We start from the raw sequence: 50618 nt of genomic DNA on the forward strand, positions 1-50618 counted from the left end.
TAAATATATCAATAGAATTGTCTTCTCCTGAGATAGGTGGTGACTTATAGATGTCACCAATTACCTCATTTCTTTCTAGCAACTTTATAGATGAAAAGATGCTCCACGTACATCCTACAACGAGAGAGGGTGGGCAAAGAAAAATGCAGAGAAGACTAATAATTTCGTTTCTTCTAGGGCTTCTCCCAACCCAGACACTCAAGGACAAAATTAGATACTCCAATCAATGATGTTTTAATCAATTATTATTATCGAAACTTTTAAATTTATCTGAACAGATAAATTTAAATCGTCCTAGGATAAATAATTTAAAAAGTTTTATTTACCAAAATAGTCTTATTTATCGAAAATTCACAGCATTGCCCATTATATGTGATCTTAAAATTTAATAGAAAAGAAGATTTAGCCCTCACCTATTGAATGGTTTCTTCTTAATGACATAAATATCAATTAACGAGCATCTTTCAATGATGAAAATGAGTTCAAAACTAAAACATTGGGCCGCTTAGCTTAATTAAAGATATCTTCATGGAAAGAACACAAACAAAGCAAAGAAAAAACTTACTGAGATAAATAAGTTCTTTCTTGGTGTCAACTGCAGTGCGCCATCGATATACCAATAATTTTCTGACATCAGTGCGGCTTCAGTAAACCATTAATTTACTGTCCCAGACATTTGGTGGATGCTGCTCTGTAAAGATTAGGAGTTATGCAGGGAAGCGACATTCACGTTTATTGTATTCTAGCTTGACATTGCCTTCAACAGACATTGCTGCATTAAGGAAGATTTCTTCACCATAAAACATACTAGAAACTTTTGTTGAAAAGCATTTAAGTGGTTACTTTTGACGTGGAGCTTCAAACTCTAAGAAATATTATTTTCCTTCGAGTTATGTGATACGAAAACTCTCGCATAAGGAACAGAACGTAGAGTTTAGCCCTTACCTTAAACAACGACATTCTACTAGCTTCTGGATGGTGAACCGTTCCAACAGCAACCTGAAAACAAAAAAAGAAGAGGTTGGCAAAATCAAACATCAAAAAATTCGAAATCTAGAACTTAAACTTTGACCTAAAACAACGGTAATTTTTGTTGTTTACTTTTACGAAAATGGAATTACAAATGGGGGTTCTTTGAGAAGTTTTTATTGGTTTGCAACGCTGTGTTGCATGCACAATAGATAATCCGGAACAGTTTTCTATATGCGGGTATCACAATCAAGTACACAATAAGAAACTGGAAGGTGAATGTAGTTGTTTGCAAAAGAACTAACTGCAACAGACCATAGTTTATCTTTGGTGTATCACACTCAGTCGTAGGTTGTCTCCAAAAAAAAAGGAGATAACATTTCTTTTTTCTGTTCTATTTATGAATTATATTTCTTGGTTACTATTTCGAGCCTCTACCGGCATAGATATTACGCCTTCATGTTGAGGATGTTTCATCAAACTACGAATAAAAAAAAAAACAACACGAAAACACCTGTTCCGCTTGACTCTCCATCTGTGACTGTAGTGATCAGCTATTGGCTAGCGGATTATTCAAAGCGCGCGCTTGTTCGTTTCCCACAGCAACCCTTAACATGTGCCGAAGTCACCTACATGGAACTGTTTTCCAGTTCGCACGCACATACCGGAGTCGCAGTAGCATAATTTTCGGTTAAAGAGACCTGCAGACAACTTCCTACGTCCGACACTTGTGACGTCACAATCTTTTGTGCACCCCCCACTAAGAACTGATATAAAAGCAGCCAAGAGTGCTAGTGGTGCCCCAGTGTTCGCGCCAAAAAGCCTGTTGCGTTTCGCTAGCTCCACCGCCATCCACCAATAAGTAGCGTGTACACACACACACACATACACACATATATTACCCCCCTGCCTATTCGACTGCCCGCTTCTCTTGAAGACGCTGACGAGAAGTAGGCTTGTCTCTTCTCACTCCGGACAATCCATCGCTGACATCCTTCTTTTCGCCCATCCCTGCCCCCTCTAGTAGCATATGATGCAGAGCACCGCTTGTCTCCTCGTGCTTTCGGCCATAGCAGCATGGTCTGTAGATGGAGCCGAAGCATTTCTGAGAAAATGGGACTTCCGGGAAGAAGAAAATACACCTACTTGGAGTCGTCAGGTGAGCATTGTTGGACTTCTTAATAAAATGCTTAAAGAAAATGTAAATTTAAAAACCTCTTGTATTTTAAACTTTGATTTTATTCACGTTGGATTTTCATTTATCGATGGTGTGGTTTCGTGTTAAAGAATTTGCAGAAACTCGTTAAAAGTTTAAAAAAAAACAGACTATTCTCAAGTATTCTGAATCATATCTAAGAAAAGCAAACTTCTTTAACCGTTGATCTTTATTTAACTAGATGATGGTAAATAGTAATATTTAATGTCTTTTAATTGTAGTCTATAGATCATTGTATCTGGAAAAGTAAATACCAAATCTATAACTTAAAAAATAGTCTGACTAGGATTTTATATTTTTAAAGCGTTTCAGATGTCCACAGTTTCAATTCCTCTCAGTTCTTTGAATTAGAACTCTGCCTAAAGTACTCAGTCATACTTGGAGTAGCTAATGTTTAAAATTAAAACTAAACACCTAGCCATTTTCAAAATTTAAACAAATTTATCGATTCATTTTAAAGATCTTTTAAGTACGGTATTTCAACCAGTCTTTTCCTATGTCTTCAAAGTTACAACGTTCTTGGAAAGTTATTCCAAGTTGCTTTGAATCTACCAGAAAAATTATCGCTAATTATTAAACTACAATAACGTGGCTTAATATGAAATTATGGCAGCGGATTTATACTTAGTTTCAAAAATTTAAGCGCTATAGAATGCAAAGTACGCTGTGGTTTATTGCTTGGAAATTTTTATACAACTTTAAATCAAAATTGGAATGAGGTATCCTCGTGAATTACGTTGTCATTCTCATCAAAGTGGGATTACTTTTATTGGCTATAAGATACTCAAATAAAATTCGCAAATCCTTGGATTAACGCGTACTAGCAGTCACCTATTCACTTATTTAAGACGTTTAGCAATTCTTGGATGAAAAATCACCATTTATTATCTTTCCCTTAGTAATTTTACACGCGAGCGAAATTTTATCAACCACTTTATTGCCAAAAAGGAATTCTCTAGAAGGTTAATTCGGTAATTAGAAATATAAGCGCATTGATTAAGAGTAATAATTAAAATTCTCTTCCTTGTATTTCAGCTCAAAGCGATATTTTAAATTAGGAATGTCCTCGATGGTGAAACCAGTTTTCTTGAGACATTTGGGTTACCGTATTTGACGAGAGGTTAAAATGAGTCTTGTTGGACTTCTTCTTTAATTTCTCGGTGATTTTAGGAATTTAAATGCCTTTTACCATCAACTGGAAATAACTTGTCTGGTGTGAAAATCCTCTATAGATATTTGCTACAAATAAAACGTGCAGTATTGTAAACATTTCGGGCTGTAGTAGCAAGATTTTCTTCCGGGAACTCCTTAACGTCATAGTAAATCGAGATTTCGATCTCGAAGTGTATGTAGCGTATTTAATAACATAAAAAATAGCCGAATCTGCATCCATAACAAATCATAAGAGACAATAACATTTCTAATTGGCGCAACCCATCACAGAATAAATCATTCATAAATAAAACAATTATAACCAATCATTTAATGCTAAATTATTTAGAATTCAATATTAAGGACATAAACGCATGGAAGAATTCATTTTAAATGCAATATAGAAGATTAATAAATCCTGAAGAAGGTTGGAGAAGCGCAAGATGAATGGTTTAATCAAGAATTCGGTTTTTAATTAGAACGATCAGCATATGGGAAAAGAGAACCGACGCTTGAAATTAATAAGAAGCTCAGGAATGTAAAATAGCTTTTAAAGGAGACGATGCTCACTACAAAATAGTCCTGGAGACAGAAATCTTCATCGTGTTCTTTAAGAAAACAGAACTCAAACCACTAGTTGTTTTTAGAGTTATGGCTCTTGAGTACCGCTCTAAAACTCACTGAATGTCTGATGCGGAATGGCGCTTTTGGGAATGAAAATATCTTATGGATCTCAGGGAATAATGGAAGTGTCGTAAATTCCTTCTGGGATAGCGTCCAAGTCTTTTATTATTGTTCAAGTCGTGTACGGTTATTCGGTTGCGAGCTGTACCATTTCTTCGGCTATAAATACTAACGGCGCACTTGGTCCATCTGACAGTCGACTGCTGTAAGAGGATGCAAGCTTTATTGAGGCAAGAAATAGTCATTAATACACAATGTAAGCGTCTTCTTTATGTTTTGGGGTTGCTTTGTAGTTTACATTAAAGATAACGTAACTAATCTTTAAAATTAGAATCTCAAATTTAGCCTAAGCAACCGGAGTACTGGAGAAACACTTGTATCCCAATTGGAGCATGATAATCGAAGTTATCGATCGATAACTTCGATAATATCTGCTGTTCGAACAACACAGATTAGTCTCCACATATGTAGTCAGAGAACGTCAACGATATCAGGATTACAATCACTGAAGAAGCAAAGGAGAAAACATCCACGAAACGTATGATTTTTAGTTTCTATTAGTAATAAATATATTCTAAACTTTACGCAAGTGAAGCGCTCTCAATTTTAACTATTTATATAAAGATAGATAAACTATTCAACGTGTAATTTAAACTTTAAAAATAAACGGTTTCATTTTGAGAAAAAAAATATTTAAATACCTGACAAAGTTCTATGATTATTCCTGATCGCATAGCTGGAAAAAGTATTTTATTTCTGTCATGACAGTTTTATTATTATTATGGGCTTAGTATAAAAATACTAGGATCAGTTTTATAGGATATTTGGATTAAATTCGGGGTCGATAAGTTTGAAAAAATCATCTTCGCTTGTATCGGTAGGTTATTTGCGAAAACAATTGTAAATATCTCTCGAAAGAGTTTATAAAACAAAAGAAGGGGATGTTTAGGAGAGATACGAGAAATGTATCTCTCCTAAACATCCCCCTCTTTGGGAGAGATACGAGAAATGTATGTCCAACGAATCGCTTCATCCACAAAGACAATACCTGACAAACCATTGTTTCATAATCCTCAGGGGAGAAAAAGAAAATGCCAACGGCAATTGTTTAAGCGAATCAATTGACAGAGATGGGGGAGGAATGAATATCGTGCACCAATGACTAAGCTTCCTTGAGATCAATATAATATCAGGAAGAATTGGTTGACACACACTGTGCAGAACAACGTTACCCAGAAAGCTCAGCTGCCTTTAATTTCTCCACGGGCAAAGATGGAAGTCCTGCTAGGAATTAAATCCCCCTTCAATAGCCGAATGGTGCGCATATTATCTTTGAGAGACATTTGAAAGATTGGCTTTTAAGAAAATCCTTACCCATCAGACATATGAGATAACAATCGCCTCTTTTGGAAATCTCACTTCACGAGTTCTCATTTAAAAAGAGCTGTTGACAACTTCTTCAAGGAGAAGATCCTCCTCCTCCTCCTCCAACTCCTAGATTTAGCATCTTAAATTTTTAAGGAACATCTGCCGTTTATATTAGTTTCAATAATAAACTACAATCGGTGTGCATCGTTATTTTTCTGGGTTTTTGATTCTTTTAAAAAATCCACGGATCATAAATCTTTTTATTTAAGCTGATGTTCATCCTGATCTTAACGCGAATCTCAATTGAGTAATAAAACAAGCTCCGAGCAGCACGTCGGAGTTTGGTAGCAGATTTAATATTCGGTAAACAGCCCGGTATTAATTAATTTGTCTCATTAAAATAATCCTAAATGCATACAGAACCGTTAACGATGAAACGTACTGTATTGATTCATCGTCTTAGGTTCCAGGAGTGTGTGTTTTTTTTATTTTATAACAAAGAAGAAAGATAAAAATCAAATATGATCAATTATTCATAAATCTAACGAGTAAAATAAAGTTGCAAGTTTCCAGTCTCATATGTCACTACAAAGTCGTGTTCAGTTTAAATTTCGAAACTTAGAGAAAGGTACAACGTTGGGGAAACTCTTTATACCTTTCATCAAGTACAGCTTTATGAATAACTTTAACGATAATCACACGTGCAATAAGATAATTATTAAAAAGGTGAATGTATGGTATAATGTCTCATAAAAATTAGTTGTTTCTTTTTAAAATTTTTATTTTAAATAATTTAGATTTTTATATCTGTTTTGTTGTTTTCGATAATTAAGTAAAACAATTAGAGGAATTTAAACCACCAGAAAATTGTTTTAGAAAATGGTTAATACTTAAATTAGCACCAAACCGGGATATAGCATTTATTGAGGTCCTCGTGGGTAGAATAATGGTTAAAAATCACTTTCTTCCCATACCTAAAAAGGTCTGAATTCTAATCCATTATTGACTCCTGTTAATGATGGGAATCATTGACTCCCTTTGCTGCAATTTGCAGGATTATTTTATAATAAGAGTATCTTTTTGTGTCCCTAACTAATCTCATTACTTTTCTCTGAACCCATTCCATCATCCCACATCTTTCTGAAAATGAGGCGTCCAGACCTGCATCTAGTACTCAAGAAGTGGCCTAACCATTGTCTATACAATGGGATAATCATCTCCATCTCTGTTGGCAAATTTCCTGTATATCATCGACAAAACCTCACGATTTGTCTTAGCCGCCTGCTTGCACTGCTCAGAGAACTTCATATCTGACCGAACAATTCTCCTCATGGCTTTTTCCATCTCCCTGAGTGTGGTACCACACAGCTGGTACTTTAATCTGGGATTACCGCTACTCAAGGGCAGTACATTTGTCGATGTTAAACTTCAAGTGCCGCTTCTCAGCCCATCTGCCTATTTTTTTTAGATTTTATTGCGCTGGAATATCCTGATTTTTGTCATTAACCACCCTGCCAACCTTCGTGTCATCTGCAAACTTAGACTTGAAATTTTTTATGCCTTTGAAATTTGTATTATGTGTATGGTGGAAAAGAGTTGATTACTAGATTGGATTGGGAGTCAAACTGACATTTTCTGTTGTTATTCTGAACTGAAAACTGCTTTCAAATTCATGAGAAACCGAACCGAAGCTATAGATGATCCTCAGAGACAGATAAGCTGTTTTCTTATTCCAGCAACGGTGATTGTCGGCTATCCAATCAGTTGGATGGTAGATAGCATCGCTTTCATAAGCGGGATGGAAGATGCAACAACAGTCTTGTTGAAATCCTGTCAGCGACTGAATTTCAAATGAATGGATTGTCTGTTAACTCTGCTGACAGTGTGCTGATCGAACTCAAAAAGTTTAAAACGAATTTACAATTTAGATATGGAACTGCCCATAGAATCATTTTTTATGCATGAGTTCATCAATTTTTAGATTGACTGTTCAGCAACAAACAGAGAAAACAGATTAAGAGTGATAATCATCTGAGATTTTGAATTCTAGATCAAGATTAGGTTTATGAGTACATAGGATACATGATGGTAAATGAAATATTTGAAAAACGTCTGGATTTTATTACCTGAGATTATCATTACTAACTGAAAATTGAACAAGGACCTTCCGAGAGTCATTTTTCAGAGAGATTATCTTATAAATCGAGCAGTTACTCACTCCCGGAGGGACTCGAACCCACACTTCATCCTGGAATATTCTATTGCATTCTTCCAATAGAATACGACGTAAAGTAACTTGAATTTGCATACAACAACAATTGGTGATCTTAGAGAGGAGAGGTCAGCTGATCCTTGTAATCTGAAGAGCTCTCATCCAAATAATCGTGGACTTTCCGGTCCAAATAGTTTCAATTTCCATGTTCCAGACACTTCGGAGATTTCGATTATTCTTGGTGCATTAGTAAATAATCCTGAAGCGTGATAAGTCTCAGAGATATCGATGTGGTAAACAGAAGGAAGTGAACAACGAAGATTGTGACATTGTCAAATTTCTACTTTTATGGGTGCTCATCAATTCATCTGGGCCGACTCCGAAACCTACAAACGACTGGAGTTATTCCTGCGGCTTAAGTTAGCCGGGGATAGCCTAAGGAAAAGGGGCTGTTACTTGCACGCGAGCGATAATGTTTACACATCGTGGTGCAGTTGGACTGTCAGCATTTCTAGAGAACAGGGATATTAAAGCTCTTGCTGTTCGACGCAACTTTGCAGCTGTTGACTTTTCGTATCAAGTGCTCGATACAGTGCGCCAATTGTAACTAAACACAAGGCACAAAGATTGGAAATATGCTAATCCGATTTCCCTACAGCTAAGCGCTACTTTCACTAATTACTATTTTGTTTAACTGAGATTTTTTTCAATATTTAATTCGGTGCTTCCCAAACACCAGTTTGTTATAACGCTCCTAGTAATTTTGGAATTTGAGAAACAGGTAATGTTGAATGAGAGGTGAACTAGATTAAACGAGTCGCTTTCACTGAATTGTTCAAAATCAAGGTTTACAACTAATCCAACTATTTCGTTTGTTTATAGTCGCACTGTATAGTTTCATCTCGTTTCATCTCTCTCTCTCTATCTCTCTCTCTCTCATTCTCATATTCCCTGTCTGTATCTTATCTTCATTCTCTCTTTCCCTCTCTTTCTCTGTATCTCATTATCATATTCCCTCCCCTCTCTGTATCTGATCTTCATTCTCTTTCTCTGTATCTCGCCTTCATTCTCTTTTCTCTCTCTCTCTCTCTCTCTCTCTCAGTCTCTGTATCTCATTCTCATATTCCCTCTCTGATCTTCCTTCTCTTTCTCTGTATCTAATCTTCATTCTCTTTCTCTATATTTGAACTTTATTCTCTCTCTCATATTCCCTGTTCTGGATCTGATCTTCATTCTCTTTCTCTGATCTTCATTTTCTTTCTCTCTGTATCTAATTTTCATTCTCTTTCTCTGTATCTCGCCTTCATTCTCTCTCTCTCTCTTTGTATCTCATTCTCATATTCACTGTCTGTATCTTATCTTCATTCTCTCTTTACTCTCTCTGTATCTCAATATCATATTCAATCTCTGTATCTGATCTTCATTCTCTTTCTCTCTCTCTCTCTCTCTCTCTCTCTCTCTCTCTCTCTCTCTCTCTCTCTCTCTCTCTCTCTCTCTCTCTCAAGCGCTGTATCTCATTCTCATATTCCCTCTCAGATCTTCTTTCTCTTTCTCTGTATCTAATCTTCATTCTCTTTCTCTATATTTGAACTTTATTCTCTCTCTCATATTCCCTGTTCTGAATCTGATCTTCATTCTCTTTCTCTGTATCTGATCTTCATTCTCTTTCTCTCTGTATCTAATTTTCATTCTCCTCTCTCTCTCTCTCTCTCTCTCTCTCTCTCTCTCTCTCTCTCTCTCTCTCTCTCTCTCTCTCTCTGTATCTAATTTTCATTCTTCTCTCTCTCTCTGCATCTAATTTTCATTCTTCTCTCTCTCAATCTCTCTCTCTCTCTCTCTCTCTCTCTGTATCTGATCTTCATTCTCTTTCTCTGTATCTGATCTTCATTCTCTTTCTCTGTATTTGAACTTTATTCTCTCTCTCTCTTTACCTCTCTCTGTATCTCAATATCATATTCCCTCTCTGTATTTGATCTTCATTCTCGTTCTCTGCATCTGATCTTCATTCTCTCTCTCTCTCTCTCTCTCTCTCTCTCTCTCTCTCTCTCTCTCTCTCTCTCTCTGTATACGATCTTCATTCTCTCTCTCTCTCTCTCTGTATACGATCTTCATTCTCTCTTTCTCCGATATAACGTGATCACCTAGAAACTGGAGATGATAAGTTTCGCTGTGGTATGTACAATGTATTTAGAGATAGGATGGTGGATGGGATTATGTTTCTTATGAAAATCAGCCTGAGCGTCATAAAGTCTTTCCCGAATTAAGAATTTACGCATTCCATTATAGAATCTGCTTCATATGAGGTAGCTGGAAACAAAGGTAAAATGAGAGTGGGGGTATTCTACAGAAGATTGTGACGAGTGTGATATCCTTTACACATAGATGAGATTGGTAAGCAAGGATGGATATCGTATTTCTGATTTCAATTTGCTCCTTATTGATTGGAGAAAGTGGAAAGGAAACTCACCTTGGGGAATAAATTTTTTAAATAAACCAGATGAGTGTCAGATTATTAGAAAAATTACTGAGAAGAATATTGTAGACCTGATCTTCAACCAAGAACCAAGGTGTCATCATAAGGCTGAGAATGCAGTAACCATTTGCAAGTGGTTATCACTATGCTGGAAGATCAAAAAAGAAGTTAAAAGAAAAAACATGAGTTTTAATTTCAAGAAAGAGGACTATGATGATAGTGTAAGATAATACATGGCCTCTATTATCTATTAACCAGACTGGGCAGGTAGTACAGGGAGGATGAACACATTAGAATTATAAAATATCTTTAAAAGAACATTCACACAAGCGTTGAGTATTAAGGCTTCTGTTACCATTAAGAATAGATAGCACGATTTGCAATAGCACAATTGTTAGACCGCAGTGGAAGATTGTGTCCAAGCACGGAGAATGCATCTAAAAAAGGACATCGGGTTTCTGAAAGTGGATCCAGGTTGATGAAATCTGTAAAAGGGCGTCTGTATGAGGAAGGGCTTCGGTTATGTCAGGAATTTGGCACCCAGGCACTTTAGAGGGGAGCTGAGATTTATAAGGCTCTAAGAGAAGGTGGTAAAATGAGTGCAGGAGAACTTTTCATTGTTATAAATAATTCCAGAACTAGGGGCCATAAATTTAAATTACGGGGGGGGAAGAGGTTTTCCACTGGATTGCAGGAGAGTTTACTGTCATATAAGTTAATGAAATAGCGTCATTTCTAAACACAGTAAACCAACCGAAGACCTGAAATGGCCTTTGGGCGGTGGTGCCCATTAAGAACAACACTCTTTTCTACAAAGGAAAAGTATTATTCGAGGTATAATGAAACAGGCAACTCTTTGTGAAGGAATCCTCGATAAATACAGAGCACGGTTCGATTTTACATTTAAATAAAAGATAAAAAACTTGTGTTTCAAAATGAAAATCTTTTAGTTAATGCGCGTAATAATGCCATACTCCAAACATGATTCCTGTAATCCACACTGTTGTCTGCCCTTGGTTTCTTCATTGCACAATTACGTAGCGTAAACTGATAAGTGCACGGATCATTACTAACTCTAAATTGAACTCTTTGGTCAATGAAACCTTCCAAAATGATCCGAAATTGTATCCGATTCATCTTATTCAGAAATTGTATACGATTCACCTTGTCTAACAGTCGAAGATCACCTTGTCTAACACCCGGAGGCGCTTTGGAAATCTATACCCAACCAGGATCAGTCCCCACCGGAAATAACAACACGAACCAATCTCACCTAAACCCACACTTATTTCGTCATCCCTCGCCAGAGTAGCTGGTTACAGTGAAAGTTAATCAACACGTTGTTTATCTGCATTTATTCGACTTCGTGTATCTCTTCTATTTCATTTAAAAAATTAATATACTGTTCTCTCTTTCCGAAATAGCGTAGTTTTATTTCCCCTTTAAATAGCATTACAATTATGAGTATCTTCTCTCTCTTGTAACAGTGCAATATCTGGCTAAAATACGCGTACAGATCAGATGAAGTCAGTCAATGATTTCTTTCTTTATATCAGGTTGTAATACATATTTACGCTCACTGGCCAAAAAGTTAGAGACCTTTTTTCAATTGGCGTCAAGAGGAAAATGAAAGGAGCATGGAGCTCTAAAAGGAAGAAATGTTGCAGAACGTTGGTACTCCGAGAACAAGACCCCACTAATTCAAAGAGAAATTTGCATCAGAATAGAAAGTCCAGCGTGCAGAAAATGACTGAAAAATTCAATTTGGGCAAAGGCAGATCCAATTCCAACAGAACTATGCGGCAGGAGTTGAAGATTCTAGGATTTAGTAGTCGAGTGCCTACACAAAAGCCACTTCTTTCTATTAAAAATTGAAATATGTGGCTGGAGTAACGCCATCAACACCAAGACTGGACTGTGGAACAGTGGAAAAAAATCGCGTGGTCCAAGGAGTGTAAATTTACACTTTTTTTGCGTAAGGTGCAAGTGTAGCGTGAACTTAATGAAGCCATGCATCCAAAATGTCTCGTATTCACCACTCAAACTGCTGGAGTTGATATCACTGTTAGAAGGTCGTGGTACCTTTAATGAATATCCTTCTGTCGTATTGGACCAACTTCACCCTGCAGTTCTTCATATTTACATCAATTTCGATGGATTCTTTCAAGACAACAATACCCATCCATCGTGCAAAAATTGTATCTGAATGATTCGAGGAACATTCCTAAGATTTCCAGCATCTACTCTGGCCGCTTAATTCTCGAGATTTGAATCCGATTGAGAATGAGAATTTGAATCCGATTGAGAATACTTGGAAAGGACATTTCGGCTTCGCAGTTCTCTACCGACCACAATATAGCAGGTTACAAAAATATCTTAATAGAAGAATGGTTAATTGTGGAGCTAGAATCTGTCAGGCGCCTAGTGGAATCCATGCCAGACATGTACAGACTGTAATTTGGGCAAAAGGTGACCCTACTAGATAGTGAACAAAGGTTTATAGTTTTTTGTCCAGTGAAGCATATAGGTAAATGGATTGAGATGAAAGCTTTTATGTTTATTGAACATTTTAGCTTGCAAATTTTATACCATCTGTAGTTAACACATTCCTCCAGTTGTTCCACTAAAAGAACACTTCGACCCTAGGATATTTATGTTTCATTAATTCACTCGAAGTACATTTAGCGTCGGTGTTTATAGACAATATTTTGCATTGCGTTTGCTAGCTTACCATACGTTATTGATTTAAAATGGTACTTTCGTTTTCCCTTCTGTGCGTGGCTGAACGTTCTTTATTGTTCCCCCAAGCAACATCGAATTACACTTTACGTTAATAGCCTTAAGTGGAAACTTCAGAGAACTTTCCGAGAAAAAAAAAAGAGTATTTTTAGTTTATGGAACTAAAAGATTAATGTTTTTTCGCTTGGAAACCACTTGAAGTATGTAAATGTGTCACATGCTAGTATGTAAATTTCTAGTGAACATGATACAAGGATTTTTACCACAAAAAATGTTCTTTGATATCAGAATTTTGCTTAAAACGTATCTAAATGAATGTACATACAAACAAAGAGACGAACAAATACAGAATAATAACCCAACTCAAGGGATTTGAGTAATTTCAGAACATTATTACGTTCTGAAATGATTCAAATGTATTTGGAGTTTTAAAAGAAGTGAGTGCTGCGATTAATCTGTTAATACTAGGGTCGAAAACTTAATGAAACGTTCTAACAGTTTGGACCATCTTCAATCTGCTGGAGTTTATTGTCAGAGAAGACTACTTGGCTAATTAACACGAACTTGGGTCCCCTGGGATGGAGCTGTTTAGAAAAAGTTATATTAAATTTGATGCTGTTCAAAATATGCATAGTAATTAAGGAATATGCCACGTTCAGGTGATTAATTGCTCTTACAACAGTAAGTTGATAATAGAATGATTCGTAGGAAGACAGCTGCCAAGTAGTAGAAAGACTGTGATTAGTCAGTCTCAATGATGTAAGATTTTTCTCCCGGAAACTCCAAATCTTAAATTGTCCGCCAATAAGTTGTTTAATCATATAACAGTCAAAAGGACATGTAAAACCCGTGATCTTTGAACAATCTTTCCAAAAGGCTGAAGAGATTGCCAATCAGCACCCGGAGACTCCAAATTTTAAATTGTATCCATAACGTATCGTTCTTCAAAAAATCATGTTTACAATTTCTTTGTTGAAACCATAAAATTGACTGACTCCACGCCACTCAACACCTTTTAGTCAAGAGAAATAACAGGCATGCAGACATTGGTCAATATAATTGAGACATACCACTATTGGTCAACAGTGGTGTACCCTCTATGCAGGCGCAGCATTTTCTTCGTAAAATCACAAAAACGCCCCTATGAGATGTGATGGTCAACACTGATTTGAAAGAAATAAAAAGGTGGAATTATTCGCTACATCCTCTGTAATGAGGATCCCTAATAATCCTTTGTCCAAAGGAGTATGAGGGCAAAATTCTCTGAAATTTTCTGTGAAGAAACTTTCACTGTTTCTTCACAGAAAGTCTGTCTCAGACATTCTCTCAGTTATGCCAAGCTGGACTTGCAATCTGGGAATCTAAAACGCTGATGGAACTGATATTCGGGTGGCGTTCAAGTCATGTGGACCTAATTACGACGAAGTCAGGTAGGTCTATGCCAGCCAAATCCTCTGCTTGCACCTTCATGATGTTGAGACTGTTATTAGCAACCCTGGGTATAACCCCCGTGTGCAAGCCTTGAAATACAGCACCTAGCAAACTGTAGGTGACCCAGGTGCAAAACGACGTAAACAGAGGTTCCTCCTTGTGGGTGGGCACCACACAGAGGAATGCCGCCCCTCTGTGTTAGCATGCAATACTAGGTGGTAGATGACTCTCATCAACCGGAGCACTACCACCACTTTGTTTATTAGAGGCTTGTAGTGGTGGAACCCATATTTAGTCTCCAGAGCAAAGGTCCGGTAAACTCCATACATCTCTTCCATCATATAGCATGATTTATATCTTTTGAGGTTATAATGGATCGTGGGAAGATCCAATCTTCCTTACATTTTGAGGGTACAGCGTTCGCAGGCCGGCCGCCAGATATTCCACTGGACCGAACCTATTAGTAACTCTCTAGGAGGCTTTTGAATCAGCTAGTATAATCTCGCTGCCTCTATTCTGCCAGATAGTGACTGGAATGAGTCCGAGTAGTGTCCGAGTAGTGAGTCCGGGCGCATTGTCGAGGTTACTTTGTGTCAACGAGCTGGGTATATTCTTATGATTTCTACACTATATCCAACAAGTTCATTACTTCATACAGAATGTCCCCTCCACCTTTTCTTACTATTGAATACACCATGAATTATCCAATTAATAGAACAAACTTATCTTCGAAAAGAGCTAAACCTCCCAACACTTCCTCGTTCATTTAGGGTGGTAGAAAATGAAAAAGACCTGGGAGTAATTGTGAAGTCAGATATGAAGTTTTCTGAGCAGTGTAGACAGGCTGCCAGATCAGGTCATGGGGTTTTGTCAATGATACAGGAATTTTGCTAGCAGGGAAAAGGAGGTGATTGTCCCTCTGTATAAGGCAATGGTCAGGCCACGCCTTGAGTACTGCATACAGGTCTGGAGGCCTCATTTTATGAGGGATGTAGATTTGCTTGAGCGTGTACAGAGAAGGTCAACAAGATTGGTGAGGGAAACGAAGGGGTCCTCTTACCAAGAGAGGATTAAGTTCGGTAAATTGCAGCGGCTAGAGACAAGGTACCTGCGCGGTGATCTGATTGAGGTATATAAGGCCTTGAATGGGTTGAGCACTCTGAATTCTGATGGAATTCTTCCTCTTGCTCAGAATACGAACCTAAGGGGGCATAAATTCAAATTGGGGAAAGACAGATGTAGAATAGATGTGCGGAAATTTGCCTTTAGCCAGCGGGTGGTTAATTGCTGGAACAAACTTCCATCTGTCGTTGTGGAAGTTGAAAGCTTGAATAAATTCAAGGAGGAACTGAACAAACTTTTAGAGGGAATGGTTGTGTGAATTTTTTTTTTTTTTTTTTTGTTGATGCTACATAAGCTCATATACTTGCTTTCTTGTATCACATGCCTCTATTACTACACTGGTGTGCAAAACTTAAGGATCAATGCCATTTCAAAAGGTTACAACCACAAAATCTTTATTTAAAATACTCTTTACTGATGAAAGTAGATTCAGTCTCAGGAGCGATTCTGGACGTCAGCTAATCTAGCGAGAGGTTGGCACACGGTATTACCCCGCAAACATCACTGAAAGGAATCGATATGGCGGTCGAGGTGTTCTCGTCTGGGGGAGAAGTTATCTTGGATGGACGTACACAACTCCAGATACTGCAAGGCGGTACTGTTACCGGTGCATGCTGTTGTACTGAGGTAATCCTTCCCCATGTGCGTCTGTTCCGAGGTGCCATTGGCCCCGAGTTCGTGTTTATGGATGATAACGCCACGCCACATCGCACTGCAGCTGTTGCTATGCTTTTGGAAAGTGAGGACATTGTTCTTATGGATTGGCCTACCCGTTCAACCGATCTAAATCCCATCGAACACATATGGGATGCTCTGGGGAGACGCCTAGCGGTACGTCCACACCCACCAGAAAATGTTCACCAGCTGAAGATGGTGCTGACAGAGGAATGGGCGATGTTACCGCAAGAACTAATCAGCAAAATTGTTCTAAGTATGGACAGGTGGTGCAAAGCCTACATCGACATTAGGGGTGGCCATATCTCCTACTGAGGACCACCTCTTCCCTTTGCTCAATGTTTGCCAGTGATGCATCTGTATCATGGCAGCCAGTGCCATGTTGCCATTTTTGAATAAAGTCCCTCTGAACCGTTTTCTTACAGTTGTTTTGTCGGTGTTATTTCCTTCATCATTTCTGTACCTCACGAGGTTCCTTTGGTATGCTTTTCCCATATCCAAGCCACTTTTATGAGAAGCTACAGGTGACACCTGACTGGTCCTTAAATTTTGCACACCAGTGTATTACTATTTCACAAACATACGTGGTCTCAGTTCTAATCTGAATGATATCCATTTCCACTTGCAGTCTAAAACTAAAACTCAAACTGCTATTCTTGACAGAATCGCAACTATCGCTTGATTCAACCACTGCTCATCTCATTTGTCTGAATTATTCGCTGTATGATTCTTTCGTTTTAAAGGTAGTACCTGTACATATGTCCGTTCTGATATTCCCTGTCAGAGAATCGGTAATTTGTAATCTCCTCTTTTCGATCTTCTGTACCTTAAAATCTCTCTACCACATTCTGTCAAATTTATCTGTTGCCTCTACCGTTTTCCCAACTCCACTAATCACTTGGAGCTCTTTGACTTCCTCTCTTTGCAACTTGACTTTCTCCAGTCCAACTTTCCTAAGAGTGAGGTAATTTTCCTTGGTGATTTTAATGTTCACAACTCCAGGTGGCTTCCGTTTCTAGTCACAAGGACCCAGCTGGTCGAGATACTGAGGCCTTTGCTATTATGAATAACCTCACACAGATTGTTCATTTACCTACCAGAATACCGGACAATCCTATCCACGCAGTCAACGCGCTTGATCTTTTTCTCAGATGCAACCCTTCTAAGTACACGGTCGTGGTGAGTGGTCCTCTAAGCACCTCAGATCACAATTGGTGATGGTCTCTTCTCCAATGGAGCCTTTATCTCATGCCATTCTCAGCCTCGTGTTGTTTGACATTACAAGAAAGCAAAATGGGATAATCTGAGATTTATTTTCTTCCTTTTCTAGGTCGTACTACTGTTTCAAAACTTCTGAAGTCAACGTTTGCTTAGATCGTGTCAGTGAAATTATTCTTGTAGGGATGGAATCCTTTATCCCACACTCCACCTTAAATCTTGGCTTTCCAATAAATGTGCAGAGGCCGTTCAAGAGAAGAATATTGCATATCGTAAACGCTCTTATCCAAATCTACAGGTTCATTCTCTGCCTACACCAAGGTCACAACCATTGTAAAGCAGTTATTAATCAGTCCAAACTAGATTTCGATACTTTCTTTGTGCCTAAGAAAGCTCCACGTACTGCTGGTATTTTTCAAAACCTGTGCTTCTTACTCCTGTTCTGGTTGCTTTTTTTTTTTCACTTTCTTATTCCAAAGGTGTTTTTCCTTCTCTTAGAAATTTGCTCATATCCAACAAATTCCTGAAAAGGGTGACAAATCCTTCCTTTCAAATTATCGTTTCATTGAAATTGCTTCTGCTCCTAAAGTAATGGAGAAATCAATTAACCGCCAACTCTTAAACTATATAGAAAATTTCCATCTGATCAATGATAGCCAGTATGGATTCCGGTATCGATCCACTGGTGATATTCTGGTTTATGTTACCCACCTATGAACAAATTTAATGGAAAAGGTTGGTGAAACTCAAGCAGTTGCTCTTGATATTTCAAAGGCTTTTGATCGTGTTTGGCATAAAGGTCTTCTAAATAAGCTTCGATCTTATGGTTTTTCAACTGTTTTTTGTAATTGGTTATCCAGTTTTCATTCTGACCGCTCATTGAGGGTGATGGTAATTGGCTTTTTGTCTTCTTACTTTTCCCCTAATGCTGGTGTTCCCCAAGGTTCAGTTCTTTCTCCCACTCTTTTCTTCGTTTATATTAATGACTTCTTCCATTGACTCGAAATCCAATCCATAGTTTTGCTGATGGTCGCACATTGCATTCCACCTTCCAGCGTAAGAACCCTTGCGCTGCACAAACAGCTTCAACTTTTTGAACATCCACTACCAATTCCTTAAATGCTGATCTCCAGGTATTCTCCAGTGGGGTAAAAACAACTTAGTTGATTTCGATCCTTCTAAAACTCAGTCCTCTCTTAATATCTCGCAAAAAGCGTTCTTCTGCTCCTATGCTTATCGTCGATGACACTTCGATTTCTGGGCAAGATCATATATCTCTATTGAGGATTGCCCTGACTTCTAATCTCTCTTGGCATAAGCAATTAAAAATATTGCTTCCTCTGCATCTAAAAAACTGGATTTCCTCTTTCTCTTTCGGCGATACCTTTCTTCCAAACATCTGTTCACTCTGTACAAATCGCAAATCCACTCTACCATGGAATATTGTTCCCACAACTGGGGGGTTGCCCCCCAAAACCTCTCTCAGACTTCTAGCTTCCATCGAAACATGACAGTTAGGTGAATTAATGACTCTCCAACAGAGTCTTTCCAGTCTGCCTCATAGACGTTCTGTTTCTGCTGCATGCCTTTCTGCAGATACTTGTATGGGCACTGTTCTTCTGAATTGAATCCTATATATCCGCTGTCTCTTCCAAAGCAGTCCAAAAACATGCCGCAACCGGTCAACATCCTTTTACTGTCCAGCTTCAAAATCACATAACCCACTCTTCTTCTTCCTCATTTATTCATTCAACTTCCCTTCTCTGGAATAACCTTCTTTCATATGTCTTTCCTGAAAATTTTAATCTACAGAATTTCAAGCCTAATGTCAACAAGTATCTCTGTCATCTTCTCAACTTTCAATCCATGCATGGTACTAAGTACTATAGGTTCTAATACCTCTTGTGACTGGGGTTTTCATAAAAAAAATTCAAACAAAGTGAATTTAGTATTATTATTATTATTATTATTATTATTGCGACTTTTCCCCTTTGGGATTTCCCCCCTCAGGGGTACTGGTACCAAGTTCATGCGGTGTCCTGTTGTTATTATTATTATTACCGTTGGTCGAGGAGCTCTCTGATTATCCTACAGGTGTTGAGGATGGCGACTTTCTCGATGTATTTTCTTGGGCGGGCCTATTGCTGCTAGGTTCTTATGGAGGCTCTTTGGCACCCTAATAGTGTTTGGCAGATGATCGGGATGATCGTTACTTGTTTATCCCATATTTCTTTGACTTCCTGTCTTAGGTGTGCGTCTTCTTCGTAGGTTTCCTGGAGGTTGCTGGTGTTGGACACCGCTTGACGATCAAGTAGGAAGCTATTTCCTTCTTGTCGATGAGTGTCATGTCTGGTCTGTTGTGCGGGAACGTCTTGTCCGTTATTATGGCGCGGTTCCAGTATAGCAGGGGTTCTTAACCTTTTTTTGTGCTATGGACCCCTTGGCAGTCTGATGAAGCCTATGGACTCCTCAGAATAATGTTTTAAAATTCATAAAATAAAATACATAGGATTACATATTTAAACTGTATTTTTTTCCCAACCAAGTTCACGGACCCCATGAAATCTATCCACGGACCTCCGAGGCAGCCATTTATCCCAGGTTAAGAACCCCTGCAGTACAGTTTGTGAGTAGAGGTTTCTAGTCCTACTTGGGGTTCGTACTTGTTATTACAAGTACGAACCCCAAGTAGGACTAGAAACTTGCATTTTTGCGCTAGCTTCTGATGTGTTATCCTCGCAACTTGGTCATATCAATGCGTGTACTCCCACTGGGTGATCACCCTGTATCCCGCTGTAATGTACCGGATTGTTTCTGGAGCCAGGTGGCATTGTCGACATGTGTTGTCTGTCACTTCGGGGTCCTTCGCGATCTATTTCTTGCAGTTCCTGGTTTCACTTCATGACAGGTATTGCTACCAAGTACACAGGGTGGTTGTTGTTATGTCTGGTGTTACTGTTGGTCGAAGAACTCTCCGACTGTCCTACAGGTGTTCAGGATTGCGACTTTCTGGAGTTCCTTGTAGGTGTTCACTGGGAGACCTATTGCTGCTGGGCTGCTATGTAGAGTCTTTGGCACCATACCTGTGGTTCGTGTACTTCCTGATTTTTTTCCTCATGGGTTTCTGGAAGTTGCAGTGTTGCGCACCGCAATGTCAATCAGGTGGGTAGTCTTTTCCATCTTGTCCACAGGGTTATGTCCAGTCTGTTGTGAGGGATGGTCTTATCCGATATTATGGCACGGTCTCAGTACAGCTTGTGGGTTCGAGTCTCTAGTACTGCCTGTAGTTCCTACTTGTAGCACGGTACACCTTCTTTGATCACTGGTATTTCCTTACTAGCTTCTGATGTATTTTCCTGGCTACCTGGTCGTGTCTACGAGTGTTCTCAGTCTGGATGATCACCTTGCATCCCGCGGTGATATGTTGGATCGTTTCTGAGGCCAGGTGGCATCATCGACATGTGTCATCTGACATTCCGGGCTCCTTTGCTATGTCTTTTCTATAGTTTCTGGTGTTGATTACCTGGCGTTGGATGGATGGCGAGCATGAATCTTTCAGTATAGGGAAAGAGCGTCCCGCTCGTGAGCATGCACTGGAAGCTATTTTATCTATGAGATCGTAATGGAGGTCATTGTAGTGTCTGCCATGGAGTGTCTTCTCTGCCCAATTTTCTAGCTTCGTTTGTGCCGTCCTGGTGGGAGGGGGCTCCTCGTTTAAGTTGAGTGGGGGCATACCGCTTGTCTATCTTCCTTATGGCCTAGTAGAGTGCGCCTGTGTGTTTCTGGAAGTAATCCTTCGGGTTATCAATCGCTGTTGTCTGTTGCTCAATGAGGTCTATTAGGCCCCTTCCTCCTTCTTTCCGAACAATTGTCAGTCTCTCCACAGCTAACTGCGGGTGGAGTTGGCGGCTCTTGATTATTATTATTATTATTAATTCTGTCTGATTGGGGATTCTACCTCGTGACGGGTATTGCTATCAAGTTGTGTCTGGTGTTACTGTTGGTCGAGGAACTCTGTGACTATCCTACAGGAGTTCAAAATTGCGACTTTCTGAAGTTCCTTGTAGGTGTTCGCTGGGAGACCTATTGCTGCTAGGCTGCTATGTAGAGTCTTTGGTACCATACCGGTGGTTGACACGTTGATCGGGATGGTTGACACTTCCTGGATATGCCACATCTCCTTGACTTCATGTCTCAGGTTCGTGTACTTCCAAATTTTTCCCTCATGGGTTTTCTGGACATTGCTAGTGCTGGGCACCGCTATGCCAATCAGGTAGGTAGCCTTTTCTATCTTGTCCGCAAGGGTTATGTCCGGTCTATTGTGCGGTATGGTCTTATCCGTTATTATGGCGCGGTCCCAGTACAGCTTGTGGGTTGGGATCTCTAGTATTGCCTTGGGTTCGTACTTGTAGTATGGTACACTTTCTCTGGTCAATGGTATTTGCTCGCTGGCTTCTGATGTATTATCCTGGCTACCTGGTCTTGTCGATGAGTGTACTCAGTCTGAGTGATCACCTTGCACCCCGCGATGATGTGTTGGATCGTTTCTGAGGCCATGTGGCATCATCGACATGTGTCATCTGACTCCGGGCTCCTTTGTAATGTATTTTCTGATGTTGACTACCTGGTTTTGGATGGCCAGCATGAATCCCTCAGTCTCGGTAAAGACCGTCCTTCTTGTGAGCTATGCATTGGAATCAATGTTATCGATGTGATCTTGATGGAGGTCATTGTAGTGTCTGCCATGGAGTGTGTTCTTTTCCCATCTTTCTAGCTTCGTTTCTTGCCGTCTGAGCCGGAGGGAGCTCCTCGCTTAAGTTGAGTGGGGTATACTACTTATCTATCTGGTGGAATGGTACTGTGTTGTTCTCGAAGTAATCCTTCGATACTTCTTGACTATCGCTGTTTTATTTTGTTCTATTAGGTCTATCAGTCCTTTTCCTACCTCTTTTCGAGCTATTGTTAGTCTCTCTCTCTACTGCTGACTTCGGGTGGTGTTGGCGGCTCTTGGTCATCATTATCCTGGTCATTCGCATGATATCCTCTAGCTCGGTGTTAGTCAAATCTATGACCCCAAAGGAGTATGTTAATATATTTATTATTATTATTATTGGTTGTTTCCCTCTTGCGACGGGTGCAGGTACCAGCTGCGTGGGGTAGTGTGTTATGTTCGCTTATTATTATTGGTCGAGAAATTCTCTGACTGTCCTACAGGTATTAATTTCTGGAGTTCCTTGCAAGTATTCTCTGGAATGCCTATTGCTGTTAGGTTTTATGTCGACCAATTGGCATTATGACGATGGTTAAAGCGGTGATCGGGGTATTCGTTACTTGTCCATATGCTACATCTCTTTGATTTCTAGTCTAAGGTCTGCATACCTTCTAATCTTTTCACTGTAGATTTTCTGGAGGTTGCTGGTGTTGAGCACCTATAGCGATCAAGTAGGTATTCTTCTCCGCCTTGTCAGTGAGGGTTATTTTCTGTTTTGTTAGGCGGGACCACCTTGTCCATTCTTATAGCGCGGCCCCAGTACAACTTGTGGGGTCGGGATCTCCTAGTACCGCCTGAGTTTCGTACTTTTGATAGAGTATACTTACTTTGATCAACTGGTATTACTTTGCTAGATTCTGCTGTATTATCTTGGCAACCAGGTCGTGCCTATGAGTTACTGCGTCTGAATTATTACCCTGCATCTCCGCAGTAATATGCTGGTTTGTTTCTAGGACAAGGTGGTATCGGCTACATGTGTCGTTTGTCGCTCCAGGGTCCATGGCGATGTATTTTCTGTAATTACTGGTGTTGATTACCTGGTCTTGGATGGCAAGCATGATTCCTTCAGGCTCGGGGAAGAGCATTCCGCTTGTGAGCCATGCGATGGAAGCTCCTTATCCCTGTAGTCTTGATGGAGGTCATTGTAGTCCTTGTCATGGAGTACCTTCTTTCCTTTTTTCTGTCTTCATTTCTTTCGTCTGGGTGGGCGGTTGAGGGTATGCCGTTTGTCTACCTTCCTTATGGCCTGGTAGATGGGCGCTATGATTTTCGGGAACTAATTTAACTGCGTACGGCTGATTCCTTTCGCAACTATGACCAACAGTCCGAATTACTAAATCAGTACACTCGCAATATAAGTTCGTTTAAAGGTTTTAAAATAACGCAACTGAATGCGCAGCATTCTGGATCTGTTGCGGATGAAATAAAAATTGTATGTCAACGAGAAAATATCGATATTGCTTGTATCCAAGATCGTTATAATGCGAATGATAAGATAGTTGGTTATCCCCTTTCTTGTAGGGTCATATATAATGATTGTCCAGAAGTGAGAGCCGCAATCATTGTTTTTAATTCTGATTTAGTATTAACCAAAATTGAATCCTTATGTAGCAGTCATGCGGTCTGCGTTATCATTCAGTCTACTGTTGCTGCATTTGTATTTGTTTCAATATATTTTAAATAAAACTCTGACATTCGGCCATATTTAGTTTATATGGATAGTGTTCTTGATAAGCTGGAGATTTGCCTGTATTGTTTGCAATTGATTCTAATGCCAAGGGTTCACTTTGTTCAGTGGCACTACTGTTGATAGAGGACTTCCTCATTTTTTCCCATGGGTTTTCTGCAGTTTGCCAGTGTTGGATACCGCTATGTCAATTAGATAGGTAGCCTTTTCCTTCTTGTCCACAAGGGTTATGTCCGGTCTGTTGTGCGGGATGGTCTTATCCGTTATTATGGCGCGGTCCCAGTACAGCTTGTGGGTTGTGGTCTCTAGTACTGCCTGGGGTTCGTACTTGTAGTACTGTACACTTTCTTCGATCAACTGGTATTTCCTTGCTAGCTTCTTCTTCTTCTTCTTCTCTTCTTCTTCTTATTATTATTATTCAGTTTATTAAGTTTGATTTCACCCCTGTACAGCTGGTTGGCTAGAAGGATGTACATAGAATTATAAAAACATATTTAGATTTATAAAAACATAATTTGAAAAACATATACATTAAAAGGACGATTGACAGTGTTTGACAATGCACTTGACTGGAGTTGGTATAGTTTAAGTATATATATATATTAACATGGGAGATAACTCAGGTTTGAACATTTATACACAGGAAAAATAAGTTTGCAATATGAATTCAGTTACCCTCTGTTAAAAAGACAGAGTGTAAAAGTCTTCAAGTACAGGTGTTCCTGAATGTATGTGTCCATAGATGGCATGTGATGGACTGGTAGATGGAGTGACATGATCATCTCAGGATTCACTGTAGGCAAAGACTTCTATGCAAGTCTTCTAGGATATTCTTCCTGTATTTCTTGTCATCCAATAGTTTTTGGAGTCAATTTGCAGCTGGTTAAAATGTTCAATAATATTTGCTGGGAATGTGTCTCTAAAGCAGACGAGGTTGGTAAGAGTCCACCTATAACGTCGATTACGTCGCTCTCTAGGATGGGTACTTGATGCCGAGATGATTTCTTGGGCGTTGGAGGAATCTATCCTATTAGTCAGTAGTTTGGCAAGAGCGACGAAGTTCTTTTCCAGAATTTTGATTTTCCATGGTGTCATGTTCATATTTGCATGTAGTATATATCTAGAGATGGCGAATGGGCTATCATGGATCCTGTTCAACACGTCAGAACCAAATATTCAATTGCCAGGAATTTATTTGCAATACTTGATGTGGCTGAGGACCATAGCTCAGATGTATAAAGCGATGGGCGTGAGGCACTTCTCAATGCATTTGCAAATGAAGGACGTATTCTGACAACCAACAAGCTCCTGACGGATCGCCCAGAAGGCTACTTATGTTTTCTTCTTTGTATATATGAAATAGTCCTGGAAAGTAAGGTTTTCATCCCAGGTGAGACCAAGAGCCGTGTGGAATGATCTTAGAATCATTTCTAGCGAACTTTACAATGATGCCTTGCTGACTTTATTGCCATTTATTACAGCTTGAATATCATTTTTCTCCGATTCTTGATGATAGCTCTTTGGGAGGACTTTTTTTGATTTAGTTGGAGCCCTGCCATATGTAAATAGTCAACAAGTTGGTTAATTTGTGCAGCAGTATTTTGATTTTTTTCTTGAACGCTTTTAATAGCATCAGAGATTACGAACAGCTTCAAGTCGTCAGCGTAAGAGCTGAAGTTTGTAAAGTTCGATAGAAATGGTTCTAAGATGAGTGCAAAGAGCGTGGTAGACAAGACCCCACCTTGTGGTACTCCTCTTCTTACTGTCTTCATGGTCTGGTAGTGACTATGGGTTGTAATGAGTATCCTTTCGTTAAGGATGTTACGGAAGATGGAAATTAATGAGTTTGTTGCCTTGAAATAATTCTATAACATATGCAGCAGTGTTTGAATTGACACATTGCCGAAAGCTGATTTTATGTAAAAAAAGATTATGACTGTTTGAGATCTCTTACTGATGGCATGTTGAATGCGAAACAGTGTGTCAATCAGGTTTGTTATAGTAGATCGATGTTGCAGTGAGGTGTGGAGATGTGACGGCCTGTCACTGAAGCAGTGGTCTATTATTGCAGGAAGTAACAGCTTTTCAAAAATTTTCAGGATGGAGCATCCGATGGATATTGGATCGAAATCAGTTAGTAACTTTGGACATTTGGTTTTTGGAACCGGTTTGACTTTGTAGGATTGGTTTAATGTGTCAGGCAGTTGTCTCGGCACGATGTAAGCAGTTTCAGGAGACAGGAACCATTACAAGAAGTGCTGGCCAAAGTCGCATGAGGGCTTTCTCAACCAGAACAGACCGCTATCTGGATCTAACAGCAAAATGGAAAGCTACAATGTACTGTCATCAACTGCCTGTTGAGGTTACTGGGCCACAAGTGAAAACATTTCCAGCCAGACTGTGTTAATAAGGCTCAACTCAAGTAGACTCTACGCAAGGAAGCCAGTAGTTTGTATCCCATTAACCACGTGTGGCACAGTGGTATCGTCACCGTCCTCCCCACACTGGGTGGAAAAGGCCCGGGTTCGAATCCCGTCGATGACGAGAGGGACTTTTGTGGGCTTTTTTCACTCCATGGCTGAGTTAGTCGGTCTCAGGCGTAGACAGCAATGTTCTTTTCCTCAGAAACTGGGGTTTTATCGTCCAGCAAAACAGGTAAATCGAACAGAGAACACACAAAATTTACAATCATAATACATATATGGGTATATATAAGAGATAACGGGTGGCCCTAATATAATAATTTGAATTTGAATCCCATTAACCCCAAACCACTGCATAGCTCATCGAAACTAGTGAATATGTGACTTGAATCCCTGACAAATGGGGTAAAGTTCTGTTCTCCAACGATTCCCGATTTAGTCTATAAACAGATTCTAGATGCTATATCATCCATCCGGAGACAACAAGGAACGCTGTACCATCCCTCCGACATCAGAGAAAGAGACACTTACGGTGAAGGGGGTAAAATCAACGGCTGCACCCCTCTTCAGGTTTTTGGTAGGGGTAACGTAACTTCGCAGAAGTACCGAGAACAGATCCTCGAACCCTAGTGTGAGACTTCTGCAGCTGGCCCAGATTTTCTTTTGATGCATGACAACATCACTCCACATCTCAAGTGGTGGAGGAACATCTTTAAATCTAAGATATCCAACTACTGCCGTGGCCAGCACGATCACCAGACTTAAATCCGATTGAACATGTGTGGGGCGTCCTTGAGCATCGCTTTGCATGCCGACAGCCAACTCCTCGGTCACTTTCTCAGCTAAGGTCTGCGCTGGTGGAAAAATGTGATTTGCTGTCACAGAATGTTATAGACACCCTTACATGGAGCGTGGTTCACCGCTGTCAGGCCTGTTTACTTGTTGGAGGGAATCATAAGCCGTACTGATGTCACGTGACCGTATTTTCGAGCATCGACTTCTGTGATGTGACCTATCTGGAGTGGTTGAGCTCTCCCATTTAAACATGTAGAATGACTTCGAATTGAAAACACCTATACGTAAAATATATCTATAAAATTCTTTCATGGTGTGCGTATTGTGCCCTCAATATAAATATATAGATTGTAAACTGGGGCTGTTTTTCTTTTTCTTTTTTTTCTCGGAAAGCTTTCTGTGAGGTGTGATTTGGCCACACCAATGACGTGTGAGATTGCATAAGAGAAAAAAAACCATCCCTTGATTAGAGTTTTAAATTGTTTTTCAAATATTCAGCCCGGGAGTTGTTGGTCGGTTCCCAATAAACATTTACTTCCTGAAAGGGCCGAAACTATCATCAAACTTCCTGCAGTCCTTTCAGCAGCAAAGAAGCGAGGAAACTTCTGTAAGTGAATTACAACATCACGACATCGAGGCACACCTCGGTTGCCTTCAAAGTTTACTTTTGCGGATCCACTTAAATTTCTGCGGAAATAATTATCAATTATGCAAATTTTATGCGGGAATTTTCCGCTTACAAATTCGCAAGACGCCATTTTAGTGAATAGGATATCCTCCCCGTGAAGAATGCAAAGAGAGGTTTGCTTTGCTTCTTGCGTGTAACTTTATTACATTCAATGAATAGCTTTGTCGAGGCTGACTCGGGTTACTACCTCAGTTTCGGGAGCAAAACGTGCTTTGGGAAGCAAAGTACTGCGATATGTCTTGCAGTCGAGTAAAAGCATAATTTCGTCATGGAAAACTGAACGTTTTCCTTTTTCCTCCTGTCGTTTGTGGTTTTATAGGTTAATGGTAAAAGTGTCATGAACATCTGATTAAAATAAACTCGCATTATCAGCGTGTATGATCTGCATACCAATTCTGGTTCGATTGTTGAAGCCTCCACTGTGCAGTGTTGGTTGCTGGGCAACGAGACTCTTCTAAGAGTACTCGGAACTAGTTAACGCGTACTAAACATTCTTACAGTATCCCCATAAATCCCTGTCAAACCATGTTAAAACCGTTTCAAGAAATAGCACTCCTAAAATAACATTACGAAATTTCACTGTTGGTTCGATGAGGACCAGCTCCAATACTTATTATGAACATTTAGAACGAAGTGCATTTAGCGTTTCTGTACAATGTATGTTCTATGGTCAGTTCTCCTGTTAGGAAATGGTTGAGTTCAGAGGAGAACCGATGACACCCAACTCCCGAAACTGACTAACCCGGCCATAGATGAAAATAGTTAGTTGTTGGTGGGTTTAAGAGCATCGGCAACTAAGGCCGTGCTGCTCGTATATATTGTCCGTAATTTGCATGTGTTCTGAGGTCGATTTTCTGTTTGCTATACGAAAAACCCGAGTTTCCGGGAGAAAAAATCACGCTACCCTCGTCTGAGACCGATTAACTCAGCCAGTTTGTGAAAAAGACCTATAAAAATGTCTCCCGGGATTCGAATTCAGGTCTTTTTTACCCGATGTGGGGAGGACGGTGATCCTACCAACTGTGCTACCACAAGGGCAATGAAAATAGTCCATAAAGCCTTCTTTCATCCTATAAAGAAAGTTATACCGACGACAAGGATTGAACCTAATCCATTTCCACTGGATGAGAGTTTGTTTCCGGATTATGCATCGATCGAGGAAACTGAGGGAAGATATATTGTATCTTTAGAGTGAATGTATTTTGTGGACGGTTTTCTATTTCTGGAATGAAAAACCCAGTTTCTGGAAATTAAAAAACCAAAACCAGGAATCTTCGAAACCTCAATTATCCAAATTGTCCATACTAATACTGTATTATATTGCATACAAAATAATAATTGTATCTTTCTTGTATAGAAAATACTGTATTCAAGTTTCTCCTTATGTTTTCAGTGAACTAGTTAGTCCAATTTTTTATACATCCTGCAAGCTAAATATTGTTCAGTTCAAATACCGCAATCGTAAATTACATATACCACATTAGAAATTACCACAAACGATCCATATATTTAAATTCCAGCCGCCCACAGATAAATTAAGAGTAGGGTACTGTTCATTTATAAATATTCAACTGACCCAAAAAATTATTGTTCCTTCGTTTTCAAAGTTCTCAAAGGCTGTCCGTTTTGGGTGAGTGGCATCGCTAGAAACCACCTGCTATTTGATGATGGATCGGTTATTCCTGAAATAGCCTGTCATATAAATGTCACGTCTTTTAAGCGAATAGCCAATTAACCTTTTTGGCGAATCCATCTGCTTGAAAGTAGTGCATTGCCAGGGCAACTCAACACGATAGCAAGTTCTAAAAACATCCTGATCTGAAGATATATACTTTACCTATGTTATATACTGTATTTCTCTCTTTCAGGACTATCTGTCATTCAATAAACGGAACTGAACTCTTGCAAATTACGGCTATGTGGATGGTCATAAAATGCTTGCGTGAGTTGGTAACCAATTTGATGTCGCTTTAGGACAGCTGAGATCTTAAAACGTTGATAAACATCAACACCAAAGATGTTGTTTTCATTGCCAGAGGGAGACCAACTCATCTTAGCCATAAACTATCTGTTTTTATAGAAGGATCATTTGAGAAACCTAATTGCAGGAATAATCCGTTTTGAAGAATATCTCTTCTTTTTTGTTTTTTTTTGGAGCTTTAAAGTTTTATCTAGTTTTATTTCCATAATGCAAAAGGATAAAGTTACTAATATATAGAAGGCGGTTAGCAGCACACTCCAACAATCAAAGAAATTAGAGACGCAGGAATTAAAAAACCAATTGGGAAAACTTAATGGAATCTTGGGTCAGCCCACAGTTTCATAATTTGATCTACTGCTAACCTTTGAAAAGAAAAATGTTAGAAGACCAACGCAATATCCCAAAACAAAATAGATTTTTACCATTACTTCGACTGCACTACAACACGGAAGTCATATTCGGAAATTCCGACTCTTTCTTCTGGATCTTTGACGTCACCTTTATCGCTTAGACCTCAGTCAAGTGAGGAACGTCAAACCGATGTTAGGAAGGAAACGCCGGCTTCTTTAATTGTGTAAAAGGGGAAAGATGGAGCACGCCCGTGGTGTGTCACAAGTGTGCTGATATGGAAGCAAAAATTAATAACTTCTCGCAGTACGACGCCTCTGACGTTTGAATCAATAGTCAACTCGGAACTTCCTCAATATAAACAGCGCGCCATGACCTCTGGTGTGAACCCTTGAAACATAATACGCGAAGGACATTGTTCCTTTGTGATAACACGAGATTGGGTGATGGCATGGAAGCGTTTTGTGACATTTGGAGCTGTTGCTAGCTCCTTGGATTATACAATGTTTCATTCGATGCCATTGGCCGCTCGGGGAACGCCATTTGGTCTCCCTTTGTTCGCCTGGCGAGTCGTGCGTGTTTCTTACGAAAAGAGAGGGGGAAAAAATCGTTAAAGTTGGGACAGCGATATTTGTTCTGTTTTTGTGAAGTTAAAAAAAAAAGAATTTGACAGAACTCTGGAGAAAACTTATCTGGATGAAAAGTTCTCTTTCCCGATTTAATTTCAATCGAATACTACATTTCTCCTCACATAGTTGGTTGGAACGGGATCGTTCCTTTAAGTGATGAATCGGTTCCAAATCAAGTAACACATATGACATTTTAAGAAGCTTATGAAATTCCTTTTGACTCTTTTTAATTCATTTGTTGGGACTAAATGACCATAAATTCCGTGTATAATTTCAAAATAATCAATCTGTATCTTTTTGTCGTAGGATTTCTCCGCTTTTTATCCCTCTAAATATCTTATCCGGTTATTGCGAAACCTTAAAGATTTCTTTCTTGTAATCGCTGGGATGGTTCGATAATTTTGTTAAAGTAGTGCGTATTTGTGACTAGATCTGTTTTCAATAAGAAACATTGATGGTACTTTATATTTTCTTATGACTTTCCATAACTTTGCGTACTTTAATGATACATTTCCAGAAATGTTTCCAGCCATAGGCTGGTCAAGTAAATATATCTTCCAGTTATCCTCGGGGGGGATTTCTAATCATTTTGCCCATGTCAGAAGTTGTCAACACTTCACAGGAGTGGTTTCTATACGCTGATCTAATTGGTCGTAGAAATCAATACCCTCCTCCGTTGTCTCATATCAGCGCCTGGTGGCGGTTCGCAAACACACCAGATGTCGTCAGCAGAACTATCGTGCGAATGTACACACACACGCAAACACACGCACAAACACACAGAAGTGATGTCCATCACAAAATCGTCAGATGAATTACATTTTCAAGTATCGTTCTACAGGACAGGAGATGGGACTTATTCGAAGTTGTAATGCTCAGACCAGGACGGTGTTTGTAACTAATCCATATGATTAATGTTACGTCTTAATCCAGTAAAACAATCGCTCTGACTGTAGGCGTAACTGCCTGCTGTTTCATATCCAGAGGACTCTATACAAGATAGCGTACGAAATCACCCTCTACATACAAGGATGTATTCGATACATTATCTCTTTTGTATTCTTTATGCTACAAGAACGCGCACATGCTCGGTATATTTGAGATGTAGACATCTGATAATATTTGATAACCCTTACGCCGAAATAGTGAGGCAAACTCCAAATGCTCTTCTTTTTATTTAATTTTTTTTTTCATTATTTTTGTTTATATACTTTGTAGAAGGATTTCTACTAATTTTTTGTAGAAAGATGGTGGTATTTGCTCCACCCCCACCTTTTTGAAACTTTCTTGAACTCATTAACGAAGAGGACCGTCTCTGCCCTAATTTTGCATTCCACTTTATCCCAAAAGATGTCACCTGATTGAGATTGATGGTCTGTGCTGCCTTCTGCAATTTTCGGATATTATTTTCTTCAAACCAGATGTTCACAATCTTTGCTTTGAGACATGGTTTACTGTCTTGTGGAAGATGTAAGCGCCGCTTCCATAAATTTCCACGATCTGGGATACATAAAATTGTCCAGAATATCAATGTAGGACGCAGCATTCATGATTTCATGTACTGGAACCAGTGTACTAGTCCACACCACGAGAAACATCCCAAGTCCAAGAGTCCTCCCAACTCCCCATTTCGAAAGAAGGACAACACGCTCGGGTAGTAAGCCTTCTTCAGAATCCTCCCCACCAAACATGTCCATCAGACTGAACGAGCAAGCAGCGTGACTCATCTCTCCAAGGCACCGATTTCCACTGATCCACAGTTCAAGTTCAATGTTTTGTACCATGCCAATCGATGATGTGCATTTATTTTTGTTATCAAACAGTCCACGAAGCATCCTATTTCTCACGAATGGTCATGACTACTTTTATAGACAGTGAGATGCTTTTTTATCTTCCAAGTTTCTCTTCTCAGATTTTTCTCTCTTTTTTTTTTTTTTTTTTGCATGTGCTCTCTCTCCCCTTGTTTATATTATTTCTTTTTTCTATAATTCTTTTGTATTAAGAATCTTTAAGCAGTTATCAGCATTCTCACGATGCAAATAGCATTTTACGTAGGAAGTTTAACAGCGAAGCCTTGTGGGGCAGAAGAGGTGAACGCAAAAACAAATAACAGGAAATTGTTAATCATAAAAATGTTTAAGATCACGTGATCTCCGATAGTAATTATTTTTGAAGAAACAGTTGTCAGGCGTTGCTTCCGAAATTAATTCATCTGCGCGCAAACGCAAAAGTAGTTTGGGTGTGCTCGATGGCTTAATTTAATATTCTAGAAAAAAGGTTCACGCCTAGTTTAAGAGTGGAGGTGTATGCGTGTGTGTGTGTAATAACGAACAGATTGAGTTAACTGGTATACAGAAAGATAAAACTTCTTGAACACAATTTAAGTCTACAACATATTTACATACGTAAATGCATATTGAACAGAAGCATTTTTACTCCAACACAGTTCGAAAATCAGGCATTGAATATTCAATCAGTAAAAATAAATATTGTTTCCAGAACTTATATTTTCCTTCGTCTCTCTCTATATTAATACAGCTTTACTTAGGCACAGTAGGATTGGATATTCTTCTGGATAAATGCCATCCACTTCTGGGCTCAACCTCGACATTCGGAGGTCAAGGCAGGCAGTAGATCTGATTTATGATAAAGTGTAACCAAATAAATCTATTTTCATGATGTAATTTCTAGTCAGCATTGAAGATCAAATGTCATCCAGGGAGTATTGAATTTTGTATCAGATCTACTGCACTCTGCAATGTTACACTTTTATTCCGAAAGTGATGGTAACTTTATGGATGACAATGCAACTGTGCATCCTGCCAGAATCGTGCAAGGATGGTTCAGAGAACATGTCATGGGTTTCCACCATCTTATCTGGCCACACATTAGCCTGATCTCAGTTCTATTGAGAATGTGTGGGATATGTTGGAGAGCCTACTCGGCAACGAAGTTCTCTTCCTTCAACGTTTTCTCAGCTATAGGATATTTTGATGGAAGAATGGTTACAATAAGACCAAAACGCATTAAAACACCGAAATCAGGCAAATAAGCAAGAAAAATTCTGGCATGTCGATTTGTACAATTGACCATACCATCCAAAGTTGACCATCGGTGATTTTCTCTTGAAATGGAAGCATGATGATGATACCACTTCTGTCCAGCAACGTGCACGAAAACCATGGATGCTCACTGCAGATGATCAGAGGGTACTTGTAAGGGAAATACGAAAATCTCCTCAGACATCCTTGCAAAACATCAATCTGGAGTTTAAGGTGTAAGAGGGTTGAAGTCTGTATGAACACTGCGCAAAAAGCTCTTTATCCTCGGTTTTCATGGGAGAGCGGCAGTGCATAAGCCAAACATCATCAAGCAACACAGCACAACTCTACAGAAACCACACAACACTCACATTTCTGACATTCACATAGATCTGTTTACTTCCCAAAATACCGATGGCGCAGTTTTGATTAACCACCGGTGGCACCTTACCCTCAACACCATGACACTATGGCATCATCAACTGCAATCAGCAATCTCGCTTTACAGGGTGCCACCAACGCGCGTTCATGAGTCTATGGGATGACGAATCTCTCTGCAGCCTATTCCCATGAGATAGGCTGATATCGGTGTGGAGAATGTTTGTAGGACGTCTTCTGTCGAAATGCATTGAGCCAACGATGAAGTTCGGAGGAGGTGGAGTTATGGTGTGGCCCAAGACCTTTAGTGATTGCGTGGATATTTTGGACAGTTCCATGCTTCCTACAATATGGTAATTCTTTGGTACAGTTTATTTCAAGAGAATAATTTCCGTACCTATATCATTGTTGCTGTTCTAGAATGATTTATTGACATGAAAGTACAAAAATTGGAGTGGCCAGCGCAGAAGAAGCCCGATTTGAACCTTATGGAACACGTACAAGATGAATTGGAATGTCTGGGGAGGGTATTGCTAACATGTCCCACATTGGTAACTCAACTAGTCACTATTCTGCTGGAGGAATAGAGGAATATACCTCCTGGACTATCATTTTCGGTTACACTTTTCTATACTTGGAGTTTCACAAGACAGTTGTATGTCACTTTGAGGCCATCGTTGGTGTCAAAGGAGAATGAATGAGTCACACGCAAATTTTTTTATTATAATTATAATTATTTTCCAGTTATTATTAATTTTAAGAGCACATCCAACAGAATCCTGCTAATTAATCTCTTGTTAAAGAGGTTAATTCACTAAGATTTAGAAATTAATTACTAAAATGCCGCTGAAAATTTATTTAAAAAAAAAAGATGTTATAAATGAAAAAAAAATTATCAGCCACAGAACAATGCGAGTACAAATATTCCATTAGTTCATTATATCGACGAGAGATGGCAGCAACAACAGAAGATTCAGGAATCAGTTTCCTATAGTTCTGGTGGCTAAGAAAAATTTGTTTTTGCCGTACTGTATAATCAAATTTACGTTGAAAACATGCCTCGATTTTGTACGCAATATATATTTTTCTTGATTAAATTAAGTGGTTAAAATTAATAATTACTATTAATAAAATTAATAATATATAATCTTGTTTATTTATCATGCCGATTAGCATCATTCTCGACTAGACTGGAAAATAATTCAATGCAATAATGTGACTATTATTTATGTATATACTTATCTGGACAAAATGAATTTTTATTTATGTTTTTATAGTGAACGTTCTCTTATATGAAACGTGATAACTGTACCTAAACTGTTCTATTCCAATTGATTGATAATTTTACTCGAACCGAAAATAAAAAATTGTATCTATTTTCTTCCCTTAAAATCAGGTCACCCTAACATTAATATTTCTGGAAAGTTTCAAAAAATATTAAGTTAAATGGAACACACATAAAAATAAAGCCAATTTACCTGCTGTTTAGCTTATTAATAAAATAAAAAAATTAATAATTATGCAAATATAATTTTCGTTATTCTTGGCATTATTCTTTCATTATATAAGAACAAATATCACATATTAAAATTGGCATAATTCGCCTTTTGGTGAAATTCCAGAAAGAGCGCCATCTATTAGCGTTTATCTGTCAAACTTAACAAATTAATCCAATAACTCATTCCAAAGTAAAATTGTTCATTTTATGTGTTTTGTTTTCCTGCCGATAGATGGCAGCACAATATTCACACCAACTCACTGCCAAATCATCTTACAGTGGGTATGTTATTCAACTACTGAGCTTTTTTCTAACGCAGATATAAACTTTTATTTATTTACAACGCTTTCTCTTTTCTTTTAAAAGTATTTTGCTTTTTTATTTCAAGATTTATTCTTACAGAGACCAACCAATATTGAAAGAAGTAAACAATATCTGTCTTATATAAACGAAGTCGATTTTTAAAAATTATTTTCAGCTGTTCGTTACTTATTAAAATTATCAAAAAAATTCCAGATCTATTTTATTTGATAATTTCATTATCTCATTGAAAAGCTGATGACTCAACTGATTGATTTTAGATGCGAATTATATTCATTAATAAGTACATTATTTAATAGACTAGCTAATTTAATAATAATAATAATACAATACAATACAATACAATACAATTTTATTTATCAAGAGAATTCGTTTACAATAAATGAATAATAATAATAATAATATTACTTTCTGGGTTTCTATTGGGTCGATTTTAATTAAATTACAGAAGCTCAATAAATCGTTCCAAACGAGTCAAATATAAAATTCATAAAAATCCAACCACTGAGAGTCTAGTTATTACATGCGGACGGACGGACATAATTAAGACAACAGGCGCATTAACCATATACGCTAACGTGCTTAAAAATAGGCTGCTATCCGAACAAAGACAACATTCTCTGTTACCTTATATAACTATTAATTAGACATATTAGACGATAACGTTCAATTTTTTCTCTCCTTTTTTATATAAAAGGTATTAAATAAGTTTACTAAGCCTGATGATATATCACTTCTTTTAAATGAAAACTTAATTAAATGTAATATTTACTGAAAAAAAGCACTATAAAGCAGTGTTTCAAGAATGTAATTTGAATTTTATCGGACTCCCTACTATATAGCATGGTTAGTTGAGCAATAATCTGCTTTATGGCTTCATAAGATATTTTTCTAGTGAGAAAGAATATCCAGTTTTCCTAGAGACAAAGAGACTCTCTTTGTTTTCTTCTGATTTACTGCATAAATTATTCTAATAATTTCTAATTTCAGTTTATAGATGGACAGTTATAAGTATCCTTCTTAATTATTTAACTTCACTAACTGTCTAAGTATAATCAGAAGCTGTTTTAAGTTTTTAGAATTAGCTAGTTAGGTTTGAAGGTTTATAACATATTTCTTGTAGCTCTCAGTAGTTTCTGTCATAGTGGGAAACCACTTATTATCATATATATGTAGTATCATATACTATTCTTAATTATTGGGACTTCTAAAGTTCATAAATTATTGGGGTTTTAAAAAGAGAGACTAATCAGATGCTCTGACTGCTTTCTCTAACTTTATTTCAATTTACGTTTTTAAATAGTCTTTCTGTGATATAATTTCTTAATTTATAAGTCTTAACTTTAAGTTCAAAATATATACGGGTGTTTAAGGAGCACTAAGTAATGAGTTCAATATCTTAGTGGTTGGTTCAATGTTAGTAAGGAGTCAATCGAGAAAGTTGTGATGTTTTGAAGGAAAGTTGCATCGTTGTTGAATGTTATTAAAATAAGTTATTTGAAATCATACTGCCGATACCGAAGGATATCGCGATAACACTAGAATAACCAATCTCTGTGGAGTGTTGATGGCTAGTAGGTTATTATTAAATGATTCGAGTCATCCAGTTGAATGAACTGACTCAAATCATCGATAATATTTTCAACTGATTTAGCTGAATCGAATCAACGATTTTCCATGACAGTTCCCCTGTCCAGTCTTGCAGCTAGAGCCAAGACTGGACTGTGGAACTGTGGAAAAAGATCACGTGGTGGGATGAGTCTCGGCTGATACGTTTTTATGCCAATGGGGGTGTGCATGAAAATGTTTAAATCGAGACACACTTTCACCAATAAGGAGAAAGTGTGCATGAACCTCCTGTCAGCCATACATCCAAATTACCTCGTGTCCACCACACACGGCTGGAGGGTGGATATATCGTTAGTAGGCCTATACTATACCACGAAATGGTATAGTATAGGCGCTGATTTTAGTGCAACTCCTACTACATGGGCACTGACGACTTTTTTCACTATAAATAATTAATCAGGCTACTGGGGCAATACTCCAAAAAGCCTAAAAAATTCCTGTTATTTCAACAGTAGAAATTTTTCACAAGATATGGAAAAACAACAGTCGAAGTCACTCTCCTGCAGCGAAGGCATCCAATAAAGAGTAAGAATACTGGTAATAAAATGGTATTCTTACAACCACGCGTGATTTACTGGCCTCAAGCGAACCAGGATTGACAAGTTGCATAGAGAACTTAATAAAGTGCACTTTATAAAGCTATGAAAACATGGAAAGGTCTTCTTAGGTAAATAATTTTACAGCTGATGGGTAGATCAAGTTTCTAATAAGCTTGAACTGACTTCCTGCCTAAACACCGTCAAAATGGGTTGTTATCCACTCGCAGGCTACGTGTTATGATGAACGAGGATCACTTTCTTGAGCGAGTGCGATCCCTATACTTAGAGACACGATGGCGTCTAAGGATCTTGTGACAAATTGAAGGTCTCACCAACAAGCGACAAAGTGTTCGATATACCTTATAAATCTTTCAGGTGTTGGTTTACACGAGGAACACGCGCATGTAATTGTAAACAGTTTACCGTTTTTCAGTGTCCTCGAAAACCACAGCTTCGTGTGACCATCAAGGCCTTGACATCGTGTCAACACCTCGATACACAGGCACTTAATTACAGAGCAATGAGACGCACTACCAACAAACATTACTAACGAGTACGACCACTCATCACCCGATAATCTGATGGGAGATCATTTTACGTAGGAAAATCTCATAAATAATGACATCAGAACAATGACACCAGCCCCCATCACTGTGGCATTTTTCTTCTCCTCTCGATCTCTTATTCCAACCATCCTTGAAAAACTTGGTCTTAGATCCCTTCCGTATTGTATAACGTTTACACGAATATTCATTTTTTTATGTTATGTTCGTGTTTAATTCTACATATACGTTTTCTTGTTTTCAACTAGCTTTGTTTATCCGGTATCTGTTCTTCAAAAACAATTAGAAATCACTGCGTATATTCAATCTTCTTTTGCTGGTTTCCATTTACAGAAACAAAGATAATAATTCGATTTAGACAAGACAACACATTACATTTCATATCCTCCACTGTACGTTACGATTTCTTGCCATAAAGCTAGTTTTCTAAAGATAGGATTGCGATGATGGACATTAAAGACCCGCGTGACAAACTAAAGACTTTTGCAACATCCGGAAACTGTCAGAGGACTTTATGAATCATCAAGCCTGAATCTTCGTGTATTTGTAACCAGCTTCTGTTTCTCAGAACCTTATGGAAATAAAAGAACCACGTGATCACAACAACGCCAAATCTTGGTGGGTGTGAAGGTTGCTAAATAAACCATGGCCAGCGATAGAAATTGAAGTTTAATAATCTCTCTCTCAAAAAAATTGTTTACTTTGGTAGAAAAAGCATAAACAGAATATTCCCGCAGGTGCTGATCTCTATCTAACGAATACTGAATTCTGTTCTTTACACTGTGGTCGCCCGTTTATTTTTGGATACTTTTAATTTCAAGATAATATTTTTTTCCTTTCTTTTTATTAAAGCGACTTCTAGTCTATTGACGCCACATGTGGACACAGAAACACAATTCTGATTGCTTGTGTCTCAAAACTCCAGGCTCTAGGGTGTGTATATAAAACTAAGGTTTTTTTAGGCGAATAAAAGTAAATACAGCTCAACACTCGAAGTATAATACAATTATAAACATCACAATGTACAAAGAATATACAGGTGGAAAACTGCAAGGTTGGTTGGTAAACCATCTTCATGTCGTATTGCTGGATTGCGGCATTAAGGCGAGCTTCAAGGAGAAGGATCAGGGACAGGGAAGTACAATTTAAGGATGCGGCGTCTGTACTCCTTATTACAAGAAAACTTATTAAGGTCAGCATCCAAAGACTGGGCACATGAAAGTAGCTGAAATTGCAGAAACCTATCGGATAGGTGGAGACGGCTGAGATGTGGGCACAGAGTTGGAGGCGCTCTGAGGGAAGGCTGAGGGACTCTCCAAGCGCTCAGGTCCCAGAATGATGGTGCCGAGATCTTGCCAGTGATCATTTTTATAGTTGTGTTAAGGCATTTCATCCTAATCAGCGTGGGAAGCCTGTGAATTTTTATCAAACTGGACATTTCAGTTGTCCTTAACTGTGGAGGAAGTTTATGTTTCTTTATGGCCCATTTTAAGAGCCAACTCAGTAGAAAAGAGTGGTCGAATTGTGCTAGGGGCAGCAGATGCCCATACTTCTGCAGCATATAGAAGCGGAGAGTATACTGTGCTTTTTTATATATTTTCTAGTAGTTGTCACTTCATTAATATAATGCAAATGCTGTTTGACCATCCATCGGAGTCGAGCTGCCTGGGTGAGCAGCTTTTCCATGTGGTTACCAAAGCAGAGCTTAGGATTAAAACAACCTCCAAATCAGTATGTTTCTTGACGATGGGAATAGGGGAATTGCATAGTGTTGGCTGAATATAGGAAGGCGTTTTCTTTAATGAGAATATCATAAATTCAGACTTTTCTGGATTTATTTTTAGTCCAAACTGGTTGAGGTAGTTTGCAAATGAGTATATTGTTAATTGATGCTGTTATCATGAGAAGATCATCATGTGGAGAAATCAGTGTGAGGAGTTTCATATCATCAGCATACGATAGAGTATCATGCCTGGACTCAACAAGCGGCGAAATAAGCGCTGTAAACAAGAGCCCAGATAAGACACCACCCTGTAGCACGCCTGAAGAGACACATCGCTGGTATGTTTGGCCGTGGACAGTAAGCCGAATTATTCTATTTTGAAGGAGTGAAGTGAGGAACTGTAGAGTGTCTCCCTTGATTTGATAATGGTCTGAAAGTAGCTTCAGCATTGCAGGAACGTTTATTGAGTCGAAAGCTGCTTCGAGGTCTACATAGGTGACTGCAAGCTCTGCATGAGATTTAAACGCAGAGAGGATAGAGCTGGTGGTGGCTAAGAGATTAGTCACAGTGGATCTATGAGGCAAGAGAGTAGTGGATTTGATGAGGCTGATGTGGAAGAAGTTGTTTAGTTAGAATGGGGAGAAGTACCTTTTCTGGGAGTTTTCGAAGACTTGAGGCGTTGGAGGTTGGCCGGTAATGCTTAAGAAGAGCAGGAGATTGAATTTTTGGTATAGGCTTCACAAGGTAGATGTTCCACTGCTGGGGAAAGAAATGACTTGACAAAATAGCATTAAAAATAGTTAGAAGGGAACCCAAAATGTATGGGCTAAGACATTTAATAATGAATTGGGGTATTTCATCTGCACCTGCCTTAGCAGAAGCTGGTGTAGAATTTATGGCAGCAATAAGCTGTTCCCTGGAAATTGATACTGCAGATAGCGTGTCAGGTGGGATTTCAGTTGTTGGTGTCTCAAGATGAGCACATTGTTCCGAGTTCGAGGCAAATCTAGATATAAAGTCTAGCCACTGGTCAGGTCGAAGTTTTAGGGGGAAATCAGAAGGCCGTTCAAAGTAGGGGGTTTTTCCTCTACGAAGGTTGGTGTCCTTATAATTCTTAATTGCTTGAGATTTCAGCTTGTTGAATGTTGCACGGGCTCTAGAGTAGGCTATCCTGTCTTGAACACTTTGCGACTGTTTCCACATTTTGTGCAGTTGCTGTTTTAATCTGAAGCTCATATTAAGATGGGGAGTCCACCATGCTCTGGACCGAGGCCTGGAGAGAAAACCTCGCTACCCTCGCCTGAGACCGATTAACTCGGCCACGTTGGTGAAAAGGCCCATAAAAATTCCTCTCTTCATTGACGGGATTCGAACTCAGGTCTTTTCCATCTGGTATGGGGGGAGGACGGTTATTCTACCAACTGTGCCACCCACGAGTGCTCTATATGAAGCAGATAATTAGCAGACAATTAATAAATCAGTCACACCATGGTAAGACAACAAACAAATTTAATAAATCACATATTACTGAATGAAATATATATTTGTGGTCAATATATGCATACGTTACGTAAATTACTCCAGGTTTCTATTCATATAATTCTCTCTCTTATAATTCTACCTCAGTTGACACGTTTTATTCTCTCTGTTGAACTGTCATCAGTATTCAAGTATTAAACAAAAAAGTTTCCTGACAGTGCTAATAGTAGTCTTGCGCAATCTTTTTTATTGGCTTTTTCACTCGAAATCTTAACTGCCTATGTTTCATATAGATAATAACATTTCCACAGAAATAATGGGCAGTCCTATCATAGTACACTTCTGTCATCAAATTTTTATTTCACAATTATTCAGAAAATAATTACTTGTGTTGTACCATTATAAACAATAACTGGCAGACTCCTAAATTTTAATATATAATCAAGTACAGCTTTATTTTTAAACCTATAGTCCTTTTTCTCATTTATAATTCTTAATCAAACATGGGCACGCAAAATTTCAGATCTACAATTAGATGTATCGTTTGTAAATGTACTTTTAATGTCCTTCTGTTCCAGTATTTTTCATTTTTTTGGCTTATAAAGTGTCTGGATTTGAAATAAAATTGAAACACACTTAAATTAGCTTTTATCGTTGCTCGAGACCACTACGACTCGCTTCCACTTGTGCTGGCTGGGCTCTCTTCTTCGCTCTGTACTTCGCCCTGCCTGACGAAATATTTTGTATCTGCTTTTTTGGACATCAGACAATAGTTCATTACTCCGAAGGGTTTCAGGCTGTATTACTTCATTTCCAACTACTAACTTTGTAACTACACACAGTGGCCAAAATATACGAACCTTTGTTTCTCAAGTGTTCAGCGTGGCATGGATTTCATAAGGTGTTTTAGTGCGTTTTGGTCTAATTGTAACCATTCTTCCAGCGCGTAGAATATCGCGTAGCCGCGACAAAATTGAAGGAAGAGGACCGTTGCCCAATAGCTCTCTCCAGCATATCCCATACATTCTCAATAGGATTGAGATCAGGCAAATTTGGGGGCCAGATAAGACGGTAGAAATCCGTGTCATGTTCTCCGAACATTCCACGATGCGCTGTTGCATTGCCATTCATAAAGTTTCCCGATAAAATCATCATCGGGATAAAAGTGTAACATTCCAGGGTGCAGTACTGATACAAAATGCATCTCCCTGGATGACGTTTGATCCTCCACCGGTATCAACGAACCCAGTCCGTTTCAACAAAACATTCCCCATACCATGATACCACCTCCACATGCTTGGGTTTTCTTAACAAGCAGGCAGGGTCCTTCGCTTCGTGAGGTTCTCGCCACTCTCTCTGCCTACCATCAGTGCAAAACAAAGTGTGTCGGCATTCGTCTGTCCACAAGACTTTCTTCCATTATTCCACTGTCCAATCAGGACGTTCTCGGAACCACTGCAGGTGGATTTCTTTTTTTGGTTTTCTTTTTAAAAACGTTTGAGATGGAAGCTTTTGAGAAACCAGTTGTGCCTTTCGTTTCTTGGCCTGCGGCTCCTGCTAAAAGTGCACCCATGATAAGGCCTTTTTCAAAGTCTGATAGATCACGCGTTTTCTCCAATCCGTCTTCAAATTACTGCAGTTGAACATCCTGTGCAGTCTGTTATTCAACGAAGTAACACGTCATCACCCCACGCCACAGTTTTCTTTGCATTTTTTTAACTCCATTTGCATTTCTTCTGTCTGTGACTGTCTTAATACAAAGGTTCGTTTTTGTGTTTTTTTTTTTTTTGACGTGAATACGTTTTTAAGTTCTGTCCGGTATAGGGGGTTCTCTACGAAAACTCTAGCGACCAAAAAAATGGCAAGATTTGTCGCGCTTATATCTCGTAAACTATAAATGATAATCTAATGATTTAAATTTTGTTGGATAGAGGGTTTATGTCCGTATTTAAAATGGTGGGTAGTGGGGGTGTGCAGCGGTGAGGGGGTGAGGGATAGCGTTTGCGCGTGAACACTGAAAATGACGACACCGCGCGGCGTTTGGGCAGGGTAACTTTGGATTGCGAAGAAATAGGACGTTGAAATTGGTGTCGATTTGTAGAGAATAACAGGATCTACAATATTATTTAGCAATAATAACCGATATTGATTTTTATCGATTTTTTATTGACTTTTATCAATCCAGTGTCCTTAGTGCTCTTCAGCTCAACTGTAATTTTTGCAGCAGGATGTCCAAAAAGACATCCTTAACACATTTGTGCGTGAATATTCATTTTAATTTTACCATTAATTATGTAATTTTTTTGTTTACCAATCTATTACACCAATTAAAGATTATCTACTTACAAAGTTGCAGTGGAATATTTCCACGTGTTCATATGATGAGTCCTCTTTCGACAACGTATCATGGGAGCGTTGTTTATGTTGTTGTAGGGTTTTAGAACCATCAGCGACTAAGGCCATATTGAGGCTAAGCGACTAAAGCCATATAGAATCTAAAAAATTCTTAGTTTCATTGAAGAGATTCAAACCTGGGCCTCTAATACCCTCTGCGGGGACGATGGCAATTATACCAACTGTGCTACTGCGAGTGAAGACCATGTGTTTATCTATCTAAATTCCAGGATTTTGGAGACAGTTCCTTGACCAGGAGACTACAGTATTTTTCGGTATAATCTAAGACTGGATAAACCTTGTTATGTTCTTATGATATTTTGTTATAATTATTAATAAACGACTATGCTAGTTCTGTTATTCACATTTGCTTTTTGAGTTAAAAAATACTCAACAGAAACATATTCTAAGATTTAAAATCACATTCTGAAACAAAAAAGGCATTCCATCGTATATTTTATTTTTATTATCGTATTATTTTGCTCTAGATAAAGGTGTTCTTTCTATTGAGATAAAATGTAAGAATAGAAAAGTGCGCTACACAAAATATCCGTGCTACGTCAAACGGTAAACCAAATTGTTCAAAATGGACTAAAACTGAATTCGTTTGGTGAATCTTAGGGATCTCCAATGCGAAATACCATCAAACCCATTTAGCCAGAACGAAGCTGTTATAACGTGTACCGAAAAACGGATGAAGATAAGCCATTTCTTTAGTGAGTAAAAGATCCTTCTTGGCTACCATCAAAATTCATGCCAGGAATTCAACAACAGCAGGTGAATCTTGTTCTCAACGAAATCCTGCTGATACACTTCTCCAAATCGCAAAAAATAAGACTACATTTCTATATCAGGCATTACGATTGGAAAATCTCTCAACAAATATCGGATTTTTATGCTACGCAATGTTTTTATATTGATATCGTGTTACAGTATCAAGCAGGAACGAAATAATACTGAAAGTGCCTCCCACGTGAGTTCCAAATGCACCGATGCTGACGGTGTATTTATTATTTATAGGGTAAACAATAAATTATGCACAGTATAAATTAGAAATGGATGTTTCCAGAAAGCTGCAAAATTTGACTTGGGGAAACCAAGGCGAGAGTGATAAAATGTTACTTTAAACATAAATAAAATGAAAATCCGACCTCTCTAGAGAAAGAAGAAGCCAGTAAAACAAAGAATCAATAATGAGCTTCTGTGAAATAGAACAATTCCTAAAAATCCACTGACTTTACTCAATCATAAAAGAATTCTTAATACGCGTTGCAAGGTGGCCCACATCTGTATTTGTTTTAACTAATTCAAGATTCATGATTTAAATAAATCCTTAAAACAAATACTCATTCGTTTGATTAATACATATTATTGTCAAACGACGCAAAAGTATTTTCATGTGGTTTTTCCTCGCAGAAACATGGAATTTTCGTCCAGAAAACCGACAAAGAATATACAGACGCCTCACAGCCTCAGTTTCTTTCGGCACTTAACACACATAACCTAACTTACCTTACGTAAGTCTTCTGTAAGTCTACCTGGAAAAATATTTGATTTGGAAGTAACAATTTGTAATTTTCTAGAATTTTGGGATCTGCATTTACCTGTAATTTTTCATCGAGCTATTTCATATTTAACTTACTGAAAATTTCTAGATTTTCAAAAAGGGACGTCTCTGTGATAATTCGCTAACTTTGATCGAAGAGGCCTTTAAGAATTCCTCCAGTCTCCGAAGAGATTTGAACTCAGTTCTCTCCAAAGTGACATACACTGCCCTAACATTAATATCTGGACACCCCCTCCATGGATGGAGAAACAGGTCCTTTGCATGCAACACGTCACAGAACTTGCTGTAAATATGCACACTGGGCTTCGAATAGACAATTGCAAAAGTGGGCATGCAAGATAACACGTTCAACAGAATTACCTCAACAGTTCAATTACCTCAGCAGTGGAAAACAGTCTTATGGACAGACAAGTCGAGGTTCGCACTCTACCAATCTGATCGCCGTTCCTGGATGTGGCGAATGCCAGGGGTACAGTACCTTCATGATTGCATCCTCCCAACAATGAAGTTTGATCGAGGTAGTGTCATGATATGGGGCTCCTTTCATGGTTTGGCTTGGGCCCACTAGTCGTTATCGACAAAACCATGAATGCTGTGCAATACCAGGACAGCCTGGACAATTACGAACTTCCAACATTATGGCAATACTTCAGGGATGGCCATACCTGTATCAGCAAGACAACACGCCATGCGATACTGCTCGGGTCGTAACAGAGTGGTTTGAGGACATGGGTGTGGAAAAGTTGGATTGGCCAGCCCAGAGTCCTGACTGATCTCAACCCTATCGAACGTCTTTGGGATGTATTAGATCATCCGGTACGTGCACTTCGAGATCGCCCCAGGAACAAGGCGAAGCTGGTGGCTGCGTTAAAGGCCGAGTGGAGGAACATCACCTGACGTTTATAAAAAGCTGGTTGAGAGTATGCCTCGAAGATTGAAGGCAGTCATTAAAGCAAAAGGTTTCACACAAAATATTAAATGACACAATAAAAGCTCTTTATTTTTGTCTAAGGCAGGTGTCCGGATATTAATGGTAGAGTAGTGTATGCAAGGAAGTAAATCATGTCAGTAGGCAAGGAAAGGAATCATAATGTCAAATTTATTTGGATTTCTTTCAGCCACTTAAATTCTTTCAGCCATGCTAAATATTAGTTATAGTGTTATTTATTATTATTTATTAGTAGAATGTTTATTTATTAATTCTGCTTCTTCTCTTTCTCTCTCTTTCTGCCTATCTATCTATTAATCTATCTTCATATATGTGTTCGCTATGGCGCATAAATTTTTCCATACGCCAATTAATTATCTTTTTCATTTTTTGCTAACCAGAGGGCCCTGGAATCGGAACAGTCATTGCTGCACCGGTTAGAAACATTGGCAAAAGCTGAAAATCGTGACTGGATAGACCCAGAACTTGGAGACGTCCCATCAAAGCGCCAGATCCGATATCACCAGTGCTATTTCAACCCCATCTCCTGTTTTCGACGTAAGAAATAGGAAGAATCAAATGACGTTCTTCGAGAAAAAGAGACAGGGTCCAAACGAGTCTGATGAAGTCATTATTCTTATTTAAATTTTATCGATCCTACCCTCACCCCTTGTTTGTATCATTGGTAAAATACTAGCAATATGTCAAAGCTCATGGCTGAAGTAGGAATACCCAGCAAAAATATTATATTTACTGCCCTTGGAAGTCTCCTGTTCATGTAAAAGTCATCTGTAAAGCTACCTGTTTTATTTACTGTTTTAATTGGTAGATGTAGTCATATTTAGTTAAATAAAAATTGACTTATTATCCACAGCGAGTTTGGTATTCATTTTGCTTTGCTGACTCGCGACATGTCTTTTCATCCATGATTCAGGACACAAAAGACCGGACTTTTCGACCATAGGTATGTATCCTGGACTATAAAGATTCGTCCAAAGATCTTAAAAGGTCTTAATAATACACTCGTGCAAAAGTCAAGGAAGCTGCACGTTTTTAGAAATATCGAATCACCATTTGTCGAATTTTGATAAACATTTTTAGACATCTATAAGAATAATTCACGAAACCTACCAAGAAAGAGACATAGAGTTCCTTCCCCTCCCTTCCTCCCGATTAAGCCTGCAAGATTCCGTATGCCTTGACATAGTATGGCCGATGAAAGTTTCAATTAAAGTTGACGCGCAGATATTTTTCTATAGTCTTTGGCTGTTAATGCCAGATATTGATTTGTCTCCTGTCTCCTGTAATTCCATTAGCTTGACATGACACCTTCGAATACACTGAAGAACCTGTTGATCCTCAGTTTTGTTTGACTTATCTCTATCGATGATAATATAAGTATCAAGATGTCATAATGATGCAGAGAAGCGAACTTATCCTGCATCTGCCAAAAAAAGAAAAAAATATTCTCTCATATTATTCCCATCGTCAAAAAAATGCTTTAGCATCGTGCCCATCGTGCCTCCAATTTTGGCAAATTCTCCTCTTCGGCTACCCTTCCAGCGAAATTATCTAACCTTCCACAACATGCTGCCCGAAGGCAAGCTTCGCATGATCTAGTCTATTGTTTCTCCCTAAGATTTTAAAGTTTTGCTTTCTTATTCTCGCTATCTTGGGTAGCACAGTTGGTAGAATCGTCGTCCTCCCGGTGGAAAAGACCTGAATTCGAGTCCCGTCGATGACATGAAGAATTTTTATGGCCTTTTTCGCAATGTGACTGAGTTAGCGGTCTCAGAAGAGGGTAGCATGGTTTTTTCTCCCGGAAACTCGGGTTTTTCGTCCAGCAAACAGAAAATGGACACAGAACACATACAGACACCCTATACGAAGCAATATGGCCTTAGTCGCTGATACTTCTAAACCCTACAACAACTTCTGATTCTCATCAGTCAAATATCCCTTCTCCCCAAGATATCTGTCAATTGCCAAGCTCTGCAGACCACATCTCCCGTTTCTCATAGGGACAATTCTTAGCGCTCTTCTTTGCACCTTCTCCATCTATACCTATATAATTCTATATATCTTTCTTTAGCGAACTGCAGACAATATTCCAAGAGTGGTCACACCATTGTCTTAAGGAGAAGGACGAGGATTTCCTCTCTATTTTCAAATTTCAATAAATCATAGAACACCATTTGATCTTCTTTCCGCCTAGGCCTGACGTAGCCCAGTGGTCAGGAGCGAGAGTGCATAGTACGCGTTCCTTGAGTGGACCGGGGTTCAAGCCGTGACTGCTAAATACGATAAATATTTGTATTGACGATTTATTGTAAACTCTGCTGACTTGGTTGTCGTGCCGGAGTATAAACAGAAAATTTATTTCTTTCCGCCTGCTTGCGCATGTTGCACTTCATGTCTTTCCTATCGTAATCCCCAAGTCTTTCTCGTCCTAAACATCCTTGAATCCTCTTGCCTAATCAATAAACTATTCCAAGGTTCCTGTTTCCCATGTGATTTAGTAGTACGTATTACGCTTTAGCTGCCATTTTTCACACCACATTTTCAATCGGTTGGTTCAAATCCTTTTGAAGCACCATAGCCTAGTTCTGATCATTAACCATCCTCTCAACACCACCCTCTCAACCTTTAAATTGCCAGAAAACTCTTACATCTTCTGTATTCTCTTATCAGTATTACAAGGAAGATAATAAGAAAAGATGTTTGATCGCCTAGGGGAGCTCACTTGCTACCCTAAAGAATAGATTTTTACAGTCCACTCTAAAGAATATGCATTTACTGCCACCCTCTATCTCCTATCCTTCAACAGACCCCTAATCCACTGATAGATCCAGATAATATTTCCTTTCCATAAAATTTACAATCGTGGGAATGAAGGCATTGAGATCGTTCTCTTGTTAGCAATAATAGAAACTCTTCGATAACCTCAAACACCATTTGAGGTTATCGAAGAGTATTTCTTATATTTTTGGAAGAGCTGTAAAATTTGCATGTTGCAGCCCTTTTATGCGAATTTTATATGCTTTTCTTATTTCAAACAGTGAAAAATGTATAGTTTCTTTAACTTTTGCATATGAATATGTATTTAGCCTCATATTTAAAACCATAGAAATAATCATTTATTTCATATAATATAGTAACTATTTTTTGATTTCATAATTAAATTTCTTTAGTTCAGTCTTTATTAGAGAAGTTTCAATCATACACTGCCCTACTGTTAACATTGGGACATCTCTCCATTGACAGTTGGTCACGTCCTATCCAAGCACCACTTGTCAAGACCACTATACATGTACTCTTAGACCTTCAAGGAGACAGCAGTATGGTTGTCAACGTAGGATACCGCGATCGACAGAGCTAACAAACTCCCAGCGCCGATGACAATAGGGTGCCACATAAGCAAGCAGTCTGTACATGGTATTTCAAAGGCACTGAAGATCCCTAGTTCGACGGTTGGTGATGTGATCTGCAAATGGAAGCGGACTAGTGCTGACACCGTCACGAAATGACCCCGAAAAACCTCCGAAGCTGACGGAATGTGACAGGAGAGCCCTGCAAAGAATTTTCCTATCAGAACTCAAGTCGATGTTGTCGCAGCACACACAAAGCCCTCAGCGAGACGATTGGGACACGTCAGCACCTGTACAGTGCACAGGACGTTGCGTTATATGGGCTACCGTGCAAGTGCAGTTGGACTGACCAACCCAGAGCCCTGACCTCAATCCGATAGAGAATCTCTAGGCTGAACTGCTTGCCTCTTTGAAAGCAGAATGGTGGAAAATATCGGGGGACATCTACAAAAAAAATTAGAGGAAAATATCCCATAGAGACTAGTGACTCATAAAGGTAAAAGATTTCAGCAAAAAGCATCACGGTTTCTGAAAATAAAGGTTATTTGTAGATATGCGGGTGTCCGGATATTAATGGTAGGGCAGTGTACATAACTGATGTTAATTTTT

At 38.7% G+C, this 50618-nt stretch overlaps 1 protein-coding gene across 1 annotated transcript; it reads left to right on the plus strand.

Moving 5' to 3' along the window:
• The first annotated feature begins 1649 nt into the window (after positions 1-1649).
• On the plus strand, positions 1650-47514 carry AstC (Allatostatin C). Its single transcript, XM_090373220.1, has 2 exons — positions 1650-2128; positions 47043-47514. Exons 1-2 carry the CDS (start codon positions 2000-2002, stop codon positions 47208-47210), a joined length of 297 nt encoding a protein of 98 aa, XP_090229346.1. The 5' UTR covers positions 1650-1999; the 3' UTR covers positions 47211-47514.
• Positions 47515-50618: the final 3104 nt, after the last annotated feature.

The sequence above is a fragment of the Mastigoproctus giganteus genome, chromosome 5 (genome assembly GCF_048544385.1).
Source record: "Mastigoproctus giganteus isolate SK-2022 chromosome 5, ASM4854438v1, whole genome shotgun sequence".
Taxonomy (NCBI): Eukaryota; Metazoa; Arthropoda; class Arachnida; order Uropygi; family Thelyphonidae; genus Mastigoproctus; species Mastigoproctus giganteus.

Excerpts from the sequence above, each read along its gene's own strand:
- AstC (XM_090373220.1), top strand. The coding sequence starts at position 2,000 with ATGATGCAGAGCACCGCTTGTCTCCTCGTGCTTTCGGCCATAGCAGCA. Across the intron at positions 2,129-47,042 it reads CACCTACTTGGAGTCGTCAG|AGGGCCCTGGAATCGGAACA; the intron begins GTGAGCATTGTT and ends TTTGCTAACCAG.